This window comes from Protopterus annectens, chromosome 7.part0, assembly GCF_019279795.1.
Source record: "Protopterus annectens isolate FY-2018-M chromosome 7.part0, PAN1.0, whole genome shotgun sequence".
NCBI classification, from domain to species: domain Eukaryota; kingdom Metazoa; phylum Chordata; order Ceratodontiformes; family Protopteridae; genus Protopterus; species Protopterus annectens.
Window position 1 is genome coordinate 1,353,847,325 of NC_056739.1, and position 72,089 is coordinate 1,353,919,413.

Here is a 72,089-nt window from a genome sequence, read left to right on the forward strand (position 1 = left end):
ACACAGCTATAGAATGCTCTGTGGTTGGCCTCATAATATGTGGCTGATTAGTTTCACAGTAGCTTTGTGTGGCTTTATATGGTGTATCTGCATCTTACTGAGTCTGACCAGGAATCACCTTCACTCATGTGTGTTCACTCTTGCAATAGTTACTACCTTCTGTGGTACAATTTAAGGCAGGGTACCACCAGTTTGCCTTTCTGGTTGTGTTTGGTTGAATCTTGGTTCTGTTTCAATGGCACAATCACTGCACTTATGTGAGTGCTTAAAGTGCATTTGTGTAGGATTCAGCATTTGCACTTGCATTGTCCATCTGCATGGGTGTCATGACAGTCACCACTTTGCTCTTAAGAAGCATAACATTGGCTTTGGAGACTGACTATGTGTAGCATACTGTTAGCCCTGTTTGTGTGACTATGGTGATCCAGATCATTGGGGTTGATGAAATCCAACATGCATTGAGCACAGGTGTTGGTACATGAGTCTTCCTAGTTCATAATGGGCTAGTTGAAAGTAGCCATTGTTATGGTTTTCTGTCTCAAACCTAATATTCCCCATTACAGCACAATATGACAGTTGGGAATTCTGAGGCATGGTGGGCTATCTGTCACAAGGTACACTTTGGATTCCACTTTGGCACAAAGGTAGTTGCTCAGCATACTGCATCTGAAGTTATGCAAGTGCAACTAGCGTGGAGGTGTACATATCCTTCAGGAATATGGACACACCTGTGGCCCGTGTGTTCCAATAAAGGATAATGGCCAAGAGGTGAGGTATGTGTTATAACATGGTCATGCAGGGGTGCTCTCCAGAGCATTGAACCATATCTCAGTCACTGCACAGATATGTTCTCCATGTTAAGGATCGATGTAAGTGCGTCCATACTGAGTTTCTGAAATGTATCACTAAGTAGCGAGACCCACAGTTTATTGCTTGGTTGTCCCTGTTACAGCAGTGGACTTTCACTGGAACTTTGCATGATGAAGGCACTATAGGGGAAGCATGAGCCCTAGCCAGAATCCAGATTCCCAGGGGTGACAGGTGCAGGCCCTGTCTGGTAAAGCATCATGGTCTGTCAATCATGTTATCCCAGGCAGAGAGATACTGGCAACCCTTTGAATTACACCAGTACATTAGACAATTGTGGAATACAATCCTTTTGTCCCCATACTGCAGTATCATTTTGGCCAATGGCAGAATGCTACCCAGGCCTTGGGACATACATGCATGGGCTACAAGACCTGACAGTTCCTACATGTGTGTTGCCATGCAGTCCAGGCTACTGCATCACAAGTCCTGCACAGCAACATGGAATATGCCAGAGCCATGTGTATAGTTCAAAAGGTGGTCTGAGTGTATGGCTATGTGGCTAATCATGGCAGACAGGCAGCTGATAGTATGTTTGCCCTCGTATAGCTTGGTGTGTAACATAGTGCTACAGTTTGCATTCACAAATGAGTACTGTTGGGCATGTTTCTGGCCACATTTTCTGAGGTGTGGCACAATTATGCAAACTATGTCATAAAGTTTTTCTATTTTGTTGTCTGTCTATTCCAGACCTTGGGAGGTCTCTTGCTTGGCCAGATTCGTAGGAGCCTCTGTGAATGTGTGTGATTTCCGGTGGTATGTGTGGGTGTCCTTACTGTGTTCTGATAAGGGTATGTGTTGATTGTGGTGATTAGATGCATGTGTTAACCTACACCTTATGACTGTCCAGTCCAGTCATGGCTGTAGACTGGACTGCCTTCCAGCTTACCCCTGTAGCTGCATCCCAGACAATGTGTGGGGTGTGATGTTAGGAGGGTTTGGCAGTGTACATGGCATAGAGATTACATTCCACCAGGATGGCCACATACACAAAGCTGACATTAGTAAACACCAGTAGCCAGACTAGTAGACATGCCTGCATAAGCATTCAGTACTACAAGTACCAAGTACTGTACTTAGTTTACTTATTGCTTATAAAGATGTTTTAGACAGTGATGCTCACAAGTAAATATTTGTGTTATGGACGTGACAACACTGGCTATTATAGAAACATAGTAGCTACCTTTAGCAACAATCCTCCTCTGAGGAGCACATCACATCCTGATAGATGATTTCAACTGATGCAAGTGTCAACAGGTCTGTATCCTTTTCTAGATATATACTCACATATCTACCAGAACCATGAGTTCTGTTGGGCACAGACACCCTCTCCTCAAACAGAGTCAAGTATCAATAGACTCTGCTGCCACTATCACCACAATCAGGATATAATCAGATAGTGTAAGCCATCACCTATGAAGCAGCTATTACACATGGGCAGCAGTCTCCTACATCTTACACTCCTACTGCAGATGTTACACTGGAGTTACAGATGATATGCAACCTGTTTCATTACCAGTACTGTGCATAACCTTACATACAGTATTTGCAAGCGGCTGCTAGGTTGGCAATGAGAGGTTAGGCTACACAAACCTGAATGTTCAACCAGTGTGTCTCTACTCTCAATATCCACTCTGTGTAGGTGTGCACATAGCCATTTGAGCTAACTCTGTAACAAGGGTCACTACACATTTGCATAACATGTACACATGCACAGCTGTTATTGCTTGCAAACGATACTACTGAGGTGGATATTACATGTCTTATGTGCATGGATAGTTGCTTAGCTCTTCTAATTTTCTTTGCTATCATGCTGCTAAACTGTCAGATGAATACAAGTCGTATGTATCCTGTTATTGAGTATTGTAATTGCCAATAGACATAACTAATGTTTGCATAATGTGACAGAAATGCTATGTAAAATGGAACACAGATCTGCCTAAAATACTGTACATTACACAGTTATTGGCACAATATCCCACAATGCAAACCATATTTGCACAGTAAGCCCACCTTTGACATATTCATGTCACTAATACACCAATACATATGTCTACTGTTACAGTCTATCAACATATACTATCCCCTGTTATAGCACGTACTTGTTGGACCAACCCTGACACTGACAGTGGCTGGAAAAGAATTGGCGAATTCCAAGCCCATATATATCATCCCTTGTGGTGTATGAGGAGTTTGCCGTGTGACCTACAGCAGTACACCCATAGAATACTACAAGCATTACTACTGCTCAACAATACATCACTGCAAGATAGCTATTTCCACTATATGCATTGATTACCTGTAATTCTTACAGAACAGGTACTACATACACAGACATACTACATGTTATACATACCTTCTTAGTAATTGGAGGTGTTATTGACTGGTATATTAATCGTTTTCATTTTGTGTTTCGATCTTCTGTTGGGTATTTTGTACTATTCTGCAGGTAGATACAGATGGTTTGCATGTGTGACAAGGCATCCTTTTATAGTTAGAGATCAGTAACATGTGCTATCCTGATTACCAATTGGTGTTCCACAGTAGTTAATTACATGCACATCAGCTGTGCAGCTACTCCCTTAGCCAATACCATGGCAATGGTGGAGTATAATTGAGTACTCCACTTGGGTGTTGTCCCTTTGCCTTAATTGTGAAGAATACAGCCTGGAAGTGTTTGAAATCTATTTCAACAGCTGTATGGAGACAAACACAAATATATAGTGTGTAATGCCCAGAAGATTTGGTCTACATGTGAGTACTGCTGTTATATTTCTGAACATTGTTACTTGTGCAGGGTTTGTCTGTACCTAATACTTCTGCATATGTTTCAGTCTGGCCAGGATGTTTGACCAGCTCAAGGCTGAATGTCTATGCATATGATGTTACAGGGTTTACAGTGTGCTCACCAGACATTTTTAGTTTGGTGTAAATGTGTGTCATACTGTGCTGATAATCAGTAATTGGTAACACTTCCTGGTGTAATTACTTTTTATCCCTCTGAAACAGGATTAGTTCAAACAAACACTGTAACATCAGCAGCTGTTCCATTGTATAACAACAACTATTTCACATAAGGCCATGTTAGTGTGTCTCTGTCCAGGTATGTTAAGGCTTCAGCAGATGTCGTACAGTGGGTGAATAATTGGTTATGGTATGACAGTATGTATTGTTGTAATTAGTTTGGGTGTGGAGGAGATGTTGGTGGGTGCACATAGCAGATGCAGGTGTGTAGGAACTGCTTTTATACATATTCTGTATGTGTGTGGGGGTTCTTTCCCTATGTGAACACCTATCCCTTAGTGGACTAATACTATGGTAATTGCAGACTCATTCATTAAGGCACTGTTAAATGCTTCCTGTAAAGCATGCAGGTATTGTTAGTCCTTCAATCCTTTTGGCAATACATCGGAATGTAATAAAGTTTTGCTAAATGAAAGATTTCTGTGTATTTCTGTCATGGATATTTGCAGTCATTGTAGTTGTGTTGGTGACTAACCCTATTTGGCTCATGTCTACAGAGCATATTTGTAATAGTGTATTGCCATATACTCTTCATATGTTATGTATATATTGTTTGGGGGTGGCGGAATGTATGATTGCTATGGTCCATGTTATACGCCAATATATAGATATATATTTGTATATAGATATAGATATATAATATATATTATTGCATACGTTTATATTTACCTCCATAGATGTGTACATGTTTTTAACCTATCTATATATCTACATATATATGTATATCTCTATATATCGACATGTATCTATGTATCTCTCTCTCTCTCTCTCTCTCTATATATATATATATATATATATATATATATATATATATATATATATATATATATATAGCATACACCTTTCATTGGGTACATGACGGTTTGTCCTATTTCCACACAATCCTTCCTTTTGTGTTTTAACCTGTCTGAATACACAGCTGGCATAGGTACATCTCAAGCAGCTTAATAGCAGGTTACTCTGAGAATGGTGTACATGGTTGCAGGTTCTAATCCTGGAAGTGGTTATTATTTTACCTCTCAGAACAAGCACTGGTAGGGAAAGTGTGATTAACGCACATTTAAGCTGTTGTAAGCAGGTTTGCCCATGCTCTGCGTGATGTTAAGCAAAGGTTAAACCTGTGAAGCACTTATCCGTTTAACCGTCGCTTACCATTGCACAAACCCCACACAAAACCACTTACAACTGCTTAAAAGGGCTTTAATCAACCTGCATCTGACAGCCCTTATTCTGGCCCTCAAAATAAATTAACAGCCCTTGAACCCGGGACCATGAACACCACAGTAACTGAATTTACCACTAAGGCATCTGAGATATGTACAAATGTTATGGTGTTTAGAATATACATTTTACTACGGGCATTCCTCACTACTGAAAACAAATGTGGCAGTCAGTTGGTGTACATATGTATGATACGTGTTAATGTTCATATGTTTGTGGAATTAAGTGTTGCAATGTGACCTGACAGGGTGTGTTATGGATGAGAATGGTTCTTGTTTTGTTTCTTTTTTATATTGTCCCCATACTCCATGTATACCCCTCCAGTTCACTTATTGAAAATCCAACCCAGGCTCTCCTTGATGCATAATTTCATTGCCCATCATGCCTCCCCCCACCCCAATCTCCACATACACAACAACCATCCCTTCTATGTTGAATTAAGTTAATATTAATTGTTATAATAGCAGAGCTGCATGTGTTTTGTGTACACTTCATTTCCTTTGGATTGCTTCTGTGCCACAAAGTGCGTTCATAAATGTTTATATATATGGCTATAGATGTAACTGTATACACACACACACACACATATATATATATATATATATATATATATATATATATATAATATAATATATATATTTCTATCTATGTGCAGACATCACTGAAAAGCATATATATATCTATATCTATATCTATATATATATATATATATATATATATATATATATATATATATATACTGTACATATGTACACAAAGTGACGGTCCCATTATTTGTGGTCAGTACTGTGGAATGCCTATAGTATAAGGTGTAGTGTAAAGATCATGAAACACGTTTACAGCTCAGATGGCTTAGTGGTAAGTCCTGTGACTATAGTGTGCATGGTTCAGGGTTCAACACCTGTGATGCTTTAACAATGTGTTTTACTCCAGAATAAGGCTCATTTAAGCAGTTGTAAGCATGTTTAAAAGTGTTTGTGTGACATTAAAGCAGTAGTTAAACACAGTTAAACAAACTTTAAAACTTATAACCTGTGTGCCCAAACACGCCCACATCTGCTAACTACTCAAGATATATATATTTCAGTGAAGTGACATCTCACTATGTGCTTACATAACATTACATTCTCTGTTGACTTTACCCTCCAGCACACATGGGTTTATATGGGTGTTTTAAATGTTTATTATACTGATGAATACTACCGAGATATGCAAGCTGTGAACCAGGAATGCACAGATACTATGCAAATGTTGTAACCATTACACTATTGACATTAACATTGCTTCTGTCTATTTCCTATTTAGATGATTTCTATATGTAAGCTAGGCTAAGCAAAGGGTGGAGACACCCAAACCCACTGAGCTTCACTTAATCTTGAAATAAAAACATAACAAATGAAATGAAAGAGTATAAATTAAATTCGTAACTACATTGGGCATAACCCCTCACTGACACACTTCATGAGAAAATTTGATGTGTGAATGGGTAACAGAATATACACCCCTGGGATCATGTATCCCAGACCCATACAGCCAGGGGGTGGGGGAGCCCCTCCAGTTTTATAGCTGCAAGACCTGTTGTGGAAATTGAATGGTGTTGATTTTTCACATTAACATGCCCTCTTTAGATCACTAAGTGCCCCTATCACCCTCCGCCACCTCAGTCTTCAACAGCTTCCAGCAGCTCTGCCTGGAATCACTTCATTGGCTATGCTTGACAGAAGCTCAGTTACTTCCTCAATCTTTCGGAGAAAGCCAACACACTGTAGCTATGCTTCTAAATGCCCTTAGGCAGATAGCCTACTACCTATCTGTGAACCTCTAAAGTGCAGGCCATCACAGACATAATATGTGAATAAACAGAGCTTTCCGATCACAACACAGAGTGAAAAAATCACCATGTAGTCAGAAAACAGTTAAGTACAGCAAGAACATACAGAACACTGATACTTAATCACTCCAAAAGCCTATCTTGGAAGCTAGAAGACTTGTATAAGTTTAAGGCTTTCTTTTGCTTACCAGTAGGTTACCTACAGGAAGGATGAGAAACAAGCACAGATGGGAAACATGCATGCAACAATACCATACCGGCTTATGTGTCAGCCTTAGGCTTTGGAATACTGGCCAAGGCTATTGGCGCCCCCATGGTGCCTTTTTCAGGCAAGTCTCAAAGGTGAATCCCACCTCCGTAAACAGCACAATAGCAAAATCATTGAGGGTTATACTTCTCAGTGCCAGGGGTTGTAATCACTACATGCACACACTCACAGCACTCCTCCGTATGGACAACGTCAACATCTATGCAGTAACTGAGGCCTGATTTAAGGCTCCTGAGAGCACACCAGCACTACTGGACTACAACCCATACCACACATTCTGGCCACAGAACATGGACTGACACAGACATGGAGGAGGTGTATCTATATTCATCAGGGATACCTACACCTCCAAGTTAGTGGGGCAGCATGATACCTGTGAGATCATCCATGTGCAACTAACATCAATCACAACTGCAATGCAAACTGTGGCCTGCTGCAGATCACCCTCCATGATCGAGGACCACCACTCCTCCTACCTGGAGATAGTGGAAAACATGACAATCCTATCAAACACCCCGGTATTGGTCGATGTCAACTACCCTACCATTAACTGGGAAACTTACTCGAGTACTCACTTCCAAGCCCAGCACTTCCTGGAATTTATAACCTCATATGCCCTGTCTCAGATGGTAAACTCCCTAACGAGAGGTGGAAACATACTAGAAGTGGTAATCACCAACATGGGCGATAGGTGCACCACAGCAGAGGTAAACCGGTCACTGGTTAGATCTGACCATGGACTATTCATTGATGATTTCCACACCCAACCATCTCCCCCACCCAGGGAAACCACAGTGAATACCTTTCCTACAGCTAAATTCACACTACTAAAGACAGAGGTAGAAGGTTTCACAGCCCTCACACTAAGGGAAAACACTGCTCAAGATACAGAAAGATTTACAAATGCACTCTATCAGTACCTACAAGGATGTATGGGTCGTGCCATCACTGGTAAACCAAGACTAGCTCCTCCTAGACAAGGACACCAGTCTGGTGGACCCTTGCAATTAACAGGCTATACAACAGAAGTAGGACAGTAGTCCAGAAAAACAGCAAAACCCAAGAAGGGCAGACATCCGTGACCAGTATTAGTAAGAAACATAGGTCCCTCATGAAATCATCCAAGGCTAACATCAACAGGAAAATAGGCAGGGATTCAAAAGATAACCACAAAACCTTCTTTGGCTATGTCAAGGATCTAAGTGGTAACACACATATTTGCACTGTGCAATATACCACAAAATATACTGACCCTACTGATATTGCCAATATCCTTGCAGATACATTCAGTGCAAACTTCAGCCCCTAAAGAGCACACAACAATACCCGGAAAGTACAGTATCCCAGACATCAGAGACACAAAGGTGGAAATGGCCCTCTCAGATGGCAAAACACAGCATCAATGGAGGTAGATGGTGTCCCAGACTGTATCTTGCAAACACTACAAGACAAATTAACCCCCCACCTAATTAAGCTTTTCAACTTCAACCTCTACACAGGCTACATGCCCATACAATGGCGCATAGCAACAGTTATTCCACTCCACCACGGTGGAAACACAACTGACCATGGTAACTACCACCCCATAAGCCTGACTAGCCTGGTCTGCAAAGCTATGGAGCGCATCCTCATGGCACTAATTGACATAGACATTGGTAATCTCCAAACACTTGACCCAACCCAGGTCAGCTTGGTTGAGTGCAGATCATGCCTACTGAACCTGTTTGACATCTTACAGACAGTCAACAAGAAATTAGATGAGGAGAGAGGTGGCTCACACATACTACCTGGACCTTGCCAAGGCTTTTGACACCATTCCCCACAGTTAATTACTCAATGGGGTGGGAAAAGCTGACACATTTTGGCTAGGCTTATGAATGCCCTCAGGCAGTTAGCCAAGAACCTACCTAAGAACCTATGAATCTATACATACTGTATCAGCACTGATAGCTTAATTTACTGTTCAGGTATTAACTTACCTTGTGCCAATAGCAGTTGTGTGTGCAATAGTTGAGGGTTGCCTATGTTGGATGCACACAGTAGACTGCCTATACATGACAATTTACAGGTAGTCTTTTGTGTGTGCCATCCATTTTTACTGTGTGTGCAGGTGGAGAAAGGTGTCAGTCCCTAGATGCCTACACTGTCAGTGTGTGTGCTATACATTCCCTCCTTGCCAAGGCATGGACATGCTGGGCATGCCTCCATCTGTCTACTGGGGCTGGCTCAGGGTGTTCATGGTCTGAGTACCTCTGTGCCTGTGGAGCCCTTGGTAATGGTGGTGGGCTGTGAGGGCCTTCACCATTCTGTCCCTGCTGCAGTTGTTTCCACAGGATTATATTGTGTAGCATGGCACATACTATGAAGATGTGGGCACATGTGCCTGGAGAGTACTGCAAGGCCCCACCAGATATGTCCAAGCAATGGAACCATGATTTAAGCATCCCAAACACACGCTCTATGATGATTCTGGTGTGTGTGCCTCATTATGGCGTTCTTGCATGGGTGTGTGTGCATTTCTGAATGGAGTCATCATCCACAGTTCCAGTGCATAGCTAGCATCCCCCACCAGATGGCCATTTGGGATGTTCCCCCTGGCAAATAATTGATACAGCTGTGAGGCATGCCAGATGTGGGAGTCATGATAGCTTCCACGGCGGCCAGCACACACATCCATGATAATATCCTGGGCATTGCACATGACCTGGCAGTTGATGGAGGGGTATCCCTTGCGGCTCATGTAGCACCTACTCTGCTCACCGGGTGGCGAGTTGATGTGCATGTGCATGCAGTCTATTGCACCCAGTATCAGCAGGCATTCTGCCACATGGTGGAAGAGATGGCTATTGCTGGCCAACTCCTCCTGTGTTTAGAGGAAGTATATGTGCTCATTGGCATGTGGTAACATAGCATCCAGGAACTTTTGAAGTACCCTGGATTACTGTTCGTCTCCATACAGCTGTTGCAATAGATTCCAAACAACACTTCCAGGCTGTCTTCCTCACAAGTAAGGCAAAGGGACAATGCCCAAGTGGAGTACTCAGTTATACTCCACCGTTGCTATGGTATTGGCTAAGGCAGTAGCAGTGCAGCTGATGTGCATTTAATTAGCTACTTAGGAACACCAATTTGTTATCAGGATAGCACATGTTACCGATCTGTAACTATAAAAGGTTGCCTTGTCACACATTCAAACCATCTGATTTTACCTGTAGGACAGTACAAAACACTGAATGTCAAACCGAAAACGAGTATTATACTAGTCAATAACACCTCCAATTACTAAGAAGGTATGTATAACATGTAGTATGTCTGTGTATGTAGTACCTGTTCTGTAAGAATTACAGCGTAATCAATGCATATAGTGGAAATAGCTATCTTCTAGCGATGTATTGTTGAGTAGTAGTAATGCTTGTAGTATTCTATGCGTGTACTGCTGTAGGTCACAAGGTAAACTCCTCATACACCCCAAGGGATGATATGGGCTTGGAACTCACCAATTCGCTTCCAGCCACTGTCAGTGTCAGGATTGGTCCAACAAGTATGTGCTATAACAGGGGATAACATATGTCGCTTTATTGTAACAGTCAACATATGTATGGGTGTATAAGTAAGACGAACATGTCGAAGGTGAGCTTACTCTGCAAATATGGTTAGCATTGTGTGATATTGTGCTAATAACTGTGTAATGTACAGTATTTTAGGCAGATCTGTATTCCATTCTACATAGCATTTCTGTTATGTTATGCAAACAGTAGTTATGTCTATTGGCAATTACAATACTCAATAGCAGGAAACATATCACTTGTATTCATCTGACAGTTTAGCAGCATGATAGCAAAAATAATTTGAAGAGATAGGTAACTATCCATGCACATAACACATGTAATATCCACCTCTCTAGTATCATTTGCAAGCAATAACAGCTGTGCATGTGTACATATTATGCAAATGTGTAGTGACCCTTGTTACAGGGCTAGACCTCTCTAGTATCATTTGCAAGCAATAACATCTGTGCATGTGTACATGTTATGCAAATGTGTAGTGACCCTTGTTACAGGGCTGGGCCTCTCTAGTATCGTTTGCAAGCAATAACAGCTGTGCATGTGTACATATTATGCAAATGTGTAGTGACCCTTGTTACAGGGCTAGACCTCTCTAGTATCATTTGCAAGCAATAACATCTGTGCATGTGTACATGTTATGCAAATGTGTAGTGACCCTTGTTACAGGGCTGGGCCTCTCTAGTATCATTTGCAAGCAATAACAGCTGTGCATGTGTACATGTTATGCAAATGTGTAGTGAGCCTTGTTACAGGGCTGGGCCAAATGGCTATGTGCACACCTACATAGAGTGGATATTGAGAGTAGAGACACACTGGTTGAACTACCAGGTTTGTGTAGTCTAACCTTTAACTGGTAATGAAACTGGTTGCATATCATCTTTAACTCCAGTGTAACATCTGCAGTAGGAGTGTAAGATGTAGGAGACTGCTGCCCATGTGTAATAGCCGCTTCATAGGTGATGGCTTACACTATCTGATTATATCCTGATCATGTTGATAGTAGCATCAGAGTCTATTGATACATGACTCTGTTTGGAGAGTGGGTGTCTGTGCCCAACAGAGGTCATGGTCCTGGTGGATATGTGAGTATATACCCAGAGAAGGAAACAGACCTGTAGACACTTTCATCATCTGTAATCAACTAACAGGATGTGATGTGCTCCTCAGAGGGGGTTTGCTGCTAAAGGTAGATACAAATGCTTCTGTAATAGCCAGTGTTGTCACGTCCATAACACAAATATTTACATGTGAGCATCACTGTCTAAAGCATCTTCATATGCAATAAGTAAACTAAATACAGTACTTGGTACTGTAGTACTGAATGCTCATACAGGCATGTCCACTAGTCAGCTACTGGTGTTTACTAATGTCAGCTTTGTGTATGTGGCCATTCTGGGGAAATGCAATCTCTATGCCATGTACACTGACAAACCCACCTATCACTACACCCCACACATTGTTTGGGATGCAGCTACAAGGGTAAGCTGGGAGGCAGCCCAGTCTACAGCCATGACTGGACTGGACATTCATGAGGTGTAGGTTAATACATGCATCTCATCATCACAACCAACACATACCCTTACCAGAACACAGTAAGGACACCCACACACACTACCAGAAATCACACACATTCACAGATGCTTCTAAGTATCTGGCCAAACAAGTGACCTCCCAAGCTGGAATAGACAGACAACAAAATACACAAACTGTATGACATAGTTTGCTTAATTGTGCCACACCTCAGAACACGTGGCCGGAAACATGCCCAATAGTACCCATTTGTGAATGCAAACTCGAGCACTATGGTACACACCAACCTATACGAGGGCATACATAATATCAGCTGCCTGTCTGCCATTATTAGCCACATACCCATACACTCAGACCACCTTTTGAGCTATACACATGGCTCTGGCATATTCCATGATGTGCAGGACCTGTGATGCAGTAGCCTGGACTGCATGGAAACACATGTAGGAACTGTAAGGTTTTGTAGCCTATGAAGGTATGTCCCAAGGCCTGGGTAGTATTCTGCCATTGGCCAGAATGATACTGCAGTACAGGGACAAAAGGATTGTATTCCACAATTGTCTAATGTAGTGGTGCAAGTCAGAGTGTATCCAGTATCTGTCTGCCTGGGATAACATGGTTGACAGACCATTATGCTTTGCCAGACAGGGCCTGCACCTGTCACTCCTGGGAATCTGGATACTGCCTAGGGCTCATGCTTCACCTACAGTGCCTTCATCATGCAAAGTTCAAGTGTACGTCCACTGCTGTTAGAGGGGCAGCCAAGCAATAAACTGCGGGTCTCGCTACGCAATGATACATGTCAGGAAACACTATATGGACATACATATGTCAATCCCTAACATGGAGAACATATCTGTGCAGTAGCTGAGACATGTTTCAATGCTCCAGAGAGCACACCTGCATGACCATGTTATAATACATACCTCACCTCTTGCCCATTATCCTTTATTGGAAAACACGGGCTACAGGTGTGTCCATATTCCTGAAGGATATGCACACCCCCACGCTAGTTGCACTTGCATAACTTCAGATGCATTATGCTGAGCAACTATCTTTGTGTCAAAGTGGAATTTAAATTGCACCTTTCGATAGATCACCCACCATGCGGCGGATTTCCCAACTGTCATAATGTGCTGTAATGGGGAAGATTAGGTCTGAGACAGAAAACCATAATAATGGCTACTCTCAACTATTCCATTATGAACTGGGAAGACTCCTCATGTACCAACACCTACATTTAATGCATGTTGGATTCCATCAACCCCAATGACCTGGATCACAGTAGTCACACAAACAGGGATAACAGTATGCTACACATAGTCAGTCTCTAATGCCAATGTTATGTTTCCTAAGAGCAAATTGGTGACTGTCATGGCACCCATGCAGATGGATAATGCATGTGCAAATGCTGAATCCTACTCAGATTAACCTTAAGCAGTCACATACATGCAGTGATTGTGCCATTGAAACAGAACCAAGATTCAACCAAACACAAACAAGAAGGCAAACTGGTGGTACCATCCTTTAAAGTGTACCAGAAAAGGTAGTAACTGTTGCAAGAGTGAACACACATGAGTGTATGTGATCCCTGGACAGCCTCAGTAAGATGCAGATACACCATATAAAATCACACAAAGCTACTGTGCAACTAATCAGCCACATATTATGACGCCAAGCACAGAGCATTTTATAGCTGTTTCATTAATCGTAATGGCAACAACAAGACCTGCCGTGCTGCACAGCACTATGGCATAGGAAGTACTGCACCTACAGAAATAGCACCTGTTTATCCAGATAGGGTCTTGGAGAACCTAAACCCACTCCCACCACCCCCCTCAACAGGTGTACATAGTTGTATATCCATGTACACTATAGGGCCCCTGTAATAACAACTATGCAGATACAAGCTGCACTCCCTAAAGCCATACATACAGCTTTCATGGGACCTGTCAACATCCCAGGGTGTAGCCTACACAAATGTAAGAACAATCAGCTATCCACAAATACATCATGTTCAATCATAGCTCCATGTCAGGCTGTGTACACACTGAATGGTGCACAGCAACAGTTATCACACCGCACAAAGGGGGAGACACCATTGATAATGGGAAATAGTGCACTGCTATCCTGCTGAGTCTGGTCTGTAAGGCTATGAACAGTGATCAACGTATTTGATGTACTCAGTACAGATGTAGATGACAGTAGGGTTGATTCATACTGCATATCATGACCTTGCCAGGTCGTAGGACACCATCACCAATACTGTGTTCCAGCTACACTCAGTAAACTAGGTGTATATTCCTATGTCACAGGAGTGGTTGCCAATTGGACTGCTGGCAGAACCAACAGTACAGAATGTGTCTGACTAATACACACACATCAAACCAGTTCCAGCCACAGTAATACAGGGTTCATCCCCCACTTTGTTATCTATACCACACAGACTAACACAGAAGGCATCTGCCTATTGATGTTTGCAAATGACTATGAACTAGGAGCAATAGTTGACTCAATGTGTGCTGCGTTCAACATACAGAAGGGCCTTTTTGTGTCAGATGTGTGGTGTGTGTTATATGGCCACAATCTGACAGCTATGTATTGCATTGTCATTCCCTATGTTAAAAACCCTGTACCCATGAACTACCACCTAGGCAGCGGTCAACGTAATGGCAACTGTGTGTGTATGAGATGCAGCCAGACAGTAGTCTTTCCTTTGATAGTTACTTCACCACACCAGTTAGGTAGTCATATGTGGCACCCCTAATCATGACAGGGTGCCGTCCATGAATATAGAGATAATTGTTCAGCCATACTCAACACTCATGTGACCCATAATAGATCACATATTTCCTTTAAGGGTTATTGCCCATGTGAAGATGGCCTACACTGCCATTCCCAATCCTTAGCTCCACTATGTAGCATGCAGCCTACCCTGAATAAAGCCACGTCCAACCCAGAGATGTTGGACATGCTACACTTAACACCCTGATCCCAAATAAACACATACTTCATGGACATCCACATTTTTAGTACAAGGATCACAACATGCCTGACAGATCTCTGTACCATACACTTAAGATACTCTTGCCATACTATGCATCCCTGTCCAGTGAAGCTGCACATCACCCCTCTCTGTGACATGGTGTGATGTCCACATGCCAAATATATCAGTAACCCTGTGGATCAGTTCGGTGGCACTGCTTGAACTGGCCACTGAAACGTACCTGTCTGTTGCCTACAGCTAGGTAACCTGTCTGCCTAGGCTCATAAATGGCCCAGGGCATATAGCCTATTAGTTCACTATGACCATACATGCTGTTGTTGATATTCAACCCTGCAAAAACCATCAGGCTAGCTATTGTCCCATGTGTTACACATGTGCAACACAGGCAATACATGGCAAGATGCTACACAGCTGTACAGTGCCATGTAGATGTATATGGCAAAACACATACATACTTGCAAGTCTGCAGGGTTACAGGTCATGTCCTAAAGGTTATGTATGACTATATATGTGACATATACACAGCATTAAGGTCAATTGCATTAATGTGAACACATCCTGGCATGTGCTGATAGGTAAATACACCAGTATAGGCAAACAGACATGCCCATGTCAAGACAACATCCACATGGAGTATGAACAATGTCATCACATGACACATACATATATGGTGATAACATCACATCACCAGTAAGTGTCAAATGCATGTGACTTAAACATGTCAGTGGTGTTAGTGTCATGTAGATTTGCAAAGACTTATTTGTAATCTTAATAAATGTGATACACATGTATGTTCAGCTGTACTTCTGTACTTCTCTGTGAGTTATTCTGACCTGTCTCCATCATTATGTCATCCAGATATGCCACGTAGCAGGCTGCCAGTGTGCACCTGCTTGGAGGATGAGGTCCTCGTCCCATACCTCCTCGACAACCATTCAACACTCTTCAGCCATGTGCCACAGGATGCACAGCAGCGAGATGCCCTGTGGGAAGAACTCCACAGGAGGGTAAACGATGTTGACGGTCACAATTGCACCTATCAGCAGGTGCGCTGACACTGCACTGACCTCATAAGATAAGTGAAACAGCATTCTAATTCAATCGACAGGGAACAAGTGCAACAGGTGGGGGGCCACTCACCCAGCCCCCACTCACATGTACCGAGGAGCTACTGGCCAACCTGGGGACACTGGCAGACCTCCATCCGCAAGCTTTAGCTGGTATTGTGGAGGTGGGTGTCTCTCAACCACCAATCCTGGAGTTGCCTGGTAAGTCAGTACTGCACATATAACACAACTATATTTCACATAGTTACATGTGTTACTGTACAATATGTAATGTAACATCATATGCAAGGCATGTATGCACACATGCCACATACTATAGTCTACTACTCTATGTATGCACAGATGTGCATACTCCATAGTATAGTGTATTGTACTGGCTTATGTGCAAACATGGACATTGCACCCTGTAGCTATCACACAGGTGTGGATAATGCTCTTACATCTGTGATACTCCTGTTTGGGTACCTCTGGCATTTTGCAGTGACAGCAGCCTGTGTCAGGTGAGATTGTTATTATTTACCAGGCTTGATAATGCACAGATCATATTAATTGCTTGCTATCTGCCATAACACAAGTACACATAATGCATGGTGGTCCTGTTAATAGACACTGGTCATACCTGCAATGTATCACAGTGGTTACCCATGTGAAACAATTGAAGACTATATGAAACACCTACTCTAAACCTTCCAAACTGTCATTGCCAGATGTGTGGACAACTGTGCATACAATGGTGGAGGTGTGTTTCACTGTAGGGACAGGTATTACATATTAGCATTACACATATTGGGAATACAAACAGTACTGTACAGAGAGCATATGTGTGCACACACTCTAAACGTGTTGGAGCTGGAGTATGACTGGCCCACAGGATATACCCTTGTGGATTATACCCTTGCTATGAATGTCACACAATGCCATGTGCTATCTGACATGTCCATGACATGTAGTGGGCTGACTGCAACACTGCTCAACTATCCTGCAAAACATGATGTCTCACATCCCATACATACCACCCTTTGTCTGCATAACCCTGTCCTCAGTGGAGCATATGACATCTATGGGTGTATGTCATATGGGATAACACTGACATAGATGAAATAGATGGCCATCACAACCATTGGACAGAACATGTGTACACATGACCATGGAGGATGGCCAGAGACACGAAGCAACACACACAGTAGAAGTGATGTGCATGTGTGTACACCCTGTTGTACATTGGCTTGTAGAATATGAACAGCCAAAGCATGTGTTTCAAGGGAATTGAGTATGTGACAGTTTGTATAAACTGAGATGAGCTGAGTACTGTGAACTCTGAACTGTGAATAATGGAAAAATACTGAACAAACTAGAGTCTGCCTGAAAGCAGGAAATGTGCCTTTTATGGAAGAGTATCCGATTCTCTCGTCTGCCTGGAAATATGATGATGTGAATTGTCTTATGCTTACGGGTAAACCTTTGGTTGGTTAATTGCCCTTTATGATGATTTAATTGGTTCAGTTTTATATTTTTCTACTGTCAGCAATATCACCAGTATATAAGCTTGTTTATTCCTTTGTTCTGGGAGTCTCCCTGGTGCTTTCCATGAGGCCCGTGCACGTGTGTACTGTTAGTTAATAAAAGCCACTGAAAGAGAGAAAGAACTGTTTCTGTCTTCATTCTTAAAGTAATGTATGACTTAACAGGCTCAATACAATACAACTATGACCTTTGTGTAATGGTGATATTGCAGATGTAAAACACTAAACATCATACAGGCCTGTGCACAGCTTGTGTAGGCATAACATGAAACCACCACATAACATGTCTTGAAAATCTTGAATGTGTCATGACATGAAATCATTCACCTATACAGTATCCAAATACATACATGTGTTGCACAACATACACATATACCCACATCAGGCCACATATACAGTATATTCACCATGCTGGTGTCAGACATCGCTGTCATGCCTGCTCCTCATGTGTCTGAGGTACACAGATGGCATGTGGGACATAGAGTACTGCTAAGTTAGCCATGTGTGAGCATAGTTGACAGGCATCAGTAATATGGTTGGAGATGTGCAGGGGTGTCATCTGTATACCCTTCTGTGACCTGTGTCACACATTCCACATTAGGGTTTAGTGTGTATACACCGCAGTGACATGGGTCACATTCCACATTCGATATGTATTGTATGTGGACACAGTCATGGCTATGAACTGTGTTAGTAACTCACACTGTATAGCAATAGTGAATCCACATGATGCCCTGCAATGACTATGCACTTCAGCTCAATGTGCAGTATGTCACTGCATATTTGTAGGGTGGACAGACAACACTGCATCAGCTGAAGGCCCATGTTAGTATAACACGTCCCTGCATTGGGACACCATTACTGTACTGTAGATTGGAAAGGACACCAGTGTGTTACACATGTATGCATGTCATTCAACACATCAGCAGAAGACATGTCATACTACATGTGATTGACAAGGTCATACGCCACACATCAGGCCGGTGTACTGTAAACCTGTGCTGGTCTGTGGCACCATTGCAAAGTAGGGACAGCCATGTCAAACATGTGTGTACAGCCACATGCACAATGTTTGTAGACTCAGCTCAGGGGTAGGTAGAATAATGTCAAACAGACATGCACTGCTTTGGGGGGGATATGCAAGCTAGGGCTCAGGCAAACATAGTACTCAGTCGACATACCCTTCTGCTCATGTTCTCACACATAGGGGTGGTGGCCAACACAAAACATCAGTGACAGATGTACAAAGGTCAGTGATGGTCTGTTAACATGTGGTTTATGTTGCACACACCATGGCAGTGCGGTGCAACAGTGTAAAATGCATGCATTGTCTTGCAAATATGGGGCATAAGCTACTAACACAAATGGTGCAATACAGGTATGTATGCTAACCACCACTATAATTCTGTAAGGTGCATGCCGTCTGCTATAATACATGCATGCTGTTATGTTCAACGCAGGGATGTATGATAACTACCACTATAATTGTCTAAGCTGAATGCCATGTACCATGTCACCTGCATGTAGCGTGTGTCTGTGTGTGTCTGTGTGGTATAACTGGTAATGTACAGTTCTTGTCTTCCCCTCACAGGTGTTGATGTAGTTGCATTGCCCTCCTGTGGTCCACCTCATGTTCATGTCCCCACAGACTCTAGCAGTGGTAATGATAGTATGACTGAGGCACAGGCAGGGTTGTCAGGGCTGAATCTGTGCCATTGGTTGCCATTCCACCTGTATCCCCCTCATCCTCACACACTGTTCCTCTGCCTACATATACCCCATCACCACTGGCCATAGAGGAAGGACAGTTGGTGGGTTGTAGAATGGAACAGGGAAGTGTGGAGACTATGGAAGGTGTGCCTGCACACCATGATCCCAGTCAACTGACTGATGATGTCCCTCACAGGCATGTGCCCAGTGCTGCTCGTAGGAGGACCATTGGCCAACATGCCCCTGCGAGACAAAGCACATCAGCTGGAATCACTAGACACATGTTTCGGACTGTAATGGAGGCACAGGCACATGTGGAATGGCACAGCAGAGAAGGTCTGAGACTTCAGAGGGCTGCTGTCCATTCATTAACTGATAACATCTAGGCAATTGCAAATGCTCACCATCATCTTGCAGATGTTTTGGATAGACGATTGGGTGACATGGTGGGAGTCCTTGACCATGGCATGCCAATCCTCGAGCGTGGAATGTCTGTGCTGGAACATCTTGTGGGAGTGAGGTGTCGGGCACATGGACGTAGTCAGGTACATCACCATTTGAAGTCTACGTGAACATGCTACTGCACATGCCTGCTCCCATAGTGGTGGTAGCAGCAGCAGTGCAGCTGGTGCTGTGCTGTCCACACCAGGACACAGCAGGCCACGTGCGCATGGTCCTGTATGGTCCCAACAAGGACATGATTCCAGTGGACATGTGTCATCAGACAGTACCCAATCCGGACCTCTGCCTGGTAGTGCCCATGCAACCCCTGGCAGGCGTCTGTCACGTGGCCATGGCCGGACACCGTGAACTGTGAAACCTGCCTTGTACAGTCTACAGCTGTCAATAATATCCCTGTGTAGGCCAGCCACATGCCAGACCTGTGTGCATGCATACACACACACACCAGAAACAAATGTAGGGCACCTCAACACACACACACGCATAACATCCACACACTCCCAACGATATCACAGGCCCTAACACATGCCCATGATGTCATCCAATGATGCAGCTTAGGCCTCTGGCAAACATTATCACCCTGTGCATATGATGATGCTTGTGCCGCATCCCTGTCATCCACACCATCGGTGCAAGGGCATGCTCATATGGTCTGATGCACAGGGTGAAAATACTAGGTAGACAATTGTAGATTAATATTGTTGAGTAGTGTTGACAGGCAGCAGACATACCATGTATTACAGTTTTAGAATGCATTTTGTATGTTTGACAGTATGTATCATGTGTAACAACACTAACAGCATGTTGATCTTGATGTTCTGCCTTCCTCTTTCAGGTGTAGTTGCATGTGCCAGGGGATGTACGTGTTTGTGGTTAGTGTCCCATATGTACATGTTGACTACTCAGAGGTCTGTATGACAATACCTGCATTCACTTTGTAGCTTCCACATCACAGTTATAATCCCATGTTTCAATTATGTTTACTGTTCTAATGATCCAAGAGCATGATAGCTTGGTAGTAAGCTACTGTGTTCAGAGCCGTCACATCCATAGTGGGTGGCATCACAGGTATAGTTACCTGGAGCAGGGAGGAGATAAAAGACTGGTATAGTGGATGACAAGGGTAAAGGCCAGTGGAAATAATGGCTTCTCATTGGGAAGCAGTAATATCTGCTGCCATGACAGCATGCAAACACAGACACACCCACACACTCAGGGATTCAAAGACACAGTAATACACACTCTGACACACACACACACACACACACACACACACACACACACACACACACACACACACACACACACACACACACACACACACACAGTTGCCAGTGTTCAGATGAGAACCCCTGCCTATGTGCATATCATCATTATAGTACTACACAATTACAAGACATGCCACTGAGATTACACATGTACAGGTAGTCGGAATGGCCTACGATCGAGGACATCGACAGGGATACTACAGTGCAGTGAGTGTATGTGGGGTGGGGGGGTTCATCAGTAGGCAATGTAACAACAAGTCACACCCCAGGTTGTACATGTTAACAGGCGGTTAGAATGCCCATCTAAGATTGATGATGTCAACAGGGATACTAGATTGCATTGAGTGGATGGAGGCAGGGGGCATTAACATTTCATTATGGTAAAATACAGCCTCACTCCAGGGACCGGACAGCCATACACATGGACAGCCATATACACATATATACACACACACACACACACACACACACACACACACACACACACACACACACACACACACACTGTGGCATTCACAGAGATATACACCGATGTCATACACAAACAGACACTTGACATGTGTGAGGTTCAACCACCTGCCTATGCCTTTCTTTCTACAGTTCACTCTGTACTGATGTCAACAACAGTGTTCAGGAGAGTGAAAACATGTGGGATGTATTCCCAACCATATGTAACATATATGGACACACACACACCCACACATGCCAGTACTGTGAATGAAACACCTGCCTATCTCATGATAGGTATTACAGAAGTACAACACTATCGCATTCGCTATAAAGCTTACTGACTCTTTCCTTTGCCAGCTGTGCTGATATATGCACAATATATGCATAGGGGAAGTATTACTGTTACAGGTGTCAAGAGGTTTGCCTTCAGTGTCACCCTTACTGCATTCTACATTGTCTGTCTTCCACTTCAATTAAAAAAAAACAGACCTTAACAGTTACACAGGTTATTGTTGGAATGGTTGTAACACACCAGTGAGCTGTCCTCAGTAATTATTCATCTGCAAAGTAGCCCCACCACTTAGTAGTCATGTCCACACATCTCTCCATACCTCATGTACAGCTTACTGTACTTTGAACATATCACCATATACAGTTGGCAATGTTGAGGCTGTATTGCAACAGCATGATGTACTAAGACAACAGTCACCTTCAAACATTAGACACTGCACACACATGGAATCTAAACAAACATCAATACATGTACACATATGCAGTCTACATCAGTAAGTGCACTAGCAGGTCAAGAGGATACATTCCACACTTTCCCCACATCATGTGTGAAACATAGCCAAGCATTACACCAAAATGGATGTTGTATTCATGTACTGGTGGGACACAACCACCTTCACTGAGTAGCCAGGTGTACATATATGACAACAGCACATATTAGCAAGACACACACAGCATTATTCCATGTCATGCTCCTACAAACTGTTACTTGACAGTGCCATGGTGAGGCCAGGGCACTGTAATGGTCAACAGGGAGCACATCATAATTGCCACACACACTTCATGTTTACTGGAAGAGTGCCAGCAATGTGCTCTGTTAGAGCTAGGCAGTACACTCATTCAAACATGTGCGAGGTCTGTGGCTTGTAAACATCTCACCCCAGCAGGTACTGGCTATTGTGGTGCTAAGGCTAATGTGCAGACAGCACATAGCATGCATGGCTTGCAATTGTTGACATGGGGTATATGTAGGAGCTGTGGGAACACGTGGCTGTACATGTCATGAACATATCACCTGTGACTAAACAGGAACATGCAGAGCAGAGCTGGATTTTCCTGAGTCTGTCAATACAGGCCTTGTGTAGGTCCTATGATCATGTTATTTGGGTATGTTTGTAGGCATTGCATTAGGTGGACATGTCTAGTGACACATGCCACATGGGTTGTTGTATGATATGATAGGTGTCATGGGTGACCAGTACAGAGGGAATATTACCTCTGTTAACATAGATATCAAATCTTATGTACTGTTAGCAAGCTATCTGCCATGTGCATGTGTGTAATGACTGTAGCCACCTGTATGTAGAAAAGATAATGAAAGCTATGGTAATGTCATTTGTGTTGCATGAGTGTGGGATGTACATATCCAGGGCATGTACAGTTAGGTCATATCCAACCATGAAGGTGTTGTTTACTGGTGTACAGCAACAGTCAACTGTGTTAATGCTGACAACATCCGATGGACCCTGGTGTGTCTACAACTGAGCTGGTTACAAACAGTTGTATTATTGCATTGCATAACACATTATGTAGCTGTGTCTGTACATGGGTACTTTGCACAGTTAATGTAGGCCTAGGTAGATTCCACCAATCGAAGGTTATCTGGTGGTCTGCCATACTATGTCATACCACATATGGATGTGTGTTGGTAGTCTGGGGACAAGGTGGTGGATGTATATGAGGACACAACCTAGAATGCAGCATTTGCCACTGTCACCTGTACCTGGCTCATCTGTGATGAGTTATGTCAGAGTAGTGGTCTTTACATGTGAATAGCCTTTATGAATATGTGGACACCACCACTTGGAATGGTCCATACCAGTGTTATGGCTCACAGGAAAACGTTTCTCTGTTCACCAGTGAGAGTGGGGAGCTTTGAGCAGTCTATCTGTCCTTGGAGGAGTGGTCTCAGCCTAGCAACTAGTAGTCTATTGGCCATTTTAGGCTAATTTCTATCTCTTTCATCTACCTGCCTTAAAAACCCGCATTTGCATGGTTTTGAGTTTGTATTCAACTCAGCTAAGCTCCTCGTGGTGTCCTGCAGAGTACTACAAGGAGCATAGAGACAAAGAGAGACTTTCAACTGATTTAAGTATTTTTTCTGCATTTTTCTCCTGCGACTGCTAGTTTTCGTCTAAGACTCGATATACTAGCATTTCTGTACTCTAAAAAGCTATTTTCTGCTGAAATACTTGCTTTTTTGCTGTTTGCACTTTCAAAGTCATTTAAAGTCATTTTCTGTGTTAAAAGCATTTGTTTAACTGTTGTAGGCTACACACTCAAATTTTCTAGCCTGTTTAAAGCATTTAATGTGTTTTGTATAGTGTACTGTTGTATCTGTAAAAAAAGAAAAAAAAAAAAATCTTGTTTCCCGCCTTTTCTAAGTTAGTCTAGTCCTGTTTTCAGGTTCTGCTGAATTCAGGGCTGTGGTACAAGTTCCTGTGCTGCCCATATCCTTACTTGGATAGGAGGAAGTTTCTCTGTTCACCAGTGAGAGTGGGGAGCTTTGAGCAGCCTATCTGTCCTTGGAGGCGTGGTCTCAGCCCAGCAACTAGTAGTCTATTGGCCGTTTTGGGCTAATTTCTATCTCTTTCATCTACCTGCCTTAAAAACCCATATTTGCGTGGTTTTGCACGTTGCGCACCTCTGCACAGTGCCGTTTAGCTAAGATTAAACTATTTCCGGTTCCACAAAGTCTGCTTTTCAATTTTTCCCTTGGAACCAGACTGTCAACTTAAGCACTCTAAACAGTTTCCTTTCAGTCCAACACTTGCCCAAAACTCCTAGTAAGCACTAATAAATGCTAGCACTACACCCATTATACTATACACAAGTACCTGCTCTCTATTCGTCCCTAACAGGACAATCAGTAACACTTCACTTTATCTGTGCAGGCATGTCCAAAGGGCAGCTTCAGGTGTAATCTCTAGTCCAGATGGTGAATCTGGGCATTTTGAGGCAATACCACAATTGCCTCATGTACACAGACAACCCTCTCCTCCTTCCAACAAACACAAATGTATGCGAGAGATGCAACTTTATAGCCAGACTGGAGGCCAAGCTCTCTCAACCCAAGACTGGAACAGTCAATCATGAGGAGAAGGGAAACACTTGCATCACACTACCAGTCTCACATAGAACAATCATATCGGCATCGGCCAATAACACACATAAATACACAAACAAATAATCGGTGGCTCTAAATAGAAATCTGCCTAAGCAGCAGAGACCTCCAAAGCAGACATCCAAACAACCTCCACCCTCCAGCAACAACCACAAATCACATACTTCACAAAGTCAGTGTGCCACGCAATCACAGCCCTTAAGGCTAAACAACACACCCAATACATTAGTAATAGGAGACTCTATTGTCAGGCACACTGACATCCATCTCACTAGACTGAACAAGGAGAAGGTTACTGTAAGCTGCCTGTCAGGTGCCAGGATCCGCCACATAACACAAGCACTCAGGTCACTCCATAACAGGTACAAATATGACTCTGTCATTGTCCATGTTGGTGTGAATGACCTGAGACGTACCTCCCTGGACTACATGATAAGAGACATAGAGGAGCTCTCTGATCATGTAGCCCAGGCCAGTATGACCCTGACCCTGAGTAGCATCTTGCCCTCACCAAGAATGATGCCACAGTATAAAGATAAAATGATCAATTTTAACAATTGGCTTAGCTTTTGGTGTCATTCGAAGGGGATCCAGTGTTTGTCAGCCTGGGATAACATGCTCGACAAGCCAGGTTGCTTCACAAGAGACAGCTGGCACCTGTTGCTCTTGGGCTTTTGAATACTGGCCAAGGCTCTTGCCACCCCCATAGCGCCTTTTTTAGGCAAGGCTCAAAAGACAAACCCACCTCCGTAAACAACACAAGCAACAAAAAACTGAGAGTAATGCTACTCAATGTCAGAAGTCTAAACCTCAAAATGTACACACTCGAGGCACTCCTCAGCAAGGAGGGAATCGATTTATGTGCAGTAACAGAAACCTGGTTCAAGGCTCCAGAGAGCACCCCAGCACTACCAGGCTATAACTCATACCATACCGTTTGGCCCCAGAACCTGGACCGAAATACAAAAGGCGGTGGTGTATCCATTTTCATCAAGGATTCCCACACCTCCAGGCTTGTAGCACAGCACAAGGCCTCAGAGACCATCCATGTGCAACTAACAGTGGGCAAAACTGCCTTTCAGTTTGTAGCTTGCTACAGATCATCCACCTTGTCTCAAGACCCCCATTCAGCATTCCTGAGTACACTGGAAAATATGAAGATACTGCCAAACACCATGATATTGGGTGATTTCAACTACCCAAACATAGACTGGGAAAACTACTCAAGTACAAACTCGTTTGCCCAACTCTTTCTAGAGTTTATAAACTCAAGCACCCTGGAATAACTGGTTACCACTTCCATGAGAGGTGACAACATATTGGACTTGATCATCACCAGTATTGGCGACCAATGTTCCACACCAGAGGTAAATCCGTTGCTGGTAAGATCAGATCATAAACCAATCACACTAGACATCCACATCCCGACCCCACCCCTAGTCAAGGAAACAACTGTAAAATACTTTTCAAAAGCAAGCTTCACGCTTCTCAAGACTGAGGTGGAAAGTTTCAAAGCCCAACTGCTAAAGGATAATGCTGCCCAAACCGCAGAATCCTTCACAAATGCATTCTGTGTGCACTTACAGGAATGTATGGATCGAGCCATCCCAAGTAAAACAAAGACTCACTCCACCAAAATATGGAAACCAGTCTGGTGGACCCCAGCCATAAATAAGCTCTACAACAGAAGGAGGAAACTACTACTTGATAGATCAAAATCCCAAAAAGGGAAGGCATCCCTAATCAGTACCAGCAAGAAACTACAATCCCTCATAAAATCATCCAAGGCTAACTTCGAAAGAAAAATTGCCAAAGATGCTAAAGATAATCACAAAGCCTTCTTTAGGTATGTCAAGAATCTAAGTGGCAGCTCTCAGATCTGCTCTGAGCTAGTGCAAAACGACAAAAAATACATTGAACCAACAGACATTGCCAACATCCTGGCTGACAGGTTCAGTGCAAACTTTACCCCCCTCACCCCCTAAAGGGCCCGTGTCCATTTCAGAAGATTGTAGAACCCCAGACATCATAGACACTCAGGTGAAAACAGCCCTTTCCAAAGCCAAGAACACAGCATCAATGGGACCAAATGGCATCCCAGGCTGCTCCAAAATGAACTAACCCCTCAGCTAACCTCACTGGTCAAGCTCAGCCTCACCACAGGCTATGTGCCCAAAGAATGGCATCCTGCTCCACAAAGGTGGTGCAACAACAGATCCCGGGAACTATTGCCCTATAAGCCTGACTAGCTTGGTCTGCAAAGCCATGGAGCGCATCATCATGGAACTCATTAACAAAGACATTGGGAACCTCCAGACACTGGACCCTACCCAATTCAGCTTTGTTAAAGGCAGATCATGCCTCCTAAACCTGGTTGATTTCTTTGAAACAGTTACCAAGGCCATAGATGAGGGAAAGATAGTCCACACAGCCTACCTGGACCTCACAAAGGCTTTCAACACCATTCTCCACTGTGGCATTATAGAAAAGCTCAGCAGCTTGAACATTATCCCCTATGTCACGAGATGGGTTGCAAACTGGCTCATGGATAGAACTCACAAGGTCAGAGTTGTGGGTGCTATGTCCGGCTCTAAAATGGTTACAAGTGGTGTCCCTCAGGGCTCAGTCCTGGGACCCCTCCTGTTTGGTATATACTTCTCTGAGGTACAGGCAAGCACGGGAGGACTATGGCTGACTAAGGTCACAGATGATTGCAAACTGGGGCCCATAATCGACTCCCCAGCTTACATAGACATTCTCCAGAAGGGTCTCACGGAGATGAATACCTGGAGTTAGAATCATGGCCTTAAGCTAAATACTAAAAAGTGCATAGTCATCCCCTTTGGGAAAAATAAAGTGCCCACAAACTATCACATAGGAGGTAATCCACTAAGTACGGAAGATGTAATTAGGGACTTGGGGACCCAAGTAGAGCAACCTCTCCTTTGATAACCACATTGCCAAAGTGGTTAGAAAATCCTTCTATGTAGCCCACCTAATCACAAAAGAGTTCACATCTAGATCAAGAGAAGTTATTGTGCCCCTCTACTCATCGCTCATCAGGCCCATAATAGAGTACAATGCCCCATTTGGGATGTACCTTACTCGACACCTACAACAGCTGGAAAGACCACAAAAGTACCTCACCAAGAGGATCATGGGCCTCAAACAAATGCCCTATGCAGCCTGGCTAAAGAAACTCCATCTTTACTTGGTTGCTTAACGCCTCCTCAGAAGAGACCTCTGCCTTACGTACAAGGCCATGTCAAACCCTGAATTAATGGACATGCTCCACCTAAGGAAAACCAAATCTCTTAGAGCCACACGCTCTAGGGATTTAAACTTCAGCACAACAACAAATAGGACATGCTGGAGGGATAGATTCCTGTCCCAGAGACTTCCCTTGCTCTGGAATAGAATCCCAACCTATGTTAGGCAAAGCCCCTCACTGACTCTCTTCAAGAGAAATCTTGACGAGTGGATGGGAAATCGTAAATATACACCTGGGATCACATCAGTGGCCCTGCTGGACAGAGACCCAGGAAACTAACCTAAAAGGGAGGCGAAAGCCAACACATTCTGGCTAGGCTTATAAATGCCTTTGGGCAGATAGCCTGGTACCTACCTATGAACCTATGAACATGTCTGGATCTGAGTTATATGTTGGTAATGCAATCATGCACTACAGAGCCTTCAGCCAGGTTTTCCTCATTGCACAGATGTCAGTATTCCCCGTTGCAGGTTCTACATTGAGCAAATGGATTACTAAAGCCACACATCTAGCACTGGCTAGCATAAGCATCCAATGCAATTGTCTTGTAGGTGTCAGGGTGTTACTTCTGCATGTAGGACATTTGCCTTGGAATGCGACTGTATGGGTAAATGTGACCTATCCACACTCACTTGAAACATGGATGCATGTGCTCTGTGTCGAACGCTTGTCATTCAGTCATGACAGCCCGGAATGACAGATACTGAACAACCTCATAATAACAGTAGGACATTGGCTCATTGTTTTGGTCTAGCAGTTGCCACTTGTACCATGACATCACTGCGAGTGGCAGTAATGTGCTTGGTAGCAAATGCCACATGTAAGGTGATGGACAGCAGCAGAAATTGTGTATATAACCAATGTGTGATATACTTAGGGTAGCAGTCCTGCTAATAATGACAACTACTAACACAGCCAGGAGAGGTCATCTTGACACTTGCACCTCAGTACCATTACACAATGTGGCTCACACATTATGCTTGCACATGCCACTGTTCCACGTATAATGCCACTGTCCACAACCTGCTATCAATGTATGCCTTTCAGGGCATGAAGGTGTGCGACACATGCTGTAGGTAGCATCCTAGATAACCTATTGTCTGTCACGTCCACACATGCATGATTGTGTATACTTATATATGTCAGTACTTCACGTACATGTATGCATGTGTATCACACAGCACAGGCACAGGTGTATCATTTATGGGCCACATACAGGTATCTGGTAGTAAACCAGTATGATGTACATAGCTGTAAACTTGCGTGTTTACAATAGGAGTCCATTACAACGTGTTCTGTACATGAAATTATATGGGCATGCACACTGTGGCCTTCTGTGGTTAAAATTGGAGTGCATCCCAAATGGCCCTGTGTTACTAAGTGTATGAGCGTATCCACTGCCACCTTGTGTAATTTGAGTCAGTGCATCCAACAAGCCCTTTGTTACTAAGTGTATGAGCATGCCCAGTATAACCTTGTGTAGTTGTAGTCATAGTGCATCCCAAATGGCCCTGTGCAACTAAGTGTATGAGCATGCCCACTGTCACCTTGTGTAATTGGAGTCAATGCATCCAAACAAGTTCTGTGTATGAGCATGACCACTGTAACCTTGTATAGTGATAGTAGTTGTCCATTCTACAGATGAGCATACTCCAGTTCAGGTTCCTGTTGTGCTACAACTATACCTCTCAGGCCTACCTATGTACTACCTGCAGATGATGTGTCTTGTTTATGCATACAGATTGTAATGGACACCTACTTTAAACACACAGGTTTACAGCTATGTACTTCGTGACTGTCAGTATCCCTGTTGTTGTCCTCAATCTTAGTAGGGCATTCTGACTGCCTTGGAATGTGTAATCTCTGTGGAGCATCTTGTAACTGCATAGTACTGTAATAGTGATCTGTAGATAGGTAGGAGTTTTGATCCCACCACTGGCAACTGTGTGCATGTGTTTGTGTGTGTGTCAGCAAGTGGTTGTGTGTGTGTATTTGTGTCTGCATCCTATCATGACAGTGGGTTTTGCTGCATTCCAAAGAAAGACCACCTTTTGCACTGGTTTTTATCCTTGTCAACTGCAAAACCTCTCTCTTCCCTCTCCCCTTCCCCACTGCAAGTAATAAGTCCTTTGATGTCACCCAGCTCAGAAGTGGAATCAATAAGTGTAATTGTATGTGTTCTGTGGCACATACCCCAACTGCATACCACTGCTCTAGTTACCTTTACATAGGCAAGACGTGTATCCACAATACTTGCAAGTGTGTGCATGTTTGTGTGTGTGACTACCCTGTAGCCAGCCATACACATGTGTAATGTCTTTTAACATGCTGCACACCATGGTAGCCATCTGTGTTGACTGGTGTCTACAAAGTATTACATAGTTAGGAATGGTAAAGAATACACAGTCAAGCATGACTACAGTTGGGCATGTTATTTTCCTGTGCCACTGTCGAGCAGTGACACAAAAGTGGTCGCTGGAGTGTAAGTCCATACCCATCATTCCCCCACCCAAACTCCACAATCCCCGGGGTAGATTACATTAGCCATCATTCCCCACCCCAAACTCCACATACACAACAACCATCCCTTCTCTGGTGAACTGATTAAGATTTAAATGTTATAACACAATAGATCCCATTGTTTTGTGTACACGTCTGTTCTTTTGGAACCCTTCTGTGTCAGAAAAGGGTATATATATATATGACTATAGCTGTGTCTGTGTATATGCATATATATATATATATATATATATATATATATATATATATATATATATATATATATATATATATAGATATATGTGTACACATCTCGTAGGTGCATATATATATATATATATATATATATATATATATATATATATATATATATATATATATATATATATATATATATATGTAGTTATGACAGTTGTACAGATGTAGACTTGTCTTTGTTGTTTCACAGAGTACAGTACATTCAAGGGTACTGTACATATGTACACAAAGTGACTGTCTCATTTGTTTTCAGTACTGTAAAATACCTGTAGTAAGATGTGCATTATAAAATCCAAGCAGCATGTATACAACCCATATGGCTTAGTAGTAAGTCCAGTGACCTCAGTGTCCATGGTCCAGGGTTCAACACTTGCAAGCCTTGTTGATACTGTCAATTAGGACTGAATAAGGCAAATGTAAATGTGCTTTTGTGACAGTAAGCAGCGGGTACAAACAGGTAACAGGACATGTACAACTCACAGTACACTTGAAATGCCCTTCTTTGGCAATCTTGCTGATGTCGTCCACCTATGAAAACCCTCTGGGACTACTGTAACCCAATAATCTCTGTGGTGCATGCTGTAACTGCATAATGCTTTAGTGTGATAAACTAGTTTGGTAGGTGTTCTAATCCCAAGCAGGCCAACTACGTGCGTGTGTCTGCCTGAGAAAGAAACAATGCTTTTTAGAGTATGCACACTGTTTACAATTCACATACTCACCTTTGGCAATCCTGCTGATGTCACCCACATAGAAATACACCTCTGAGACTGCTGTAACCCAGTATTCTCCATAGCATGTGCTATGACAGCATAATGCTGTAGTGTAATAAGCTAATTCAGTAGGGGTTCTATTCCAAGACAGACCAAATGTCTGTTTGAGAAAAGAACAATGTTTTTTAAAGTATGCGCACTCTTTACAATTCACATAACCTCCTTTGGCAATCTTGCTGATGTCATCCACCTAGTAATACACCTCTGGGACTGCTGTAATTCACTAATCTCTGTAGCATGTGCTATTACTGCATAATGCTGTGGTGTGATAAATTAGTGAGGTAGGGGTTCTTTTCCAAAACATGGCAAGTGTCTGTGTGTGTGTTTGACAGACAGAGCCTGTGTGGAGGTGGCTGTGAGTGTCTAACCACTGGACATGTTGAGGAGCAGATTTTGTAGTTTTCCTATATGGAGTCCATATAATATGTCACAATGTCCACCTCACGAGGAGTACAAATGTCAATCAGCCACTGGACTGTGTTGGCAAGCCATGCCCGTACATCTGGCAAAAGGACGGGTCAACAAAATATGCAACCCTACTATTACCCGGAATATGCTCTGAACCCATGTGTCATACAAAAACACACTTGCCTGGAATATCCCGCTGTGTTGCTAGTACCCTGCACATTCATGACAGATAGTAGGCATGGTGTGATTGCAGTGGGCTGCAGAGGGCATGGAACCCTGTCCAGCAGTACAATAGGCACATAGTTGTGGACAATGTGCCTTCACCATAGGTTCATAGGTTCATAGGTTGATACTAGGCTATCTGCCCTAGGGCATTTATAAGCCTAGCCAGAGTGTGTTTGGCTTTCGCCTCCCTTTTAGATTAGTTGACTGTGCCTCTGTACAGTAGGTCACAGAAGATGGCCCTTTTAAGGTTAGTTTACTGTGCCTCTGTCTGGCAGGGACACAGAAGAGATCCCAGGGGTAAACCTACGATCTCAAATCCACTCGTCAAGATTTCTCTTGAAGAGGGTCAGTGAGGGGCTCTGCCTAACATGGATTAGCATTCTGTTCCAGAGTGATGGGAGCCTCTGGGATATGAATCTGTCCCTCCAGCATGTCGTATTTATTTCTGTGCTGAGGTTTAAGTCCCTGGTGCATGTAGCTCTAAGGGATTTGGATTTCCTGAGGTGGAGCATGTCCATTAATTCTGGGTTGGACATGGCTTTATACGTCAGGCACAGATCGCCTCTGAGTAGGCGGTAAGCAACTGAGTAGCGCTGGAGTTTCTTTAGCCTAACTGCATAGTGCATCTGTTTGAGTCCCATGATCCACTTGGTGAGGTACTTTTGGAGTCTTTCCAGTTGCTGCAGGTGTCGGGTAAGGTACATCCCAAATGGGGCATTGTATTCAATTATGGGCCTGATGAGTGATGAGTAGAGGGGCACAAAGACTTCTCTTGATCTAGATGTGAACCCTTTCATGATAAGGTGGGCTATATAGAAGGTCTTTCTAACCACTTTGGCAACGTGATTGTCAAAGGAGAGATTACTATCTACTTGGGTCCACAAAGCCCTAATTACTTCTTCCGTACTTAATGGATTACCACCTATGTGGTAATTTGTGGGCACTTTGTTTTTCCCAAAGGGGATGACTATGCACTTTTTGGCATTTGGCTTTAGGCCATGGCTCTGGCACCAGTTATCCATCTCTGTGAGGCCCTTTTGGAGGATGCTTGTGTCAGTCAGAGAGTCGATTATGGCACCCAGTTTGCAGTCATCTGCGAACTTGGTCAGCCATAGTCCTCCCGTGTTAGCCTGTACCTCAGAGAAATATATACCAAAGAAGAGATGTCCCAGGACTGAGCCTTGTGGGATGCCACTTGTAACTGGTTTAGAGTCTGACATGGCACCTGCAATTCTGACCATGTGGGTTCTATCCCTGAGCCAGTTTGCAACCCATCTTGTGACATAGGGGTTGATATTTAAGCTGGTGAGCTTATTTATGATGCCTGAGTGGGGTATTGTGTTGAAGGCTTTTGCGAGGTCCAGGTAGGCTGTGTGGACTACCTTCCCTTCATCTATGGCCTTGGTGACTGTTTCAAAGAAGTTGACCAGGTTCAAGAGGCAAGATCTGCCCTTAACAAAGTCGAATTGGGTAGGATCCAGTGTCTGGAGGTTCTCAATGTCTTTGTTTATGAGTTCCATGATGATACGCTCCATAGCTTTGCAGACCAGGCTAGGCAGGCTTATAGGGTGTTAGTTTCTGGGGTCTGTTGTGGCACCACCTTTGTGGAGTGGGACCACTGTTACTGTACCCCATTCCTTGGGTACATATCCTGTAGTAAGGCTGAGATTGAACAGTGACTTTATGTGAGGGTTCAGTTCTTGGAGCTCATGTAAGACGCAGCCCAGTACACCGTCCGGTCCCATTGATTCTGTGTTTTTTGCTTTGGAGATGGCAGCTCTCACCTGTGCATCTGTGATGTCAGGGAGGCTACTCTCTGTCGGGATAAACATTTGCTCTTTTGGGGGGGAAGGGTGGGAGAAGTTTGCACTGAACCTGTCTGCCAGGATGTTGGCAATGTCTGTGGGTTCTGTATTTTTTGTCATTTTGCACTAACTCAGAGCATATCTGGGAGTTGCCACCCAGGTTCCTGACATAACTAAAGAAGGCCTTGTGATTATCCTTAGCGTCTTGTGCAATTTTTCTTTTGAAACTGGCCTTAGATGATTTTATGATCATAGTGTCTTGCTAGTACTGATCAGAGATGCCTTCCCTTTTTGGGATTTTGCTCTGTCATGTAGTAGCTTCCTCCTTCTGTTGTATAGCTTATTTATGGCCGGGGTCCACCAGTCATATCTCCTGCCTTTGGAGGAGTGAGTCTTGGTTTTATTTGGGATAGCACGATCCATGCATTCCTGTAGGTGTCCATAGAATGCGTTTGTAAAGGATTCTGTGGTTTGCGCCATATTTTCCACTGGCCTAGGGGCTTTGAAGGATTCCACCTCAGTTTTGAGAAGTGTGAAGTTTGCTTTTGAGAAGTTTTTCACTGTGGTTTCCTTGGCTGGGGGTGGGGACGGGATGTGGATGTCCAGTGAGATTAATTTATGGTCAGATCATACCAATGAGGGGTATACCTCTGGTATGGAACATAGAGTCCCCATGTTGGTGATGATCAGGTCCAATATGTTTTTCACTCTTGTGAGAGTGGTAACCAGTTGTTCCATAGCATTTGAGTTTATAAATTCTAGGAACCATTGGGCAAGGGTATTTGGGCTTGAGTAATTCTCCTAGTCTATGTTTGGTTAGTTGAAGTCACCCAATATAATGGTATTTGGATAGACCTTCATATTCTCCAGTGTTCTCAGGAAAGCTGAGTTGGGTTCCTGGGTTTGGGAGGGTGGTCTGTAGCAGGCTACAAACTGAAAGGCAGTTTTGCCCACTGTTAGTTGCACGTGGATGCTCTCTGATGCTTCGTGCAGTGCCACTAACCTGGATGTGTGGGTATCTTTGATGAATATAGATACCCCCCCTCCTTTTGTGGTTTGGTCCGAATTTTGGGGCTGAAAAGCATGGTATGAGGTATAACCTGGTAGTGCTGGGGTGCTCTCGGGAGCCCTGAACCAAGTTTCTGTTACTGCACAGACATCGATATTCTCCAATCCAAACAGAACAAAAAACTTGTAAAGTAAACCAAGTCCAGGTATATTCTCCATACTGAGGAGAGCCTCGAGTGTGTGCATCTTGAGGTTTAGACTTCTGGCGTTGAGCAGCATTACCCTTAGTTTCTTTTTCCTTGTGTTGTCTATGGAGGTGGGTTTGTCTTTTGAGCCTTGCCTAAAAAAAGCACTATGGGGGTGGCAAGACCCTTAGCCAGTATTCAAAAGCCCAGGGGTAACAGGTGCAAGCCGTCCCTCGTGAAGCAACGTGGCTTGTCGAGTATGTCATCCCAGGCTGCCAGACACTGGATCCCCTTTGAATGACACCAGTACTTTAGCCACCAATTGTTAAAATTGATCATTTTGTCTTTATACTGTGGCATCATTCTTGGTGAGGGTAAGATGCTACTCAAGGTCAGGATCATACCAGCTTGGGCTACATGATCAGAGAGCTCCTCTATGTCTCTTTTCATGTAGTCCAGGGAGGTATGTCTCAGGTCATTCACACCAGCATGGGCAATGACAGAGTCATATTTGTACCCGCTTTGGAGTGACCTGAGTGCTTGTGTTATGTGGCGGATCTTGGCACCCGACAGGCAGTTTACAGTGACCTTCTCTTTGTTCAGTCTGGTGAGTGGGACGTCAGTGTGTCTGACAATAGAGTCACCTATTACAAGTATATTAGGAGTGTTGTTTAGCCTTAAGGGCTGTGACTGTGTGGCACACTGACTTTGTGAAGTATGTGATACATGGGTATTGTTGTGGGGTAGCGGTTGCTTGGATGTCTGCTTTGGAGGTCTCTGCTGCTTGGGCAGATTTTTATTTAGAGCCTCCGAGTATGTTTTTGTGTGTTTATGTGTTTGGTTTGCTGATGCGATAGGTCTATGTGAGACTGGATTTGTGGTGTATGTGTTACCTTCTCCTCCTGACTGACTGTGCCAGTATTGGGTTGAGAGAGCTCAGACTCCAGTTTGGCTATATAGTTGCATCTCTCACATATATTTCAGCTTGTTGGGAAGAGGTGAGAGTGGTCTATGTACATAAGGCAGTTGTACCATTGCCTCAAGATTCCCAGATACACCAGCTGGACTGGAGAGTAAACCCGAAACTGACCTTTGGACATACCAGAATAGTATAAGGAACTACTTTTTGATTGATCAGAAAGGACCAATAGGGAGCCAAGTACTTAAAAGGAGTATAAGAGGGTGTAGTGCTTTAGTTTATTAGTGTTTACTTATAAGATTACTTATACGAGCAAGTGAAGGACTTTGGAATGAAAATAGAGTGCTTACTTTGAGACTTAGAACAGTTCTAAGGGAAAAAGTGAAGAGCAGACTTTGTGGAGCCGGGAATAGTTTAAAACTGTTTAAGTGGCGCTGCCCGATGCTGTGCTATGCTGGTTTTAAACCATGGAAACTGAAGGAGATAGGAATTGACCCAAAACAGCCAATAAGCTACTAGTTTCAGGGCTGAGACCACTCCTCCAGGGACAGATAGGCTGCTCAAAGCTCCCCACTCTCACTGGTGAACAGAGAAGCTTCCTCCTATCTGAGTAAGGATATGGGCAACACAGGAAACTATACCACAGTCTGGAATTCAGCAAAGCCTGAAATCTGGACTAATCCAGTTCAGCAAGGCAGGAAAAGAGAATATTTTTTTTTTTTTGTTTGTTTTTCAGGAAACAGCAGAAAAACACACAGGAAACACTGTAAATGCTATAAACAGGCTAGCACACTTTAGTGTGTAGCCTACAACAGTTATACAATACAAAAACAACTTAAAATGATATAAAACAAGTGCAAAAACTGTAAAAAGCAGAAAGGCAAATGCAATTTAAACTTTTTAAAGCACAGATCAGTTAGAAATACACTTTTTAGGTGGGAAAAGGCAGTCAGAGCAAAAAAAAAACAGAGAAAAAATACTTTAATCTGGAAAAGTCTCTCTTGGGTCTCTCTGTTGCCTGTATCACTCTGCAGGACACCACGAGGAGCTGTGCTGAGTTGTGTACTGGTGCAAAACCAAGCAAATGCGGGTTTTAAAGCAGGGAAACTGAAGGAAATAGGAATTGACCCAAAACAGCCAATAAGCTACTAGTTTCAGGGCTGAGACCACTCCTCCAGGGACAGATAGGCTGCTCAAAGCTCCCCACTCTCACTGGTAAACAGAGAAGCTTCCTCCTATCCAAGTAAGGATATGGGCAACACAGGAAACTATACCACAGTCTGGAATTCAGCAAAGCCTGAAATCTGGACTAATCTAGTTCAGCAAGGCGGGAAATGAGAATATACATGTTTTTTTGTTTTTTTTCAGGAAACAGCATAAAAACACAGAAAACACTGTAAATGCTATAAACAGGCTAGCGCACTTTAGTGTGTAGCCTACAACAGTTATACAATACAAAAACAACTTAAAATGATATAAAACAAGTGCAAAAACTGTAAAAAGCAGAAGAAACAGAATAAACTACTGACATATGTGGTGCCAGCAAATGTGATCCACAAAGGCCATACAATGCCTTACACACATGCCCTGTATGGGCAGATGCCACTGACACCAGGGAATACCTGTATCATGCTATCAATGCAGGTGCAGCGTCAACCTGCTGTCTATAAGCAGGTCCTGCCACACCAGGCCAGTATTGGCATATCTGAGGATAACAGTCTGTGTACACATGTGCCAGCCAAACCAGGTACACTTGTACATATCACTGTACATTATTGTGGGACGTGCACATCCCTGGCAATGTCCATGTCAAGGACTATCAAACACAGACATGGCATGCATTGCAAAGCAATGGCCATACACAATGGTAACCAGGATGACAGGACAGTTCATGCAATACCCATCTCTGTGGGACATTGCAGACACTACACCCCTGAACCACACTGCACATTATTGTCGGGTGGTGTGATGCCAAGGATTTCCCCTCACTCAGCCTTGTACAGCCATCTTGCACAGCCAACCACTACACACCCATGAAGCAATCCACACATGCATGTTAGTACTGGCACCTTGTGTCTGCGTGTTGTGTATGATGCTTCCAACCACAGTCACACCCAGTATAACTCCCATTGGCATACTGACTGATGTCAGACACATTCTCATGCCCTAGCCCATAGAACCTCTGGATATCCCTTGTAGTGCATGTAGTACCTGTGCATTACTGCAGTGTGGCAAACTAAGTAGAAATAGGAAGTATATTTGTGGGCCTGATAAAGTGTGGCAATGTGTCTGAGTCCCTTAGATAGTGCGGTTGTATTGACAATGACATCTCTTCATGTGGTCAGCCATGTGTGCTACACCTAATGTATGTCTACTATATCTCTGTTGCAGATGTCGCTCAAAAGCACACATATATGTTCTTACAGCACACCAACATGGCAGCTTTGTGGCACATGGAGTAACTGCATGCACTTGCAATTGTAATGGCTAGTCAGTCAGGTGTTTGAACCCCTGTACTGGTAGGTGAGTGACAGACGATGCTTAAGTTTTAATCTCCAAGCCATTCTCTGATGTACTTTGTCTCTGTCCCTCCCACACACTCTCTGGTGGGTGTGGAGTTGTACACCTGCTCAGCAGCAGCTTGTGTTTTGTAAGTGATGGTCATGATCAGGTGATGGCCTCTGCACCTATTGCAGTCCTCTTCTAGCTGATTGCATGTGGAACAGCTGTGGTGATGTTCCCATAGCCAATTGCCTGGAAACACAGTACAATATCTAGGAACATCATGTTGGTGTTTGCCCATGACAGTCGCTGTGAGTGGAACCTGGATCTGGTGTCTGGTAAACAACATCACAGATGATATCGGGATATTCCTCAAGTAACATACACAGTGGAAAATAGCCTAAAGACAGGAGGGTGATGTGCCAGACATGACTACAGCATGTAAGTGTAGCTATGCTTCATTGAGACTACTGCCAGTTTAACAAGTTGTGTTTGGTAATGGCTATTCTGCATGTTTTAAAACTGACAAGACAGTGCTCTGTTTGTGAGGGAACTCCCCATCTGTACGGCCATCTGTTGACTGGTCAGTGTGTGGAACCATTTGTGTCCTCTGTTACTCACTGAACACACATCTGTGAACTGCAGAAGCATAGTGTGAGGATTGCAGTCAGTACATGGTGACAGTGATGAGAGTTACTGCCATCACATCCCTAATTAGATATATGTCACATGAAACAGTGGTGTGACAGTCACTGTCTGAGGTTATCAAAGTGACATGCCTATAATGGGCCACTGTTCATAGCTGCAGTCACAAGTCTTCTATACTTTGTACAGATGTCATGCAGTATATATGCATGTGTTGTGCTCCCTCTGGAAATGTATACCATCTGTTGTGTTGGGTTGATGGTCATATCTATGCTTGCTATTATAAGTAATCCTGAATGCTGTTGACTATTACTAAGCCATATCTGTGTTAAAACTGCAATACCATAGGCTGTATGGGATTGGAGGTCCTGGCTGAACCTCCTGTCTCACTTCAGCTGGCCATGGCACCGGGCACCAGCACATCTGGGGCCCAGCCTTGGACCTCCACCTCTGTTGGCTCTGCACCACCTTCTGGTGGAACCGCCACTGAGGATGGGGCTTGTCCCCCCTAGGAGCAGGTCCAGACAGGAACTTGTCTGCTGTTGTACAGTCCCGGACGTGGTGCTTAGGGGGCTCAATAAGGAGTTTTGAGGCCAGATACACCAGCTCAAGGGCAGAGTGTCACATTTAGAGGATGAGCCTGCCCCTCTAGACAGCCCCCAGCACAGCCATCTTTGCAGCTGTTTTGGTGCAGTGGTGGCCGCCCATGGCGACCTACAACCCACTGTTTCCATCTGGGGGCTCATGGGCTTGTGACCGCTGAACACACCTCCCCATCCAAGGTATATCCCCCCATGTGTCATATACCAAACCTGTATGCTGTCTTGTCTGTCATCCTACCCAACCTATCCTCCATGAGCATACCTACTCTCCTTCCTCCACATCCCACTCTCACCCTATGGAAACAAAAGGCCAATTTGTTCCTAGAACAACATTTGCCCCATACATAGCCATCCATTTCACACACGTGTCAATTGGACACATGTAACCTTTTTAATTTGCATCACAACATACTCCAGTTGTCCTCACCCCTGTCTCTCAGGCACATGATCCTGGTATGCGCATGACTCCTAAAGATTCCAGGTACATGTGATGCAGATGACCCCATTGTACACACGACATTACCATTCCCTCTATGGTTACCCCATTTACCTTTTTCATGATGATGATGTCACACACAGCACCTTGCAAGAGTACTGTTCTCACATAATGATTGGACAGGAACTGTTGTGTTAATGTAAATAAAATGCACAGAGTGATGTATTTGGCCAATGTACAAATGTTTGTGTGTATTAATGACACATGTCTGTCTGAGGGAGTCTTGATATTACATAGGACAACACCACTACAAAATACAGGTGTTGCTGGTGTTTCCATTTTCATTCATTTTTAATGCTTTGTTGTCACATATATATATCTGGACATAAACACACACACATACATCTACCTGATGGAATACATTTCCTGTACTGTTGAATGACTGTGCTGGATGATATGTTTGTGATAACATCCTATGTCTGTATATCTACTATGGCATAGTGGTAAATCACATTGGCTGTGGTGTGCAGGGTCCTGGTTTCAAACCTTGTAGAGGCCATTTATTTTGTTGCTGGGCTGAACAAGGCCATTGGATACGGAGTTATTAAGGCACATTAAAGCAGTTGTGAGTGGGTGTGCATGTGTTTGCATGGAGCTAAGCAATGCTAACCTCTGGTGTATATATATGTATATATATATATATATATATATATATATATATATATATAAATATATATATATATGTATGTATATATATATATATATATATATATATATATATATATATATATATATATATATATATATATATATATATATATATATATATATATGTGTATACACACACACATATATATATATATATATATATGTGTGTGTGTGTGTGTCTGTAAAGCAATGCATACCCTACCCCACGCAAACGCACTTACACATGCTTACTGGTATTTATATATGCTTAACCCTGCTTACTAGTGCCTTATTCCTTATGACACTGACACTTCACTCCAATTCACTTTTAAATAAATAAATATGCAGAGAGGCAGTAGTAGATTGAAAGCGTCCAGTAGAAACAATAAAATACTCCCGTAACAAAACTTCCGGACACCACCACAGCAAATGCGATACTTTATAGCAAAACTTCAAAACACCACCATGGCAAATACGATACTTTTAAGCTCTTTATTTCACCAAAAAATAAAACTAAAGCTTCTTGTAAGTGCTTTTGGGTTAAATCAAACCCTTCATCAGACAAATAGTTATCTCTAATAGTACAAACATTTAAATATCAAAGATTGGTGCCAAAAGTCCACCTTAAAGAAATACTGACCATTTACAAGTGTCAGTATTAAAAAGTGCTTAACTAGATCATCTCTTTCTAAGCACAATAAAATGCTTATATATGTATTATATTAGAAACAATATTTAATCAAATGAATACATTGTAAAAATAAAAAAACTATTGTAAATAAAACATTCATATAGTAATTCATAATATAAAAAACATTAGTTATTAAATAATGCCCATTTATAGTTCATATATTTATATATTTAATCAAATCATTATCCATTGTAACCTATATTAAATGCCTATATAAATATCAAAATAAAATATAGTGAAACAATATAATAGATAAATTATTATTATAATAAATATATAAATATATGTGTATAGATAGAAACATATCTCTAAACATTAAAACACTTTAAAAATATATATAAAAAATGCAGTATCATGGTTTATGTTTCAATGGTCTATTACTCAGAAATGGCTTTATTGTAGTCCTATCATTCAGACCTTTCCCTTTATCTGATTGCATGTGAATGATCCATCTATTTTCTTCCTGCTCTGTAAAGTTTTTAATATTACCTAATCTACTGTTTCTTAAAATCATTTTTATGACCATAAATTTAAATTTATGATCCATCCCATTATTTAAAACATGTTCAGCTAGTGCATTAGTTTCATCTTCGCGGTTTATTGCATAAATATGTTCTCTTACCCTCTCTCTCAATGTTCTATTAGTCTTACCTATGTAGAAGCAATAACATTTCTGACAGCTTGCTAGATAAACTATATCTCTAGTTTTACAATCAGCATAGTGCTTAAATTAGTATATTCTCTTTGTGTCTGGATGTATAAACTTATCAGTTGTCATCATATATGAGCATTGATTACATCCTCAACATGGAAATGTTCCCTGTCGATTGGAGGAAACTTTAGTTTTATAGTTATTCTTATTATCATTCCATAATAACCTTTTAAGATATTTATTATTATGATAGCTATAGCTGGGTCTCAGCCCCACTATGTCTCTTATATCATCATTAGCTGTCAGTATAGCCCAATTCTTATCTATAATTTCCTTTATATCTTTATTATTATTGGAAAAGGGAATATTCAATTTCACCTTAGTTGATGGTTGACTATTATTCTTCTTTCCATTAACTTGTATATCTATATTCTTCTTATAATATGGTCTCTCTTTCCCAGTTCACTTTTAATTGTTATTTTGCAGGTTATACAGTAGACACATGTCGAAATATGTTCATGTACAGTTTACCGATGGTAAATGGTATGTGATGCAGTGGGATTCGGAACAGGAATGTCTGTTCATTTGGCGGTTGATCTAACCAATACACTATTGCTGTGCTGCTTCATTTACATATATACCCATATACCCATGACTCCTGGTTCCCCAAACACCCAACCCAATGCCTCACTAACACTGCAGTCATCAATTCTCCAGTTGGATTTGCGGTGTATCCACACCACTACACACTGGCCACTCCCTACTCCTGTAGACATATCCCATCAGTTGACTCACTCCATGTATCCTCAGAACTCCCAAACTTTTAGTCCACAAACATTGGTGACATGAGCGACCAAAAGGACACTATTCGCAATTTTTGCGTTGTCCCACATGGGACACGCATGTCTTTATGTCAAGATTAGACTCTATACTTCATTACATCCTTACTCCCATTAACATGACACTACAATAAATTAATAAATATGACTATGTGGTAACGCACACATTACACATAAAAGCCTAATTATGTACGTGTCCGGCATATTTCTTTTACAAATAGACTGGTTTAGTAATTGGCATTGCCGTAGCAGGCAGATCACAGGAATGATTCCATGTGTGAGAAAGTCCTCACATTTGATTTTTTCAGCACAACACTGACTTCGGATATTGTACACACTTCTACGTTTTAGCAGTTTTGTCCCTTCCCTCTTATGCACAACCTATTATTCTATCTACTGTCAAGGTTTGTAAGGGCACATTCATGTTATTTATGTCTGCAAATTGAATGAATGTGTTACAGAGAATGTACTTCTACATATGGATGTCTGCATGTGTGTATGCATATATACTTATAACAAACTTATGACCTCCATGAGGTGGTACAATTAGAACCAGCCCATCCAACCCTGGCACACCTGGATCCATAATTTCATACCCATAGTTCCTCCACCCCACCCCAGTTCAACATAAATGCATACCATCCATTGCCCAGTTGATATCGCAGCCATGACACGCCTCCACACATTGCCCTCTCCCGAGCATTAGGTGCCCTACACGTATGTTGTCCCAACCCATGTATTCTCAGGCTCTCCCACCATTTATTCCTTGAACATACCTGCCCTTGCTTGTGTAATGGTCGGATGACCAAACATTCTATCAATTTTTGGGTAGTCCCACCAAGGACTACCCTCTGATTCTAAAGTAGACTTAGCAGATCAACAATGTTACTCCCACTGGTAATATCCTGCCTGTGGTGTGAATAGCAGTGCTTTGCTCACTCCTGCCCAGCTTGATATGACATACGCTGACAGCGCTATATAACACTGGGGTTGCTGTTGACTCCCTTCTCATTCCTTTTGTATGTTTTATTGTTACGTCGTTCATTCTTCATATATATATATATATATATATATATATATATATATATATATATATATATGCACATACTTATATACATTTCCTATGCTGGGCACTGCTTAGACCTACACAAGCGCACTCAGACTTGCTTACTGGTACTTATATATGTTTACTGCTGCTTATTTGTGCTTACACCTACTTACTGGTGCCTTATTCATTATGACAGTGCCACTTTGATTGAATGACATTTAGTTAAACATCTCGTGCGATACTCTTATGTCAGTTTTACAGCAAAATGACATTCATTCCACATGGAAAATGATATGTGCTATTGTTGGGCTTGATCCGTGAATGCCTGTTCATTAGGCGGATGCTCTAAACACTACACTATTAAAGTTTACATTGATTCTGCATGTCTTTCTCTATTTGAATGATTTTGATGTGTAAGCTATGCTCGGCGGAGGGCAGCAACGTGCAAACATGCTTCGCTTTGCGTACCCCTTCGATATTGCAGCAATACAAATGTATAATAGGAACATGGGGAAACTAATTGTGAAAGTTCTAGGGACGGGGCTCAACATTCCACTACGTGCTTGTGTGTTTACTATTTCAATTTTATTTCACTGTTTGTGGACACTCTTGTATGCTTAGCATACATTTTGGCATCCAAGGACACTGAATTACTGACTTACTATTAGAGGCGGGCTCTAATAGTAAGCATAGTAGGTTGTGCAACTGTCGGGGCATGTTTACGACTCCGTACAGCACTTGTACACGCCCCCTGCACTCGCACACATTTCCTGTGCATGTCGAGGATGCGGCGGCATGCCCTCATACATATTCATATGGCGCTGCTGCACCATCTGTAATGAGAAAGCTTGGCGCAAGGCTAAAACTATCCTTGCGCCAAGCTTCTTGAATCCCGGGGGATGTTTTTTTCATGTGATGAGAACTTAATTAATTAAAAAAAACAGCGCATATCATTTATATATCAGAAAAAAGGCACAACAGAATAAACTTTAAAAACAAATAAGTAAAAGTCAGACAACTTAAGCTTACCACCTTATTGTCATGCACAAATTCAAAAGTAGAACCTGGTGTATAATACCTCAGTGGAAGTTACCAACCAGATAAAAAAATCAACCCCTCAAAACATTTTTTTTTTTTATAAATTCATGTAAAGTATTTTCTTGCCCATATATCAGAACTCCACTAATCTAAAAAGCACATTTGGTAATGTATATTCATGGTATTTATGTATGACTTTTTCATATATTCAAATACATGTCTAGCAATGTAGTCTCATGACATTAAAAGTTGAAATGCTGTGATTAATAATGTATTGTGGTTTAGAGAAGACACATATATTAGTGTAATGAAAGCAGTAAAAACTATAAACTAATACTCAACACTTCTTTATCGGTGGTCTTTGTCAGTTGACAGATCTATTCAAATCAATAATACGACTGATTCCAGATTACAACTCTTGTTTCTACATGCACAGTCTGAGTGGTTTTAATGCTGCCATTGGTCAGCCAAAATGGACATTTATTTTATTTATTGCAGTTTGTTTACCAGGATGCCCCACTGGGCCACAAGGAGCCCATTTTCAATACCTACAAAGGTGATAGTTATTGCTCAAGCTATCCATATATATTTTGGAGTAAACCACCATGAAAAGCTGATCAATATATGATAATAAGATAAAAAAATGATGCAAATAATGTTTTCTTTAAATGTAGGTAAGATAGGAATTGTAGGAAGTTTAAGGCTGCTGTGTCTTGTGACTGCTATACCTTGACAGTTTCTACTACATTCATAAAATACTTTTCTGGTCCAGAAGGAATACTAACATCTACAAACCTATAAATACAGATTTCTGATACAGCAGAGCCAGCTAGATGTCATGAGAGAAGACAATATGTGCGCCTTTATCACATACTGATGGAAAGGTAATTTTCCACAGATTTGCACCAGACTGAAAGAAATCATAATTAGAGATTGCCTCACTTCTGACTCCATGTTTTTGGTCTTCTATTAGACTTGTACTTTACAGGTAACTGTCCATGGGCACACCTGACTCCAAATTAAGTTCTGATTAGAGAGGGAGGTTACACCATCTTCCAGAAGCCTCACAAGCAGCATAATGCTGGAGTGTGACAGTTTTTGGCAGTTGCAGTTGAAGTCTTTATATGTTTTTGAACTGGGTTTGAATTAATATTTTCAGATAATGTCCTATGCCGTTTCTTTTTTAAAATAAGCATTTATGCATGCTGAATATGATATTTCTGAGGTGTGGCAACTATCTACACACAAGAAAGGTCTTTCTAAATTGCCTGTGATATCTATCTGCTTAGATGGAGCTATGTACTTGTCATGAGGATGTTTTAGAGTTAATACAGAATATAATACAAATATTATCATAAATAAATAAAACAGAATAAATTCAAATATAAACCACAATGGTGGAATCCAACTACAAACAAGCTGTATAATAAAATAAAAAATATTGCCCACAAAAATAAATCTAACTCTCAGGATGCCAAAAATGCTTTTGCTAAACTAAACAGGAAACTCTGGACACCGATCAAAGACAAGTATGAAGGAGAAACAGGCACCCAGGAGAAGGATAACCACAAAGCCTTATTTCATTATAGGAAAAAATGTCAGAAACAATGCCCAGCACTGTGCAAAGCCAATAGTAAATTATATCATATATTTAGACAGACAGAATACATCAGACAAATTTAGCACAAACTTCACCCTTCTCTTCACTCCAGTATTTTCAGATCACATACCCACACATACACCCCCCCCCTCAAATCTCCAAAGAACAGGTCCGCTGACACCATCTAAGTTCAAGGGCACTATGTCTATGTGGCCAGATGACATAGCAGTCTGTCAACTGCTCAGCCTAAAACATGACTTGTCTGATTCCTTGCAGAGTTTATTCAATATCAGCTTCAAAACAGGCTTCATGCCAGATGAATGGAGAACTGCAATAGTCATTCCCTTGCACAAAGGTGGGGCTTCAATGGACCTGGTTAATTAAAGAGTCATAAGTCTGACCAGCCTCATCTGTAAGGGTATGGAAAGGATCATTATCAACTTTATATGATATAGAAAACCTATATATAAGGGCAAAGCACTCAGAGATCAATAGCCTAGTACATACCTATGAATCTATGATTAAAGATGCATTTACATTAACTTTTATCATTGTTTAATCTGTATGACTTCAAGCACTAGATGTTTTATGTATTCTATTTTTTACAAGTTACCCTTTAAAGTCAATTTAAAAATAAAATTAAGTGACTGGAATGACATGATATAATGAAGTTACCATTAGCTCTGTGTCTGGATAGTCCAGCTATACTGATGCATTTTTCCAGAAATCAACAACAGTTGCTCCTAGTTTGATTTTTACCTTCTGTGCTTTTTTTGAGGGAGGGGTACTAAGGTAAAGGTCTTGGTGGGTATATGTTCCCAAGCTAATTTTTTTTTCTTACCAAGTAATGCTGTAGCTTGAATTGCAGAAGAGAGCTTGTAAATGATTGACATCATCTGATATTATTCACAAAGCAGAAGCTCATAGAGTGCTTTGTTATCTAGGCCCCCTGCTATATTGTTTTCTTTTTTTGTTAAGGAATAAGCTATTATGCATTGCATTCTGCTGCTTTGTCAAAAAGTTGTGCCACAGCTAAATTCTGGAGCATTGTCTGCTCTTCCACAATGCACAGACAAAATGCCCTACAGTTACGATAATTTCAATAACATATTTCTTGATGTTCTAAACACACTTGCCCCCATAAGACACATAAGAACAAAAAGTAATGACTGCCCATGGCTCTCTAAAGAAAGCAAACAGTTACTAAAACAAAGCGACAAACTCTGGCATCAACATATAACCAACAAATCAAAACCTTCTCCAGAAACTTACTGCTACCTAAGAAATGTCTGCAAAAAGCAAATCAGACCTGATAAAAAACTGTACTATACAAACATTCAGTCCAAGCATCAAAACAACCCACAAAAATGTTGTGCCTCCATCAATCAGCTTATCCATTCAGGCCACACCCCTACCCCATCCCTGAATATCAAAAACACAGAAGAAAGCATAGCATCCCACTTTAACAAATTTTTCATAAACTCTATCCTCTTACTCATAAAAAACAAAAATAGCCTGCAACAAATAACCTTCTCTACTATCACCAATTCACTTACCTCTCTCTCTCTCTCTTAAACCCGTCCAAACAAGTACAATAAAGAAATTGCTAAGCCAACTGAAACCCGCAATACTTACCACCAACAAGCTGCTGAACGACTACCTCAAATTAGCAGCCGATGTCATCTACTACCCAATTTCAATACTGATCAATAGATCTATCACCAAACAGTATGTACCTAAAATCTGGAAAAACTCCTATATAATTCAACAACCCACACAGCAACCCAAACCAGGGTCAAATAGTTAGAAAATATGAAGTTCCACAACCACTGCACCACTATTCACCAAAGCAACGAAGTTCACTTATGAAAACCAATTTATTGTTACAAAAAACAGACTTAGCACCTTCACCATTAAAATGGCATCCTCAGAGTCATTTGAAACACTGAAAACTTGCACATTATATATCCACACACCCCACTGATTAGTCATGACATCATAATTAGTTAATTAAAATTGGTTAAAATAAAACTCAAAAAGCTTGTTTTTGACAACTAAAAATGCTTGTAAACAATATGCTTGTGGAAATAACTATTGAACCCCCCCACACACACACATATTCATAAATTAAACATATATTCTTGTTAAAACTGTGTAGTAAAACATTCAACATTTGACAATTTGCTTGAATGTGCTAACAATTCCTAATGAATGTAGTATAGTAATACACTTAAATAATAGCTGACTTGTGTTTCAAAATAGGTTTGAGGGAAATGTTGTCATTAAGACCAGGGTACCTCATAGCATTTAATCGCAATTGCCATTCAGTTTCTAAAAAGGCTACCCTGTTTTTTATGTCTCCCCCTGCCTCATGGTGCACTCTGTCAACTACAAAGAACAAAAACTTACTAAAATTGGGACAATGACTAGTGTGCAAAACCAAAGCATTATGTACATCTTTTTTCTTGATTGACCTAGTGTGTTCCATAATCCTGTCCTTGAGCTTTCGTGTGGTCATTCCTACATAGAAAGCATCACAGGACATGCAAGAAGCCACATAATCTAAATTCTTGGTGTTGCAACTACAAATTCCTGGACAAGCTATAGTTCTTCCAAAACCAAGTACACAAATGTAGGCCCCTTCCGCAATAAATCTACAACATTTACAAGATCCACATTTGGTCATTCTAGATTTGACATACCTACCATCCTTCTCCAAAATTGTTTTAACATTTTTTCCTTTACTGAAAACAATCAGCGGCTTGTCACCAGTCACCCTTTTTGTGTCAATACTCAGTGCGATTTGTTTAGAAAGGGTATTAAATTTGTCCCCAATTTTAGGTTGGATATTGCAGAGGTTTTGATTGCTATGAGGTTATTTACGAGGAAGTTGAATTTACAACTGTACTTTGCTACTGACCAGCAATACAACGAAACTGTCAATAATGGAAGCTTGGTTAGGTTGAAAAGAAGGAGCACCTTTATTCCTCCACACAACCCAGAGATAGTTGTTCTGGGGAAGTTAATGGAGAACGACCTCAGGAGGATTTGTTTGAACAAAAGTGCCATTCCTGACAATTTATCTGTTGATGAAAGGTTGGTTCTTAAGGAACTAAAACCTCTAGGCACATTAGATGTATGAAACCTGATAAAGGTGGGGGCATGGTTCTTATGAATACGATTGATTATATTTCAAGTATGATGGAGCTTCTAGAAGATGATAGTACTTACACCAGGGTTTCTGTCAATGAAATCAATAGGGCATACCAGAAGATTGATTTATTTCTACTGGATGCACTATATCAGGGTGTTATTTGTGAAACCGAATACAACTACCTGACTGTAATGTTTCCTACTATGCCCGATATCTTTGGTATGCCCAAGGTTCACAAAGGGACAGACAAATTACAATTTAGACCAATTGTGGCCGCTGGGGGGTCCAAAACAGAGCCACTTGCAGCATACATTGATGAATATTCTAAATCAGCATTGGGGGAAGTCTCTCACATTTTGAGAGACTCGTGGCATTGTTTGGAAAGACTAAGGGGATGCAAAAATGATGTCAACTCTTTTGGTTTTTTGACTATTGATGTAGTCAACCTTTTTTTTTTTCAGTCATTCCACAGGAACTAGGTTTGGAAATGTTTTTTGATAGTCTTAATGCTAGCAAATCTGTTGACAAGGGGAAGATTAATTTGCTTTATGATCTTATGGAAATAGTTCTTAAAAACAATTTTATGAAATTTGAGGGTGAGGTTTATCAGCAATGATCTGGGGTTGCTATGGGGGTGAAATGTGCCCCTGTGTTTGCTAACTTAGTTTTGTTAGCATGGGAGAGAGCTCATGTTTTTCCCTCAAAATTCAAGCAAAAAATTGTGATGTACAACAGGTTTCTTGACGATTTACTGATTTTATGGGACAGTGATGAATCTAGTGCTGGTGAATTTGTTGAGTATCTTGGTTCCACCACGGAATTTTTAAAGTTTACGTATGTGTGGAACATGGGTTGTATCAATTATTTAGATATTACCTTAGTCAAAGAATCATCTGGCTTAAAGAGTACCATCTTTAGGAAAGACAGTTACTCGAACTCACTGTTGCACTTTGGGAGTTGTCACCCCTTCCACCAGAGAAAAGGGGTGGCTAAGGGCCAAATGGTGCGTATTCCAGACTTGTCAGCGATGACGAGGTATTTAGGAAAGAAATCTACAAACTGATTGGTCTGTTATTGGACCGAGGTTACCCTTTGGAGTTATTGTTGAGAATCAAAAGGGAAGTGTATAAAAAGAGAAGGTCTATTTATTCGCCAATTCTTAGAACAATTGTAGATTCTGACTTGATGGTTGCAAAGGGGACCAAAGGGGACAATAGGATGGATGGTTCAGCCTTTATTTTGAAATTTAATGACAAATCAGACGAAATTGGTGCTTGTTTGAGGAGTGCGTCGATTAACACACTGAGTATTGACACAAAAAGGGTGATTGGTGACAAGCCGCTGATTGTTTTCAGTAAAGGAAAAAATGTTAAAACAATTTTGGAGAAGGATGGTAGGTATGTCAAATCTAGAATGACCAAATGTAGATCTTGTAAATGTTGTAGATTTATTGCGGAAGGGGCCTACATTTGTGTACTTGGTTTTGGAAGAACTATAGCTTGTCCAGGAATTTGTAGTTGCAACACCAAGAATTTAGTTTATGTGGCTTCTTGCATGTCCTGTGATGCTTTCTATGTAGGAATGACCACACGAAAGCTCAAGGACAGGATTATGGAACACACTAGGTCAATCAAGAAAAAAGATGTACACAATGCTTTGGTTTTGCACACTAGTCATTGTCCCAATTTTAGTAAGTTTTTGTTCTTTGTAGTTGACAGAGTGCACCATGAGGCAGGGGGAGACATAAAAAACAGGGTAGCCTTTTTAGAAACTGAATGGCAATTGCGATTAAATGCTATGAGGTACCCTGGTCTTAATGACAACATTTCCCTCAAACCTATTTTGAAACACAAGTCAGCTATTATTTAAGTGTATTACTATACTACATTCAATAGGAATTGTTAGCACATTCAAGCAAATTGTCAAATGTTGAATGTTTTACTACACAGTTTTAACAAGAATATATGTTTAATTTATGAATATGTGTGTGTGTGTGTGTGTGTGGGGGGTTCAATAGTTATTTCCACAAGCATATTGTTTACAAGCATTTTTAGTTGTCAAAAACAAGCTTTTTGAGTTTTATTTTAACCAATTTTAATTAACTAATTATGATGTCATGACTAATCAGTGGGGTGTGTGGATATATAATGTGCAAGTTTTCAGTGTTTCAAATGACTCTGAGGATGCCATTTTAATGGTGAAAGCGCTAAGTCTGTTTTTTGTAACAATAAATTGGTTTTCATAAGTGAACTTCGTTGCTTTGGTGAATAGTGGTGCAGTGGTTGTGGAACTTCGTACCTCCTATATAATTCCACTCCAAAATGGAGGCTCCTCACTAGAACTATCTAACTCTAGGCCAATATCTATACTATCTCCTCTTTCTAAAATCTTGGAAAAGTGCATCCACACTCAACTAATGCAACATCTACTATCTAATAAGCTCCTTTCCCACGCACAAAGGGGATTCAGACCAGGCCATAGTACCACCATGGCACTGCTCAAATCTACCACTGCTGCCAACCAACTAAACCACAATGGCCAAATGGTTGCCTCAATATTTCTCAACATGTCAAAGGCATTTGACACAGTGTCCTATGAACAACTCATACATGAGCTTGCATCACTTGACATATCTAGAAACACTCTTATTTGGTTCCAAAATTACCTGTCTGACAGCTATCAATCAGTCAAATGGCAAGATGACCTCTCCTCTCAACTTCCCATTACAGTAGGTATTCCACAAGGGCCAATTCTTGAGCCTCTGCTCTTCACAGTTCTGACCAATAACCTACACAAAGCTACTATTCTTGCTTCCGTCATACAATATTCAGATGACTCCACTGTTATCTGCACTGCACCTACCCTAAAACAACTACAAGACAATACTCAAAAATCTTTTACTGCCGAGTCTTTCTTAGAAAAATACCAGCTCATCCTTAATCCGAACAAAACCAAACTAATGCTGTTCCCTAACCAATGTCACAGAACAACCCTCCATAACTTTACAATCACCTCATCCAATCACACTCTAATCAAACCCACCTCAGAAACCAAGCTACTAGGTATCATTGTAGATGATAAATTAAAATTTGATTGTCTCATGCCATCAAAAAGGCCCACATTAAATTAGGTTCCCTTTACAGAATAAAACCTTTCTTAACAAACTCTTCCAGACAAGCTATTGCCAGGACACACCTACTATGCACTTTACTCTGTGCCTCCTCTATATTTGCTAACCTCAACAAAACAGACAAGCAAACTTGAATCATGCTACCATATGATAGCCAGATTTGCTGCTAACTTGCCCCACAGAACCCATCATTGTCTTGATCTGAAACAATTCAAATGGCTAGAGCTGTCCAACCTACTAACTTTAAACCAACTTACCATAGCCCATTCCATAGTTTACCTACCTGACATATGTCCATCCTGCAGGACCTAGTACAAACCCACCTTAATAGAAGGACTGTATGATCCTCCAAAAAATTACTACTCATAGGTTCATAGGTTCATAGGTAGGTACTAGGCTATTGGTCCTAGGGCCTATATAAGCCTATCCAAATGTACCCTGGCTTTCGCCACCCATGAAAATTATTTTTCTGTGCCACTGTCGAACAGAGCCACAGAAGTGATCCCCGGGGTGAATTTCCTATCTCCCATTCAATCATCAAGATTTTTATTGAAGAGTGCTAATGAGGAGCTTTGTTTGATATAGATAGGTAGTTTGTTCCAGAGTATGGGAAGTCTCTGGGACAGGAATCTATCCCTCCAGCATATTCTGTTTATTGTGGTGATGAGGTTTAGGTCCCTAGAGCGTGTAGCTCGTAGGGATTGGGATTTCTTTAAGTGGAGCATGTCTAAAAGCTCTGGGTTTGACATAGCTTTGTGTGTTAGGCAGAGATCGCCTCTGAGTAGGCGATATGCAATGGAGTAAAGCTGCAGTTTTTTGATATGGTCTGCATAGGGCATCTCTTTGAGGCTGGTAATCCTCTTTGTGAGGTATTTCTGTGGCCTTTCCAGTTGTTGTAGATGTCCTGTGAGGTACATACCAAAAAGGGCATTGTACTCTAATGGGTCTAATGAGTGACGAGTGATGAGTAGAGGGGAACAATGACCTCTTTTTTCCTGGATGAGAAGCCTTTTGTGATGAGGTGTGCCACATAGAAGGATTTTGTGACTACTGAGGCGATGTGATTATCAAAGGAGAGACTACTGTCCACCTGTGTCCCAAGGTCTCTTATCACACTTTTGGTGTTAAGTAGACTACTACCTATGTGGTAGTTCATGGGTACTGAGTTTTTACCAAAAGGGATGACAATGCACTTTTGGCATTGAGCTTGAGGCCATGGCTTTGACACCAGGCATCTGTCTCAGCGAGGCCCTTTTGTAGGATGTCCACATCTTTTGGAGTTTTGATTATGGCTTCTAGTTTGCAGTCATCTGCGAACTTCATTAGCTAAAGACCTTCTGTGTTGGCCTGTACTTCAGAGAAGTAGATACCAAACAGGAGAGGACCCAGGAATGAACCCTGTGGTACTCCACTTGTCACTGGTCTGAAGTTGGATTTGGAGTCTGCTACTTTCACAGTGTGGGTTCTGTCAGTGAGCCAGTTGGCAACCCATCTTGTGACATAGGGATTTATACCTAGTTTAGTGAGTTTATCTATAATTCCAGAGTGGGGGATGGTGTCAAAAGCCTTGGCGGGATCTAGATAAGCTGTGTGAACCACCTTACCCTCATCTACGGCTTTGGTGACTGCTTCAAAGAAGTCTATCAGGTTTAGGAGACATGATCTGCCTTTTACAAACCCGAACTGGATGGGGTCCTGAGTTTGGAGATTACCAATGTCATTGTTTATAAGTTCCATGATGATACGCTCCATAGCCTTTGTGGAGTGGGATAACTGTTGCTGTGCGCCATTCAGTGGACACACAGCCTGAGGTGAGGCTATGATTGAACATGGTACTTAGGTGGGGTGCCAGTTCATTCTGCAGTTCATGTAGAACACAGCCTGGGATGTCATCAGGTCCCATGGATGCTGTGTTCTTGGCTTTGGATAGTGTGTTTTTTACCTGTGCAGCCATGATTACAGGAACTTTGCATTCTTCTGGTATAGAGATGGGCCCTTTAGGGGATGACAGAGGGGTAAAGTTAGCACTGAGCCTATCTGCCAGAATGTTGGCAATATCAGTTGGTTCTGTATATTTAGTGCCATTGTGCTGTAACTCAGAGCAGATCTGAGTGTTGCCATTGAGATTCTTGACATAGCTATAGAATGCGTTGTGGTTGACTTTAGAGTCAGTGGCGATTTTGTTTTCATAACTAGCTTTGGAGGATTTTATGAGAGATCTCAGCTTCTTACTGAGGCTGACCAGGGAGTTTCTCCAGTCATGGGATTTTACTCTTTTTTGCAACAGTTTCTTTCTTCTGTTGTAGAGTTTGTTTATGGCAGGGGACCACCAGATTGGCTTCATTTTTTTGGAGGATAGCATCTTGGTTCTGTTAGGGATTGCACGGTCCATGCACTCGTGTAAGTGCTTATAAAGTGCATTTGTGTAGGATTCAGCAGTCATACCTCTATTGTCTGTCAGCATGGGTGTCGTGAAGTTTGCCACTTCTGTCTTAAGAAGCATGAAGTTGGCTTTGGAGACATTTTTTACTGTGGTTTCCCTAATGGGGGCATGGGGGAGGGATGTGGATGTCTAGGGTGATTAGCTTGTGTTCGGATCTGACCAATGGGGAATTGACCTCTGGTGTGGAGCACTGGTTGTCCATGTTGGTAATAACCAGGTCTAGGATATTGCTGCCCCTGGTGGGGTTGTGGATAATTTGATCCATGGCATTGGAATTTATGAATTCCAGAAAACGGTGAGCACAAGAGTTGGTAATTGAGTAGTTTTCCCAGTTAATGGTAAGGTAGCTGAAATCACCCATTATTAGGGTGTTAGGTTGTACTCTAATATTTTCCAGTGTATTAAGAAATGAGGAGTGGGAATCCTGGGGCATGGTGGGGGATCTGTAGCAAGCTACAATTTGGATTGCGGTCTTGCCCAGAGTTAGTTGCACTTGGATAATTTTGGATGCATTATGCTGAGCAACTAGCCTGGAGGTGTGGATATCCTTAATGAATATGGACATGCCTCCACCTTTAGTGTTTCGGTTCAGGTTAGGTAGCCGAAAGGTGTGGTATGAATTATAGCCTGGTAATGCAGGGGTACTCTCTGGAGCCTTGAACCAGGTCTCTGTCACTGCACAGATGTCGATGTTCTCCATTTTAAGGAGTGCCTCGAGAGAGTGCATTTTGAGGTTTAGACTTCTAGCATTGAGTAGCAATACCCACAGATTCTTCTTGCCTGTACCTGTTAGGGTAGTGAATTTGTCATTTGAACCTTGCCTAGAAAAGGCACTATAGGGTTGGCTAGTGCCTTAGCCAGTATCTGGAATCCCAGGGACGACAGGTGCAGGCCATCTCTGGCAAAGCATCGTGGCTTGTCGATCATGTCATCCCAGGCAGATAGATACTGGATCCCCTTAGAATGACACCAGAAGCTTAGCCAATTGTTGAAGTCAATCATTTTGTCCTTGTACTGTGGTATCATTCTGGGTGATGGCAGGATGCTACTCAGGGCTAGGGTCATACCTGCCTGGGCTACAAGATCGGACATCTCCTCCATGTCCCTTTTCATGTAGTCCAAGGAGGTACTTGTCAGGCCATTCACACCAACATGGACAATGACAGAGTCATATTTGTACTTGTTGTGGAGTGACCTGAGTGCATGCATTATGTGGTGGATCCTGGCACCCGACAGGCAGCTTATAGTAACTTTCTCCTTGTTTAGTCTGGTGAGTGGAACATCAGTGTGCCTGACTATAGAGTCACCTATGACTAGAGTGTTGGATACGTTGTTATGCCTTATGGGCTGTGGTTGAGTGGCACACTGAGTTTGTGGGCTATGTGTCATTTGGGTTGTGTTGGGGGGTGGAGGTTGCTTTTGTTTCTGCTTTGGAGGTCCCTGTTGCTTGGGCAGGTTTTTACTGAGAGCCTCCACGAATGTAGGTGTGTGTTTTGTGTTTCTATGTGTGTGTTTTGGTGGTGTAGGTTTTGAGGGACTATGTGCTGAGTGTGGTGGGGTGCAAGTGTTTACCTTCTCCTCTTGGCTGTCTAGTCCAGTCTTGGGTGAAGAGAGCTTTGCTTCCAGTTTGGCTATATAAGTGAATCTCTCACAGGTTGCAGTGTTGGGTGGTAGGAGGAGAGGGTTGTTTGTGTACATGAGGCAATTACTGCATTGCCCCAAGATGCCCAGATTCATCAGGTAGACAGGAGAAAACACCGGGAGCTGACTTTTAGACATGCCTGAATAGGTGCTTATTTGTTAAGTACTAGAAACTGTTTTCCTCTAGACAGTGAGGAAAGATGAGTGCTGTAGTAATTTGTAGCTTATTTAGTGCTTACAATAAGATCTGAACAAGTGCTGAAACAAAAAACTGGCTAGTTCTAAGAAACAAAATTAAGCTAGAAGGCTTCCCTCCAAAACAGAAAGGCTTGGGGGACTAGAAGCCTATAAATAGTCCTGGACACAGCAAATCTATATCCAGGCTAGACTACCCACAGGAAAGGCAGGAAACAAGCGTAGACATTTTTTTTTTTTTTTTGGTGAGGAAGTTACTCGAAGTTACAAAATCCAAGAATAGCTTTGGAGACTCATTATATTCTAACTACATAACTAAATCATGGAACTCCACCCCCCCCCCAGAACATGCTAAACACAGCAAACCTAATGCACTTCAAAAAACTGCTAAAGTCCCACCTAAATAACAACTAGTTTGTCTCTTGCTCCTCACCAGGCTGTACCCATTTTGCCCCTCCTCACCCTTTCTCTTCCTATTCTCCACTTTCAATATATCTCTATTTGCTTAATGAACCCATGTAATTATAAGTATAACAACATTAAGCATAACAATTTACAGTACCAAACAGGTATATCTGAGACACTACTCCATTGTACCTTAATCTGTTGTATCTCTGAGACACTACTCCACTGAATGATTTCTTGATACTAAGTGTAACTGTTAAAATATGTGTTCCTACGTGATCCTGTTAGCTTTATTACTAACTTAAACTGTGATAATATGTTATTATGTGATTTATTACTATAATTTCTCTGATTGTTTCACTATTGTTTAAATTACTGACTATTATGTTGTTATTACGTGGAGCTTTTTTCCCCAGGCCTCCACTGAAAATGGGCAAATTTGCCCAGTCAGATTTCCCTGGTAAACAAATGTTAAATAAATAAATAAATAAATAAATAAATAAATAAATAAATAAATACATAAAAATATAAATGTTGATTACTACACTATCATCTATTAACTGGAACTTCCTAAAAATCTTCCCCTTAAATGATGCTGTAAATGAATTCACTAGAATGTTTCTAAATATCGTAAATAGCTTTGAACGTCCTAGAAGAAAGATTGAAAACATATAATGCAATCTGGTTGTCCAAAAAGCACATAATGCTAATGCAGGCTAGAGAAAAAGCATGGAAAGAATGGCAAAAATATAAAAATCCTCAATGTTTTTTAAACTTCAGAATGCTTTGCAATCATGCTAAAAAGCAAATAAATGAAGACTATAACTTTCAGAATAATATTAAGCTCAACCCTAAAAAAATGTGGACATCCACTAAAGAAATCTTGCATCTTGGCTAAAAGTTCAACCCAAATCCCTCTCCCAATAACTCACAACTGAAAAATGCAATACAGTTTAACTCTTATTTTATAGATAGTATAGCATCTCTAACCAAGAATTACTCAACATATAGTTCCTACCCCACCCAACAGCCACATATCACCACATCCACCTTCATCTTCAATCCTGTGCTCACATGCTATATAAAACTACTCTTAAACTTAAACAATGCTCTTCTTCAGCTGATGACCTTCCAAACAAGTACCTAAAAATAGCAGCCAATAGCATTGCCTGTCCTGTCTCAGTCCTTATAAATAGGTCAGTGCAGGAATCCCACATTCCCTGTCTCTGGGCAGTCACATATCCCTCTGCATAGAGGAGGAAATTCAACAGACATAACTTTAAACCTGTAAAAATCTTGTCTCTTCTCACCCAAATACTTGAAAAATGTATTCAGAAACTATTGCTAGACCATCTCCTTATGGGTGCCGGAACCTTAGAGAAGGGGGAGGGGAGCCCCCCCACTTTTTTGCGACTCTGTCCCATTAGTTTTTGTTTTCCATGCCTCCCAACTGCCACGATGATGTCGGTTTGCGAGCGGAAAGGATTATTCAAAAGCTGTCATGATGACATCAGCGCTTATGTCTAGTTTGCGAGTGGGAATGGCAGGGGTTATTCAAAAGCTGTCAGTGCATATGTTTGTGACCAGTAGGACAGGATTATTGCTGACTAAACAGAAAGGGATTTATCGGTGTCTGCACTGTAATTGCAGAGTGGAGCGGGAAGGATTTACTTTCAGTAAGCTGAAAGCTGCTAGAGCAGAGTGAGTAAGGTATCGGCATCTGGACTGTGGACTGCAATTGAAGAGTGGAGCGGGAAGGATTTACTTTTGTAAGCTGCCAAAGCAGAGTGAGTAAGGTGTTTGTGTGTGGACTGTAATTGCAGAGTGGAGTGGGAAGTATTTACTTTCATAAGCTACCAGAGCAGAGTGAGTAAGGTGTCTGTGTGTGGACTGTAATTGCAGAGTGGAGCGGGAAAGATTTACTTTCATAATGTGTAGAGTTTGTTGTGTAAATGCATACTGCTGTAGTATCATAATTTAGTTAGGTAGGGGTTTGAATCCCGCACTTGCCAACTGTGTGTGTGTGTGTGTGTGTCTCCTGGGAAGAGCAACCTTTTACTGGGAGGATGGCATAATGGTTAAGGTGTTTACCTGGCAAACACAAGGTGCAGGGTTTGATTCTCACTTGGGGTAGTTGGCTAGGCTTAAAATGGCCCATAAGGGGAAATTAGCCTAGTACTAACCTATGAACCTAAGCTGCCAGAGCAGAGTGAGTAAGGTGATTGTGTGTGGACTATAATTGGTGGTTAGAGGTACACAGGCTCAAACCCTGTTCCTTGGGTACAGGGAAAAAAGAGCCTAAAGTCCCTAGCCACCATCACGTGTGAATTGATGCCTCACATTTTTGTTCTGTTCCTCTGGTTTGCAGGAGTGGTAAAACAAAACCTTCTATTCTAGCAATTTTCTAAGGTTATAACATCAGTATTTGAAATGTGTCCCTATTTTGGGGCGGTATTCCCCCATTATTGGCTTTGTTCTGTATTTTTGTGCTAAGATGTTGAGAGCTATGGTGAGAAGTGAGAACTGAATTCACTAAATGATATGATAGCCATTTAAGTTTGTCTTCCTGTCTTTCAAAAAACTGCTGGTTTAGCTTAGTGGTATGTTGCTCTGACTGTAGTGCTCTGGGTTCAAGATTTGGAAGTGAAATGCATGGTGGTAACACAACATTTTATGCAATGCAATGTTTAAAATGTGTCCCTGGTTTTTGGCCTTTTGCCCCACCCTCCAATTGAAAATAAGTTTAAGAAGCTGTGCAACATGCCAAACACATACACTCTGCTGTGATTCTGTATTTATATATTGTGTGTAGACGTAGACTGTTATCATGGAAATATTCTGAATAGGGCAGTTTTGTCATTACTGGTGCATGTATTTTGCTTCATTGCTTACTGGAAAAATGTTCAAACAATAAATTTAAAATGCAGTTGTGTGTGGAAGTAGACCTTTATGATGGAAATGTTCTGAATAGGGCAGTTTTGTTATTATTGGTTAATGCATTGTTGTTTCGTTGCCTACTGGAAAAATGTTTAAACAATAAATTGAATGCGCTCTAACTTAAGTCTAACAAGTGTGTTGTATTATACAAGGAATATAATTTAATACAATCAGGAAGGTAAATCAAGGAATGCATACATGTATGCATGACCCTAAACATGTGTTTGAAAACAGCCCAGAGGAAAGTGTGAAAGGCTCAAAATCATGGGCAAATTTTAAGCTTTACTCTTGTTACCAAAGCAATTGATGAAGGTAAAACAGTTCACACCACATTACCTTGACCTATCCAAGCCTTTTGACCCAATCCCCTACTCAGGTGTAGTACAAAAGATGAATAATGTAGGAGCAAACACTTACATCACCAGCTGCATAGCCAACTTGGCTCACAGGATGCAGGAGATCAAAACAGGGCAAGAGAACAGTCACTAATGGAGTCCCCCAGGGTTCGGTGCTGAGACTTTTTCTGTTTGGCATATACATCTCAAAAGTAAAAGGAAATACCAAAGAGCTTTGGCCAGCTAAGTTTGAGATGACTGCAAGCTAGACGTTATTGAATCCCCAAATGACGTGACCATCATGCAGGAAGGTTTGTCCCAAATAACAACTGGTGTCAAAATCATGACAATGCCCTCTGAGAATTTGGGAACTTGTGTGTACAGTGACCTAACTTTTGACCAACATATGCCCAGAGTCATAAGAAAGCTGTTCTATATTGCACAGCTTATAAACAAATTGATTGTGACTAGATCTAGAGATGTTGTTGTCCCCCTTTACAAAGCTCTCATTAAGTCAATCATTTTGTATAATGCTCACTTTGGCATATATCTGTCCAGCCCCATGCAACAATTGGAATACCTTCAGAGATACCTTACTAAAAGGATACAAATCCTAAACAATAGGTCTTACATGGACCATCTCAAATATTTATTACTATACTCAGTATCCTACAGAGTGCTTAGCAGTGACATGTCTGGCATACAAAGCATCCTCCAACATAATACAGATGGACCTACTGAACATCAACAAGTCAAATGGCATCAGAAATACTCAGTCCAGGTATCTAAACTGAATGTTGTCGAGAGATGGATATATATCACAGAGGCAACCACTGTTCCAGAACAGACCATCTATAAAAATAAAGCAAAGCTCTCCATCCACATTCAAATGCAACTTGGATCTAAGGATGGGTAATAAAAATGTACTCCAGGATTTCCCCTCATGCGACTAATGGATCGAGGCAGTTCCTAAATGCTGCATCCCTTACATGGCCCCCTCAAATTATCTATGGTATGATCACAGTTGTTCTCACTAGGGCTAATATACAATTATCAGTCATGGGGATAGCTAAGACCAACCAGAAAATGTTAATTCAAGCACCAAAAGAGCATTGGCTAAGCTTAAAATGTCCTCCAAGTGAACCTATGTTGTGGTAGCAAATAGTTATAAAAAATTACCCTTTTTAGTTCACTAAGTGCCCCTGTCATGCTCTGCTCCCCCCAGTCTTTAACAGTTTCCAGCGCTTATGTATCTCCTGCCTAAGGAACTCCTGTCCCCTACATAACATGGCTTCTGTCCTTCCTGTAGTACTAGCACTGCCCTTCTAACATATATAGATATTGTCACAGCAACCATCTACTTCAAATGTCCTCACTAAGTCTCTCTCAGCCCACCCTTCTGTGGTTCAAAAGCTATGTGTCCAATAGGTATTAGTAAAATGGCACTCCATGCTCTCACCTTACCTCCCAGTCACAACCAGTGTACAACAAGGCTCTATCCTTGGTCCCTTCCTCTTTAAAATTTTCACCAACACCCTCTATACATCCACACAGCATACAACCCTAATATAATACACAGATGATTTCACTCATTTGTACGTCTGACAACATGGTACACCTCCAAAAATTACCCAGGAAGCTTTAACAGCCACTGAAACATGGCTTCAAAACTCGCAACTCATGCTCATACCAAGGAAGCTTTAACAGACACTGAAACATGGCTTCAAAACTCACAACTCATGCTCGAACCAAAAAAGACCAAACTAATACTTTCCCCCCAAATCCCTCTGTCTTGAAAAAACAAAAATGTAAGTCTTCTCTCTTGATAATGCAACCATTGAAGTCATTTCTCATAGCAAATGATTAGGGATGATAGTGGATGATAATCTTAAATTTGACCTACATATACAAAATTGCATAAGAAAAACTCATCAAAAACTAGGATTGCTTTACAGAGCCAAAACCTTTGTCACTTTCACAACTAAAATGACACTTGCCAGGACTTATCTCCTCTCCACTCTTCTTTATGGTGCTCCCTTCCTTACTAAACTCTATGCTTCACAAAAATTAAAACGTGAACAATGCTATAACTTTTCGGCTTTTTCCCGGTTTGGGGTCACCACAGCGGAACTCTGGTCCGCTAATGATTGGCAGTAGATTTTTTACGGTGCCGAGTTGCCAGCCCAATGTCCAGCCTTCACCAAAGGCACATCCATTCACACATGTCTTTCAAACAACACTTGACTGCAGGGAGGACATGCAGACTCCACACAGAAGGCACTCTAGCCAAGAATCAAACAGAAAAACCTCTTGCTGTGAGGCAACAACACTACCGCTGCACCACCGTAGCTGAACAATGCTATAACAAAGTTGCTCAATTTGCAGCAAATATCCCTTTCAGAACCACCGCTCTATAGCACTAAAAAGCCTGAATTAGTTAGAACTGCCTCATCAATTAACATATATACAGTTTCTTACAACCTATAAAATTATCCAGCATCCATCTGCCTTTCCGACACTAAAAAACATTCTACGCAACTACGTCCCCAGTTGGTCATTGCAATCCAGTGACCAAAAACTCCTGTCTGTCTACAAACCTAACAAATCTGCTAGGCATTGTCTGTACTTGTACAAGGTTGCTAAGGCCTGGAACTCCTTACCTGTATCCATCAGGTCAATACCCTCTCTCCCTTCTATCAAAACCCACACTGAAAGACTTCTGAGCTAAAATCTGGCTCTGTTCTTGCTTAAAAAGAGAATAAACTATACCCTTAAATGTGAACAGTACTGACTTTGTTCTTGCTTAAAATCCAGATAAGCTATATTTTTAAATGTGAACAGTACTTTTTCATTCCTTATATCTCATTTCTCTCCCTTCTTCACTTACTTCCTTGTTGCTATCAAATTCTCTTCTCTGACTTTCTCTCTAAATATACCATAAGCCTGTTTTTCCCTGACTTCATATTACAATTCCTGTTTGTTTTAGACCAACTTAACTTTAAGTTCTGTACAAACTGTCTAAAATGCCTCTAAATATTAAATGATTTTCATATAACTTGTCTTTCTTATAACTTGATTCTTAACCAATCCCCAGGATTCAGCAAGCTCTGCACAGCATGCAGGAATAGTGCAAGAGCTGCTGCAGGCAATATGGCTGCAGTGCGATCCAGGAATGAGCTCCCGGGACGTGCATGAGTGCTCCTGCCCTATTCCTGCATGAGCACAGCCCCTGTATGCTAATTATCTCATTTGCTGGTGAAAACCATGCAAATGAGGTGAATTAGCGATCCAGGAAGCAGGCAGATGTCCGTGCAGGAATAGTGTAGATTGCAGAAATGTATTCAGCCAGTAGCTGAATACATTTCTGCAAACTACAAAAACGGAGGCATGACAGCTCATAAAAATGCATGTATTACAAGGGTTAGGCATGCTAAAAGCCAATATGGTCATAGACATGAAAAATAATTTCAAAATTATAAAAATTAACTTTTTTTTGTCGGCCAATTTCAGCCATTTAAGTGCAGGCCAGCGGTGTGCAAAAGTGATCCGCCCAAAAATAAAAAAAAGCTGGAAATAAGCTTTTAAACCAAAATCATAATTCTGCCATAATAGTCACTGGCATGCATAACACAAGAAGACCATTGAACAGTGGTTGCTAAGGGGGAAGCCTGAGTGTCAGATTTGTAATCATGCATTAGCAGTCAATCCTATGCAAATGAGGACAATAATGTTGAATCAGAGATTCCCCTCAGTGCTAGCTTGCACCCAACTGTGTAGGTGCATTAAGACCACAGTGTCAGCGTAAGAGCTAGATGACTTCATAAGGGTGTGTGTCATGCATGCTGTAAGGTTATTGGATCCCTGTGGCCATGTTTGCCCTTATCTAAGCACGACTAAGGAAGGGAGTATGTCTGAAGCTGCCTAGCAGTATTTACATTGCCTAAATGGGTGTGCACGCCGTGCACTGGGTTTCAAAGAATAAAAAAACAAGCAATAGCAGCACTGTTCACATCTGAGCACTGGGTTTGCATGACGCACCTCGGGGCTTGAACAGGAAGGCAATGGGAAGGAAAAATAGCAGTAGGAAGGTAATCAAGGAGAACTAGCATAGCTGGCAGGTGAAATGTATCAGAATCAGCCAATTACATAGGCAGCAGTTCAGCCCAGCCCAGCACACTACTATAAACTATTCAAAAACCTTTCACTCTGTTTTTTCCCACAAAGTCTACACCACTGGTGTACACAAATGGGGATATTTTACCTACAAAAGCAACAAAATGATAGGGGCTGCTTTTGCTCTCATAAATCAACATGTGGAAGAGGCTGAAGGTGGTGAGGATGAGAATGCTGTCGACCAACCCACAGTGAGGAGAAGGAGAAGAGTGTACAGACCCAGGGTAACCTACCAGGGCCTACATGAGCTGGAGATAGTGGAGCGCTATAGGGTGGACAGGGACCTCCTAGAGCAAACTGTTGAGCTGTGCCGGCCACGCCTCACACACAGACTCAACAGAGGGGAACTCATCCCAGTGGATGCCAAGGTATGTGTAGGCTTAAGAATACTAGCCACAGGTACCTTCCAAAGGCCAACTGGGGATATCATGGGGATCTCACAGGCATCAGCATCCAGGGTACTCCACCATTTCCTGGATGCCATGTCACCACATGCATGTGAGCACATATATTTCCTCAACACCCATGAGGTATTGACCAGCAATATGCGTCTCTTCTACCAAATAGCAGAATACCCTGAGGTAGTGGGTGCTATAGACTGCACGCACATACACATCAAAGCACCACCTGGTGAGCAAGATAAGGTCTACATAAACTGCAAGGGCTTCCCCTCCATCAACTGCAAGGTTGTGTGCAATGTCCAGGGCATTATAATGAATGTGTGTGCTGGCAGCCCTGGAAGCTATCATGACCCCCACATCTGGCATATGACACAGCTGTACCAGAGATTTGTCAATGGGGACATCCCATATGGCTACCTAATGGGGGATGCTGGTTATGCACTGGATCCGTGGCTGATGACACCCATCAGAAATGCACACACACCCGAACATGAACTCCATAATGAGGCACATGCACAAGCCAGAATCATAATAGAGCTTGTGTTTGGGATGCTCAAGTCACAGTTCTGGGAGCTGGACATATTTGGTGGAGCCTTGCAGTACTCACCAGCTACATGTACCCAAATTGTTATTGTATGTGCCATGCTACACAATATGATCCTGCAGAAACAGCTGCAGCAGGGCCACACAGTCCCCCACCCTTGCCAAGGCCAGCATAGGCAGAGAGTGACTCGGATGAGTTACAACCTGAGCCTGCCCCTGTAAACAAAAGGAGGTGTGCCTAGAATACCCAGGCCTTGGAAAAGAGGCAACATATAGGACATACACTGACATGGTAAGAACCCAGGGAATGACACTTCTCTCTGACTCACACATACAGTAAAAGGAATGCCAAACATGACACTATGTGTGCTTAACCATGTATAGGGAGTGTACTATGTGCATCTGACACAGTCAGCCCTCCAGCACCATCCTCAGTACTGGCACAGCCACAAGGTAAGTCACTCTCACTATCATTTGCTGAATGGAGTAGTATGTTCTGCTACTTGTATCTATGATATGGATGTGAGCATGCAAGGGAATTGGGTGGCTGAATGGGATGGCAGCAGATAGTAGACACCTACATTGGCAGCATGAAATCCATAACAAATACTGGTGTCAACATAGTAGGCAGTATTAGACAAGGTGACAAAACCCACTGCAGGACATGTGGTAGGCCAAATGTGTGTCCATAGGACACACACATGCATGTCAGTGAGGCTCACATACCCAACAACAGTCTTATCCAGCAGGACAGGTGTAGACAAACACAAAGAAAGGCTGTGCTAAGGACTCTGATTGATGGCAATGGAGAACAGCCCCCTCCAGACCTACACAGACAGACTACAACAGGTCAGGCAGTGGGATGTTATTTCTGAAGGGTAAGAAGTCTGAAACTGAAATGTAGGTCTATAAAACCTAAGAAATGTACTACACTGATATACCTCTAGCCTGCATGATAGGTCAGAATACAGAATGAAATGGAAGCCAACAGAGTACCTGAAATACCAGGACAGTCATAGCAAATGTTTACAGTTGTCAGGTGTGCACCTCCACCACAAACCTATGTAGAAATGCAGTAACATGTATGTGTGGATATAATAACAGTGGAGCACGGATTACCTGAGCTGGCCAAAGTAGCAGGATAGATTGTAGCATGTGTACAATATGCAGGGCTCTGTGTGTTTGGTTGTTGTGTGTTGTATGTTGTGTGAAAGTGGTCAGCATGTAGGCATGGAGGGTTGTGTCCTGGTGGCCAAAGGCCAGTACTGTTGATGACAGGGCCAAGTTCTCACAACTGCAGTGCCAAACACAATGCATCCCAGCAAGACACAATCCAGCAGTAATCTATACTAATTGTTTGGATGTAATATCTGTCACCATCTGAAAGATGGACATGGCATGAATGTGGGCCCAGACATACAAACAGTACACAGGTGGAAGTACCCTAGACAGAGAGTGTATAAAATGTTACTGTCAAATGCACACACCTTTGGATTTGTACATACAAGTTAGCAGCACATTAGTTGGTTTTGTAGTATGGAATACTGATGTAGTCTACTCAAGCACTGGCAGACCACAAAAGGCACAGGTATAAAGTACTGAGAAACTGCTGATGTCCCCGCACAAGCCAGCATAAGTGGAATGCCCCATGTATATCTGTGAGTCAGCTGCATGTAGCTTCCATAGCACACATGCAGTAAGCTCACCCCACCATCAGCCACAGGTACCTCACAGGTCATAGTCCTGCTGTTGGGAATGAGTACAATATGACCCCCACCTCTGTATGGGAATATCCACAGAATGCAGCATGCTGAAGAGGTGTCCCATGTAGGTGTGTCCCTAGCTGTAAGCAGCACCCTGCCAGCATCCACAGCAATGGATTAATAAGGACAGAAACTATTGCCATTAACACCTTGCACACCTACCCTGTCACCACAGGGGAATACAGTGGCATGCAGCCTGGGATTGTAGGAGTGACAAAATGCACTGGCTTGCTACAGATGGCCTGCAACTCTACCAAATGCCTTACAGTCCTCTGTCAAAGGCCTGTGTCTTGCCGGTACTGCCAATGTATGTTATACCATGGACTCCCAAATAACAACATAACACAGTCCACAGAACACAAATGCAAGGCCATGTTGACCAATCCCAGTAGCATGTCCACCATGTCCTATGGTATGAACTGTGGACCAACCACTAAATACTGCTGGAATGAAGTGATAACTAAAGGGATACATATCAGATATTGTTTGCATAATAGGAAGAGGATAGAATAATGGGGGTAGAAGCATGGACTCCATGGAGTGTGTGAAGTCTGAAACTCAGATGTGTGCACATACTATCCCTGCCTGCAAACACAGGAATGGGTGGCTACAAACCTGCCTCTGGGTAACCTGTGTGAATCTGTACAGCTGTGAGGTATGGCCAGAGCAGGATATGGACATTCTGTCACATCAATAGATGCACAAGCATGGGATCCTCAGCTACCACAGTACCAAGGTGCTGAACTATTTACACAGACCCATTAGCAAGTGTCTGCAGCTCCCCCTCCAGAATGGCATGATTGTGCAAACATATGTAGGCTGCAGACCACAATACTGGACACAGCTTCATTCATCTTGTATTCCCTAGGAAATTACTGCAAGCAAATATGTATACCTGTCAGTAGTTGATGACATAAAACATCACAGTGTAAACCAGTACATATGTCTGAATATCTCTGCTAACACCAAAACCATGTAGCAGAAGCAGCACAGACACAGTTATTTACAGTATCCCACTATCCTTTACCCATTGTGACCCCATATTGTCAACCTATCTACAGACATCCTGCAGAAACAGGTTGATAGCTGTAGGTGTAGAACACAAATGCCTGCACTGGAGTACAACCTACCTAGAATGGATTCACACATTCAGTACAGAAGGTCATACTGAGCATGCTCCCACACTTAGAGAAATGAAGCCCATGACTGGCAACAACAGTGGACTATACATATCTGTCAGTCGCAGATGTCTGTGCACACACTCCACATTGCACACCAGCCATGCTTTCCACACACATTGGATAGGAATACACACATATATCCAAGGACAACACATTATAATAGGTCAAACATACACATACATAGATGTGGGGAAGAGAGTGACAGACAGTGACAAATAACTTCTCATCATGAGGCTTGTCCCACCCAGCACACATCCAATTGGCCAATACCACATGATGTGCAAATGTCTATCACTGTAGACATTTGCTTCTGGTAGCCCTCAGCATTCTAGTGTCTGTGGTACTTGTGATAACTGTGTAACATGACAGTACAAGTCATTATTCATCTAGCAGTTGTATACACAGTCCTGCCAAATGTAAAGTTGTGTGTGACTGAGTGTTGTGTGTGTGCTTCCAGAGGAATGGTTTATGGCCCTTCACACACACTGCACTCCCCATTGCCCTACTCTAGCTAGCCTGCTGATGTTATTCACCTTGAAACAGACTGTTAGAGAAGCACTAGCCCTATAACCTCCATGGCACGTGCTATATCTGCATAATGCTATAGTGTGATGTACTTGTTAGGTAGGAGTTCTAATCCCAGACATGGCAACTGTGAGTGTGTGCGTCTGTGTGTGTTTGTGTGTGTTGGGATCAATGCTTTTGAGTCCAGTCACAGTCACTACACTTTCCATTGCCCTACTTTGGCAAGCCTGCTGATGTCATTCACCTTGAAATACATCTTTGGAGAAGGGCTAACCCTATAAGCTCTGTGGTGCATGCTATAACTGTGTAATGCTATAGTGTGATGTACTAGTTAGGTAGGAGTTCTAATCCCAGACATAGCAACTGTGAGGCACTGTGTGAGTTTGTGGTGTAGGAATTAATGCTTTTGATTCCAGTCACTACACTTTCCATTGTCCTACTTTGGCAAGCCTACTGATGTCATTCACCTTGAAGTACACCTTTGGAGAAGGGCTAGCCTATAAGCTCTGTGGCACATGCTATAACTGTGTAATGCTATAATGTGATGTACTAGTTAGGTAGGAGTTCTAATCCCAGACATGGCAACTGTGAGACTCTGTGTGTGTGTGTGTTTGTTTGTGTGTGTAGGGATCAATACTTTTGAGCCCAGTCACAGTCATTATACTTTCCACTGCCCTACTTTAGCAAGCCTGCTGATGTCATTCACCTTGAAATACACCGTTGGAGAAGGGCTAGCCCTATAAGCTCCATGGTGTGTGCGATAAATGTGGCACGCTGTAGTAGCAATACATAGCTAAATAGGGGGTTGAATCTCAGTACTGTCAAGTGTGTGTGTGTGTGTGTGTGTGTGTGTGTGTGTGTGTGTGTGTGTGTGTGTGTGTGTGTGTGTGTGTGTGTGTGTCATCAGTATCCTGTGTGGAGGTAGCTGTAATTGTGTAATAACAGGACTCATTTTGGGCTGGGTTTTGCGAATTTCTTATATTGAGGACCTACTATATGTCACAATGTCCACCTTACAAGGACAACAGATGTCAAACAGCAGAGAGGCTGGTGTAGACAATTCATACCTCTACATGTGACATTATAGATTGGTGAACAATATAGGCAACCCTTGTATTATGCAGAGAACACTCTCCACCCATGTCTCATACACAAACACACTTGGCTAGGCACCAACCACTATATTGGTAGTTCCCTGCATATTGCCCACAGATAGTAACCACGGTGCGATTGCAGTGGACTACAGAGGACATGGCACCCTGTTTCTTTCCTACAATAGACAAATAATTGCTTACAGTGGTCCTTTGCTATGTTCCCCACTGGACGCCTGCAACTACTGTAGAGTCTGCAAATGTAACCCACAAAGGAAATACCATGCCTTATATGCATGCCCTGTATGGACAGATGCCGCTAACATCAGTGAATACCTGTTTCATGCTGTCAATGTAGGTGCAGGCACAACCTCAGTTCCATAGCCAGTTCTTACCACATGAGGTCAGGAATGCCACATCAGATGATAACAATCTGTCCATACAACATGCCCCAGAGACCCCAGGTACACTTCCACATGTCACAGAACATGCATGTGGGACATGTGCACAACCCAAACACTGTCCATGTTATGGAATATAGAACACATACATGGCAAGCATTGCACAGCACTGGCCACCCACAATAGTAACCCAGATGAGTGAATGGGGAATACAATACCCACCTGTGTGGGCCAATCCCAGGACTCACCCCTGAGCTACACTGCAGACAATTATGTGGCCTGATACCAAGGTATACCCTTTGCCTAGCCTTGTACAGCCTTCTGTCACAGTCAGCTACTACACACATGTGAAGCAATGAACCCATGCATGTCAGTACTGGCAAATTTGTGTCTGTGTGTGTGTGGAGATTAATGATTTGAAAGCCATTCACACTCACTACACCTCCCATTGCCCTACTGTAGCATGCCTTC